This window comes from Amphiura filiformis, chromosome 11, assembly GCF_039555335.1.
Source record: "Amphiura filiformis chromosome 11, Afil_fr2py, whole genome shotgun sequence".
In the NCBI taxonomy this organism is placed as follows: domain Eukaryota; kingdom Metazoa; phylum Echinodermata; class Ophiuroidea; order Amphilepidida; family Amphiuridae; genus Amphiura; species Amphiura filiformis.
In genome coordinates this window covers 24,919,537-24,991,625 of record NC_092638.1, presented here as the reverse complement: position 1 = coordinate 24,991,625, position 72,089 = coordinate 24,919,537, and the positions used below count along the sequence as shown (strand labels likewise).

Genomic DNA, 72,089 nt, shown 5'->3' with positions numbered 1-72,089 from the left:
CTCGATGTTTTCATTTCTGACAGCTGCTCTTCTAGTTCTTCAATTGTTTGCAAGGACTGTTTGTGTAATTCTGCCAGTTGCTGATTTTCCGAGTTCCACTTTATCTTCCACCGCAGCTGCTAATTTTGCTTTTGTTTCCTTGTACATACCAGTTATTGTTTCCAATTGGGTCTAACAGGCATTGATTACAAGACGTACTACATTAATATTTTCTTGCCCTATCTTGTAGCTTGGCATACACAAATTCCTTTTCAGTGCTGGACCCTGAATTTGAGTTAATGTCTTACACATTTCATCCCGCCCAACTTTACTTTACTTCAGCTATGCATGCCTGCCTCAATTCCACAAATTCATCATCAAGGATTTGCCATGTTACCAGTATGTTTGTCCCCACTGCAAGTTCTTCATGTGACAGTTGCAGATCTGTTAATTTCTTTGGAATAGAGCATGCTGGAACATGGTCAGTCAACGCTACCATTTGTTTTACTACATAACATTCATCATGCATATCACATTTACCATGAACAACTCCTTTGAATATAGTTTCAAAAATCTGCAGTTATTTGTCATAATTTTCAAGCATACAAATCGGAAATGCAGACAATATCAGCAGGCCATTCTTGGAGAGTCAAGTCTTTTTGTTCCAATTTTCCTGTGTCCTTTTGATGATTAAAAAAATCAAATGCTCTGTCAAAAAATATCCATATTTGCTTGTTTGGGTCCTTGCCATAATTGCCCTGGGCAGCTTACATTTCATACACATTTTCTCCACCTATTCTGAAAAGTGACTAACAGAAAGAGTTAGGTACAGTAATTTCTTTAGTGTTGCCTTAGAGTAACCTTCCCGTTCACCCATAGTGCATTGGTGAGCTCCAGAATTTTCCCATGTATTACCGACACACTTCACTACATGTATGCCAGGCACCTCTAACATCTCGATGGCCTTCCAACACATACTGAAAAGTTCAAATGACCGCGTAACCATAGTCGGGAAATTGGCCAATGGATATGTGATGGGTACAAAAATCCCTCTGACCATCAACACCAGGATATATTTGGCAATGCTGTTTTCAGGTTGAGTTTCCCCTGACAAACACTCCACATAGTTTTGTAGCTCATTGAGATAACTACCCAGATTTGTGAATCCCACAAACTTTCATGTATGTTTGTTATAAACAAGATCGGACTTGATCTTCATTTCATCCAGGACAAGGCATGCATGTTTTTTGGAAAGCCTTACAGTTGCCATGTCCCACTGCCGACACAGCTGCAGTAGGCTGTCATGGGTGAAGCCACAAGTGGGAGCTATCCAATGGACATACTGCTTGAGAGTGGTATCATTTGGAAATGTTATGGCCCCAGAATTCTTAAGGTTTGCATATGCCTTTCCCGAGATTAATCCCAAATTTAGTGCTCATTTAATGAGCATTGGGTGCCACTGCTTCTGCATCTTTGACACCCAACTTCTTAAATTGCTCCCCCCAAAACAGCAATCCAAATGAATCGCTGGGAATTGATGAAATATGATGCTTTTGTTTTGGTTCACTGTCATTTCAAGTCCTTCTGATTTAGCACTCTTTCTTCTTTCACAAAGTTCTTCTCAATACTTTTTGTCAGTTTCTTAGCTCTGTCGGTAAGAATTTTTTTGTGTGTACTTTGACAAAGAATGCAGATTTTGAGTCTGTTTAACTTTTGCTATTAATTTTGAATTGTGACACAATCTGACCATCACAGGCAATGAATTCTTGGCAACAAAATTTCAATTTTCAATTTGAGCTAAATCTCATAAAAAGAAGCCCTACAAGTATTAAAACCTTTAATTTTTATGTATTTTGCAGTTTCCACTGTGTTACATGTACGGTACCATGCATGTTTTAGCAATGGCGAAAACATAAATAGGCCTGTACAACCTATAATCAGCGTTTTGAATACCCACTGAAAAAAGATTGGGATAATGATTTGCTTATTGATATGAAGATGAACAGTGAACACACATATAGTGAGATTGTATGATGTCAAGTGATTTTTCATATTGTTTTGTGGTGGCCATGCCAAATTAATAAGTCGACTAGTCTGTCCACATTTGATAGGGAAATTGTGACAATTATCTGGTACCCCAAAACATGTGAAAATGATGTCAACATGGATCCATAAGTTAAAGTGTAAAACTGATAGCCATCCTGCATAAGTTCATGTCAGGTGCAGTACTCTTATGTAGGATCTTTCCCTTGTATGTTACCAATCTGGTTCCTGAAGAAAAAAGACAGACATGTTTTACTCTCTTTCCCACAATATTGTCAGCTGGAAAAAGGCATTTTCTTTTGGTTCCCCTTTTTGAATTTGCCAAGGAGCCTCATCAATCTATCTGTATGCTGTTGTGGATATCTTGTAATTAATTCGGATAGGGATGGCGTCGCCATTACTTGTTTGAGTATTTGTTTTATGCTGATGACAAAAAACTCCGTCCCACTGGAATCCTCAAAATGCCTGATAACTAGTATAACTATTGTAACTGGTAACTATTATAGGTTTATAATACTTACATAAATATTAAATTAAATATTGAAATATTGAATTAAATACACTTGCTAAAGAGAATCCTTGATGATATACATGAGGAGTTCAATTGCTATCCTTTATTTATCATCACAGGAGAAAATGAATAAAAAGAAATAAAACTCTGAATTAAGGCTAAGTAAAATAAAAAACATGTTTCACATCCTGATTTTTGAAAAAAAGGAGGAGGAGGGGCTTTTATTTTTTTATTTTTATCATAAAATCGTGTAAATACCCATAATTAGAGCTGTTTTAGCATACACAATAATGCCTGGAAAAAGGAGGAGGCCTCTTTTTATTTGTTGTTCTGAGAGGTAGACCCCTCTAATGATCACAAAACCTTCCAAAAGTGTTTCTTGTATGTTAGCAAGGCTATAGAAAGCATCTCTACTTCCTAGACATATATTTTGAAAAGTTATAACTGAATTTCAAAAAATAAAAATATAATTGAAGAAACCTCAAAAAAGGAAGCGGGAGGGGACGTGAAACATGTTTATTTTTTTATTTGGCCTAATATAAATATGCTAATTATATACATATTTACCAACATAATGAATTTTCATGATACATAAGATCACATCTGATTGGCCATTGGCAACATGCACAAACTCATGCATAAAGTACTGATTACTGGCTACTTCAACCATAGGAGTACACAACTGTGTTGTCTGTAATCGCTGTTGTCCTTGAAAGATTTCTCTGATTGATTGAGATGAAAGGGTAGAAGAAGAAAAGGCTATTGCTATCCTTTATTTATCATCACAGGAGAAAATGTATCAGGAATATAAAACTCTGAATTAACATAAATATGCTAATTATATACAGATGGATGCTCTTCAATAATAATGCCACAAACTTCAACTTGTTAGCTGAAGTATATGTTTAAACTCTTTGAGTCTGTCCTTACAATGCCCTATGCCCTATGCCACATATAAATGTGACCGTACAGCACGAATGAGCCGTAAATGTCCTCAATTGTATTCTGAGTTACAGTGTAAAATGGGCATGAAGGTCGTATTCATATGTACCTCAATTTGGTGCTACGTGTACCTCATTTAATGAGATACACGTAGCACCAAATTGAAATACCTATGAATATGACCTTCATGCCCATTTTACACTGTAACTCAGAATACAATTGAGGACATTTACTCGGCTCATTCGCGGCTGTACGGGTCACAAATGTTGTTTCATATATGTCAGATTGTGATAGTGCTTCATCTAAAATACCAATGTAATTACCATGTAACTATTCACTACATTGCTGACATGTGATCATCCATGCCTCTTCTTTGTATGCCTTACATAGACAATAATTGGCAATACCAGTTTGTATGCCTTTTCTTGTGGTAGAAAGAGTTGTCCAGAACACTGACACGTTTTTTTGTCCAAGGTGTTGTAGTCAAAGTATTTCTTTATAGTAAAATACACTACATCAAACCCAATGTATCCTATGTGTAACTGCTCTTCAAGCAACATTGATATGATTCTGTATCATTATGATTATAATGTTCAGATTAGGACCCCCATCAGTCTAAGCTTAGTAGATGCCCAATATGTAAGAAGCCACTTTGAATAATTGATGTGTATATCTGCCTGTGTGTTACATGCAGCTACTCACTCCTTCTGCCTCAGTCACTCACGTATCTACTGTACCAAGATGGAAATCAAGCCTTGATACAAGGTATGGATGCTTTTCAATAAAGGAAGTTCCATCTCTAGTTCCAAAAACCTTGACTTGTTTTGTCAAGGGATTCTGCAACATCCTGTAGGTAGTCTTTCAGAGTTAATGTTTCTTTGTGCCACTGGTTAGTCTCATAAGGTGACAAATCAACATTGTCTGCAAATGATAAATCCATTGCAGTCAGCTCCTTACTCAGGCATAGTATTTCATATGCTTCACATGGTGGGTTCTCATGTGCCGATAGTGCTCTTATCGACGATAAGCATCCCAGTGTCTCAAGATCGTCACATAGCCTGCAATATTGTAACAGAAGAAGAGAGAACTAATTAAACTATGAATAATTATTACTTTGGCCCGTATTTGCAACCACATTACAAAAATGTTATAATGTACCTTCAACATCCTGCACAAAGTCTTAAAAGAAGATCAGAGTTTGTTTCTTGGTCTCACAAGGTGCCATCATCAATGTATTACCTACTCATCTTCCACCTAAGTCACCCACCTACCTACTGTACCAAGATGGAAATCAAACCTTTGGGGCACATAATAAAATATAAAAATAAACATACACAATATATTGGAACCAATGTCGTATCAGATGGAAATATGTGTGTAAACCCAGGTATGTATGCGTTTTATATGGCCATTTTGTTCATTATGTTTCTGTTTATACGAAGGTGCACCTTGATTTTCACTAGATCTAGTGGACACAAATTTGTCACTCAAGTTTCATATTTCATAATTTCCCCTCAGTATGCTTACTAGGAGATAGGCCTATCTTTCATGTATTTATTTATAATATGCGTTTTACCAACATAACCTACAACACACAGCGATTGATGACTTTCGTGATCAGTATAATTAATTGCAGCTTAAAAAACGACAACTCTCTCTCAATGACTGCGCAAAATGTTCCATTTAGCGAAGAAAATCTGTGAATCTTGTTAGCAAAAATCTATCCACTCTAGTCTAGATCCATGGCGACGGTCACACCAGCGATTGATGACTTTCGTGACCAATATAAATGCAGCGAAGAACGACAAATCTCTCTAAATGACTGCGCAAAATGTTCAATTTATCGAGGAAAATCTTCCTCCAGAATTTATCCTGCCATCTCGAAAAATCTATCGAAGGTCACACACAGCCGCATGTCAAAACAATTCAGAAGCCCTCACAAAAAATCAAAAATCTCCGTAAATCACCATGCATTCCATTATCGTCGAATCACATTTGCAGTAGCAGTTCTTGTAGTAATCATAGCTGCAGCTCATATTTCAAATCATCCTCCATAATCAGCACAAATTAGTCAAATAATCATCCGAAATTACGTTACTCCCATGATTGTTGTTGATTCCCCGTTGATTGTGCTGGTGCAGCAGAAAATGTCACGTTTTAGCACAATCCTCCGGGAGCAAAGTTCAGCGGCATACCACAACACACGGCCAGCGCTTCACTGGTGCACAAGAATGCTGAGCGAGTCTGATTTCTCAGAAAATCACGCAATTTCACAGCCAAAAATGAGGGCGCTATGACAGTCTGCCGGTTGATGACAATTTCAGACGGTGCATTATCATGATTAGGCGAGGGGTTGATTTAGCACAGGAAAATTCCGTTACACTAGTGTGCCAACTATTTTTGTCCATGATTGAAGATTCATTAGTATCATGCTCACCTGTTGGTGCAGGAGTTACTTTTTGAACATGTTGCTTGAAGTAGTGGTTGATGAATGCTCTTTCATTTTCTGCCTCATATGAGCAATCTATGCACACTATTGTGTGACTTTTTGTTTTCTTACTGCTGGCAGTCATGTTCTTTTGTCCTTTTCTGTCTATACTCTGCTGGGGTATATCCTTTGTAGAAAAAAAATATTGTAACCCATGTTAGTGTTGGTGCAGGAGTTACTTTCTGAACATGTTGTTTGAAGTAGTGGTTGATGAATGCTCTTTCATTTTCTGCCTAATATGAGCAATCTATGCACACTATTGTGTGACTTTTTGTTTTCTTACTGCTGGCAGTCATGTTCTTTTGTCCTTTTCTGTCTATACTCTGCTGGGGTATATCCTTTGTAGAAAAAAAATATTGTAACCCATGTTAGTGTTGGTGCAGGAGTTACTTTTTGAACATGTTGTTTGAAGTAGTGGTTGATGAATGCTCTTTCATTTTCTGCCTCATATGAGCAATCTGTGCACACTATTGTGTGACTTTTTGTTTTCTTACTGCTGGCAGTCACATTCTTTTGTCCTTTTCTGTCTATACTCTGCTGGGGTATATCCTTTGTAGAAAAAAAATATTGTAACCCATGTTAGTGTTGGTGCAGGAGTTACTTTTTGAACATGTTGTTTGAAGTAGTGGTTGATGAATGCTCTTTCATTTTCTGCCTCATATGAGCAATCTGTGCACACTATTGTGTGACTTTTTGTTTTCTTACTGCTGGCAGTCACATTCTTTTGTCCTTTTCTGTCTATACTCTGCTGGCTGGGGTATATCCTTTGTAAAAAAAAAAATATTGTAACCCATGTTAGTGTTGGTGCAGGAGTTACTTTTTGAACATGTTGTTTGAAGTAGTGGCTGATGAATGCTCTTTCGTTTTCTGCCTCATATAAGCAATCTGTGCACACTATTGTGTGACTTTTTGTTTTCTTACTGCTGGCAGTCACATTCTTTTGTCCTTTTCTGTCTATACTCTGCTGGCTGGGGTATATCCTTTGTAGAAAAAAAAATATTGTAACCCATGTTAGTGTTGGTGCAGGAGTTACTTTTTGAACATGTCGATTGAAGTAGTGGTTGATGAATGCTCTTTCATTTTCTGCCTCATATGAGCAATCTGTGCACACTATTGTGTGACTTTTTGTTTTCTTACTGCTGGCAGTCACGTTCTTTTGTCCTTTTCTTCTGTCTATACTCTGCTGGCTGGGGTATATCCTTTGTAGGAAAAAAATATTGTAACCCATGTTAGTGTTGGTGCAGGAGTTACTTTTTGAACATGTTGTTTGAAGTAGTGGTTGATGAATGCTCTTTCATTTTCTGCCTCATATGAGCAATCTGTGCACACTATTGTGTGACTTTTTGTTTTCTTACTGCTGGCAGTCACATTCTTTTGTCCTTTTCTTCTGTCTGTACTCTGCTGGGGTAAATGTATATCCTTTGTAGAAAAAATATTGTAACCCATGTTAGTGTTGGTGCAGGAGTTACTTTTTGAACATGTTGTTTGAAGTAGTGGCTGATGAATGCTCTTTCGTTTTCTGCCTCATATAAGCAATCTGTGCACACTATTGTGTGACTTTTTGTTTTCTTACTGCTGGCAGTCACATTCTTTTGTCCTTTTCTGTCTATACTCTGCTGGCTGGGGTATATCCTTTGTAGAAAAAAAAATATTGTAACCCATGTTAGTGTTGGTGCAGGAGTTACTTTTTGAACATGTTGTTTGAAGTAGTGGTTGATGAATGCTCTTTCATTTTCTGCCTCATATGAGCAATCTGTGCACACTATTGTGTGACTTTTTGTTTTCTTACTGCTGGCAGTCACATTCTTTTGTCCTTTTCTGTCTATACTCTGCTGGCTGGGGTATATCCTTTGTAGAAAAAAAATATTGTAACCCATGTTAGTGTTGGTGCAGGAGTTACTTTTTGAACATGTCGATTGAAGTAGTGGTTGATGAATGCTCTTTCATTTTCTGCCTCATATGAGCAATCTGTGCACACTATTGTGTGACTTTTTGTTTTCTTACTGCTGGCAGTCACGTTCTTTTGTCCTTTTCTTCTGTCTATACTCTGCTGGGGTATATCCTTTGTAGGAAAAAAATATTGTAACCCATGTTAGTGTTGGTGCAGGAGTTACTTTTTGAACATGTTGTTTGAAGTAGTGGTTGATGAATGCTCTTTCATTTTCTGCCTCATATGAGCAATCTGTGCACACTATTGTGTGACTTTTTGTTTTCTTACTGCTGGCAGTCACATTCTTTTGTCCTTTTCTTCTGTCTGTACTCTGCTGGGGTAAATGTATATCCTTTGTAGAAAAAAATATTGTAACCCATGTTAGTGTTGGTGCAGGAGTTACTTTTTGAACATGTTGTTTGAAGTAGTGGTTGATGAATGCTCTTTCATTTTCTGCCTCATATGAGCAATCTGTGCACACTATTGTCTGACTTTTTGTTTTTTCTTACTGCTGGCAGTCACATTCTTTTGTCCTTTTCTTCTGTCTGTACTCTGCTGGGGTAAATGTATATCCTTTGTAGAAAAAAAAATTGTAACCCATGTTAGTGTTGGTGCAGGAGTTACTTTTTGAACATGTTGTTTGAAGTAGTGGTTGATGAATGCTCTTTCATTTTCTGCCTCATATGAGCAATCTGTGCACACTATTGTCTGACTTTTTGTTTTCTTACTGCTGGCAGTCGCGTTCTTTTGTCATTTTCTTCTGTCTATACTCTGCTGGGGTATACACCGATCCGACGAAAAAGCAAACGCATGAGGGCAGTACAGCCGTCCGCCATTGCTGCGGTGTCCCCACTACGATACACCGCACGGCTCAACACGTATTCTCAATACTTATCCGAAATCTTGTCGTCTATTTAGCCGTTTTCTGCGTTATTTACGAAAATATGGAAACCCAAGAGAAAGAAAAGAGGGACATTCTGGCAGAACTTGTGCAGTAAAAGATTGCTCCAATAATAGTAAGAAAATCCAAGAATGGAAGGAAACCGAGTGTACAGAACATCACCCGCTTACTCATGATGAATGCCCATGTCAAAGACCATACTCACTACATCGTTTTCCAGGCAAGCCAGAAGACACGGCAAAGAAACGCCAATGGATCATCAACCTGAACCTAAAATCACTCACTGTCAAGGATCATAGTGTGGTAAGTTATCATTTTCACCAAAAACTTTATTACGATTGTCAAAGTTGGTAAAATTCCAACAAAAATGATGCAAAACATAATGTAAACAAACATTGAATTGTTCAGTAATCAATAGCTCCCGATTAAAAGCGTGCTTGATGAATGGTAGACTCCAGCGCATTTCGTTCCGTGCGGGGAAGAAAATGCGGGCAAGAATGTAAATATTGCGGTTTTGGAAAGAGACTAGTCGAAAGCGCTACCAATTATTTTCGTGGCAGCTTTTCAATGCTCTGTACATGTAAGCTTATCGACTTTCACCATTGATATGCATGTACACAGTACAGTGCTCAGTTGAACTTGAAATACTTGCACTTTCTTTTTTATTATTTTTGTTTGGTGAGATAAATTATCTGGAAGTATAATTCACCTACATAATTTGATGGTGCAATGGCAATTTTGTGATGAAAAGTTTACTGAAGTTCTGTTCAAACTTCACATCGTTATTTTTTGTAATGGTTGTGTTAACTTTAGTTTGAAAATAAAATTATGTTTTACTAGGATTTACATGATCAACCATATGTTTATTTTGATTGTAATCATGATGTTTTACATATGATGTTTTACATAGTTAATGTTCATATTTTTGTGTGAGTGGACAATATTATTGAGGCATAGTCAACAATTACTTTTAATGTACATTTTGTAAAAATAAAAAGTTGAAAGATAAAAATTGATAAAAATGTATTTTGTTTGCTTGTTTGTTGAGTCTTTATATTTTTATTTCATTAATTTCTAGGCTTCTACGGTGTAATAATGGTTTAAGCTTTCCATTTAAAAAATATATATTCTGTGCCTAATTTCCTTCCTTTGAAATTATTAAATTATGTCCTCACTGAAACAGCTGATTTTGCGATCAGCTGTTCATCATAACAAAACACTACAATCACCCGAAACTGATAGAGCGATGACCGCACGTATTAAATTCCCGTCCATGATGTGACATATCAAACTTCGCATTGTACTATGAGGCTAACAATCCCGGATGTTGGGAATCCCCAAAACGTGATGCGTCCTTTTCCACGCTGGTAGATTTGCGAGAGGTACCGAAATCAACTCAAGTTTTGAGCCAAATCTGGACATCAATTTAGCCTTTTAGCACTTGGAATTACTAGCAAACGTTTCATTAAAAGCTTCCATCATTGTTCTTCAAAAATCCTGGATTTATACATGCGATTTTAAGTCGTGGAAAGTAAGCTTTCCAACACCAAAGTATGCTTCGTGCGTGTGCAATCGGAATTTTATGCCGTGGATGTCATGAATACATGCAGTGACAACAAGGCAAGTTTTTCTTTATTTTACGGAAATATTCACATACCCTGATCAGAAATTTTAGGCCATAGTCGAACGTCATCTTCCCATGTGTCCATGACAAAATATCGATGAAATATAATAAGATAAAATACACGAAATTGGAAGTTGAAAATGAGCTAAAATGTCACTTGTACTACATGTGTTGTGTTATGTGTGTCACGGCGATCAGCTGATTGGCATTGTTAAATACCAGCGGGGACACCGTAGCTATGGCGGTGTCGATAGAGGGCCAAATACATGAATGGGCCGTCGGATTCGTGTATATCCTTTGTAGAAAAAAATATTATAACCCATGTTAGTGTTGGTGCAGGAGTTACTTTTTGAACATGTTGTTTGAAGTAGTGGTTGATGAATGCTCTTTCATTTTCTGCCTCATATGAGCAATCTGTGCACACTATTGTGTGACTTTTTGTTTTCTTACTGCTGGCAGTCACATTCTTTTGTCCTTTTCTTCTGTCTATACTCTGCTGGGGTATATCCTTTGTAGAAAAAAAATATTGTAACCCATGTTAGTGTTGGTGCAGGAGTTACTTTTTGAACATGTTGTTTGAAGTAGTGGCTGATGAATGCTCTTTCATTTTCTGCCTCATATAAGCAATCTGTGCACACTATTGTGTGACTTTTTGTTTTCTTACTGCTGGCAGTCACATTCTTTTGTCCTTTTCTTCTGTCTATACTCTGCTGGGGTATATCCTTTGTAGAAAAAAATATTGTAACCCATGTTAGTGTTGGTGCAGGAGTTACTTTTTGAACATGTTGTTTGAAGTAGTGGCTGATGAATGCTCTTTCATTTTCTGCCTCATATTAGCAATCTGTGCACACTATTGTGTGACTTTTTGTTTTCTTACTGCTGGCAGTCACATTCTTTTGTCCTTTTCTGTCTATACTCTGCTGGCTGGGGTATATCCTTTGTAGAAAAAAAATATTGTAACCCATGTTAGTGTTGGTGCAGGAGTTACTTTTTGAACATGTTGTTTGAAGTAGTGGTTGATGAATGTTCTTTCATTTTCTGCCTCATATAAGCAATCTGTGCACACTATTGTGTGACTTTTTGTTTTCTTACTGCTGGCAGTCACATTCTTTTGTCCTTTTCTTCTGTCTATACTCTGCTGGGGTATATCCTTTGTAGAAAAAATATTGTAACCCATGTTAGTGTTGGTGCAGGAGTTACTTTTTGAACATGTTGTTTGAAGTAGTGGCTGATGAATGCTCTTTCATTTTCTGCCTCATATTAGCAATCTGTGCACACTATTGTGTGACTTTTTGTTTTCTTACTGCTGGCAGTCACATTCTTTTGTCCTTTTCTGTCTATACTCTGCTGGCTGGGGTATATCCTTTGTAGAAAAAAAAATATTGTAACCCATGTTAGTGTTGGTGCAGGAGTTACTTTTTGAACATGTTGTTTGAAGTAGTGGCTGATGAATGCTCTTTCATTTTCTGCCTCATATTAGCAATCTGTGCACACTATTGTGTGACTTTTTGTTTTCTTACTGCTGGCAGTCACATTCTTTTGTCCTTTTCTTCTGTCTATACTCTGCTGGGGTATATCCTTTGTAGAAAAAAAATATTTTAACCCATGTTAGTGTTGGTGCAGGAGTTACTTTTTGAACATGTTGTTTGAAGTAGTGGTTGATGAATGCTCTTTCATTTTCTGCCTCATATGAGCAATCTGTACACACTATTGTGTGACTTTTTGTTTTCTTACTGCTGGCAGTCACATTCTTTGTCCTTTTCTTCTGTCTATACTCTGCTGGGGTATATCCTTTGTAGAAAAAATATTGTAACCCATGTTAGTGTTGGTGCAGGAGTTACTTTTTGAACATGTTGTTTGAAGTAGTGGTTGATGAATGCTCTTTCATTTTCTGCCTCATATGAGCAATCTGTGCACACTATTGTGTGACTTTTTGTTTTCTTACTGCTGGCAGTCACATTCTTTGTCCTTTTCTTCTGTCTATACTCTGCTGGGGTATATCCTTTGTAGAAAAAAAATATTGTAACCCATGTTAGTGTTGGTGCAGGAGTTACTTTTTGAACATGTTGTTTGAAGTAGTGGTTGATGAATGCTCTTTCATTTTCTGCCTCAGATGAGCAATCTATGCACACTATTGTGTGACTTTTTGTTTTCTTACTGCTGGCAGTCACATTCTTTTGTCTTTTTCTGTCTATACTCTGCTGGGGTATATCCTTTGTAGAAAAAAAATATTGTAACCCATGTTAGTGTTGGTGCAGGAGTTACTTTTTGAACATGTTGTTTGAAGTAGTGGTTGATGAATGCTCTTTCATTTTCTGCCTCATATGAGCAATCTGTGCACACTATTGTGTGACTTTTTGTTTTCTTACTGCTGGCAGTCACGTTCTTTTGTCCTTTTCTGTCTATACTCTGCTGGGGTATATCCTTTGTAGAAAAAAAATATTGTAACCCATGTTAGTGTTAGTGTTGGTGCAGGAGTTACTTTTTGAACATGTTGTTTGAAGTAGTGGTTGATGAATGCTCTTTCATTTTCTGCCTCATATGAGCAATCTGTGCACACTATTGTGTGACTTTTTGTTTTCTTACTGCTGGCAGTCACATTCTTTGTCCTTTTCTGTCTATACTCTGCTGGCTGGGGTATATCCTTTGTAGAAAAAAAAATATTGTAACCCATGTTAGTGTTGGTGCAGGAGTTACTTTTTGAACATGTTGTTTGAAGTAGTGGTTGATGAATGCTCTTTCATTTTCTGCCTCATATGAGCAATCTGTGCACACTATTGTGTGACTTTTTGTTTTCTTACTGCTGGCAGTCACGTTCTTTTGTCCTTTTCTTCTGTCTATACTCTGGTGGGGTATATCCTTTGTAGAAAAAAAATATTGTAACCCATGTTAGTGTTGGTGCAGGAGTTACTTTTTGAACATGTTGTTTGAAGTAGTGGTTGATAATGCTCTTTCATTTTCTGCCTCATATGAGCAATCTATGCACACTATTACTGCTGGCAGTCACGTTCTTTTGTCCTTTTCTGTCTATACTCTGCTGGGGTATATCCTTTGTAGAAAAAAAAATATTGTAACCCATGTTAGTGTTGGTGCAGGAGTTACTTTTTGAACATGTTGTTTGAAGTAGTGGTTGATGAATGCTCTTTCATTTTCTGCCTCATATGAGCAATCTGTGCACACTATTGTGTGACTTTTTGTTTTCTTACTGCTGGCAGTCACGTTCTTTTGTCCTTTTCTTCTGTCTATACTCTGCTGGGGTATATCCTTTGTAGAAAAAAAAATATTGTAACCCATGTTAGTGTTGGTGCAGGAGTTACTTTTTGAACATGTTGTTTGAAGTAGTGGTTGATGAATGCTCTTTCATTTTCTGCCTCATATGAGCAATCTGTGCACACTATTGTGTGACTTTTTGTTTTCTTACTGCTGGCAGTCACATTCTTTTGTCCTTTTCTGTCTATACTCTGCTGGGGTATATCCTTTGTAGCACTTCCAGATGGTGTATTATTGCTACCTTTGATTACTTTATGCCCTTTTCCTACTAGATTTTCTTCTCTCACATCATTCCTTTCAATATGTCCTATCTCTTCAATATTTTCCTTTAGCTCACTTTTCATTTGTATCGTCTTTACTACAGCATTAACTTGATGACCTCCATCTTGCATTGTATTCTTGTGACTCCCATCTTTTATGTCATAGGCTGCTTCATCTCCTGTCATAGTACTTTCTGTTTCTGGAATGAAGATGGTAAAACAAGAATGTGTGTTTCATGTAGTATTGTGCCTTCCTACACTATCCCTGTCTATTCGGCCTTTGTAGTGTCCCTTAATGTCTGCAACTCTAGCACAAAATGAATTGCCAGTAAATCTGAGTTTCGCATTAGATGCATTGCACATAAGTCCAATCACCATGAGTTTGTTTTCACCTTCATCTATCTGTGAATTCAAAATAATAATATCAAAATCAAACATAAAGTTTTAACATTTATTTGTGTTCAAATAATAAAATTTAAGATTCAATTATTCATGGATTAACAAATGGCAAGGAACTTTTATCATGAAATGTAAGGAATAAGTCATATTATTTGGCTAATTTAAATTAAAAATATATGTAAATAGCACCCTCATTTTGCACACAAATGTACTATTTAGAGAATAAAAATGGCAATATGTGGTTACCTGCTGAAACATATTGTATTTGATTTCTGACAGTGTTGTCTTTCCAGTTCAGGTAACCATCTGCTGATGGCACTGTTCCTGTTCTTTGACACAATAAGACATATGGAGCCAACATTGCTGTGATTCTTATTCCATGTTGGTATGTGATGACCTTATCCTTCGCTAATTCTGCAACCATATGCTTATAATAGGCTTGTTTTATCGTATGTAATTGGGAGGATTATCTTTTCCTAATGTGGCATTTTATCCCCAATTCTACTGAAGATAGTGCTCATCCACCCAATAGCTTCCTTTGTCATAGGTAGCTCCCATTTGTCTTCCCATGTACTAGAGTTCTCTTCCCATCCTGGAATTTATACACCTTAATCTGGCATAATATCTCATATGGTGCCGATGGTGCTCTTATTGATGATAAGCATCCCAGTGTATCAAGACTGTCACGTAGCCTGCAATATTGTAACAGAAGAAAGAGAGAACTAATTAAACTATGAGTAATTATTGCACAGCCTCTTATTTGCAACCACATTACAAAAAATTTATAATGTATGTCCCTTGTCAGAAATGGATTGCACAGAATCCAAAAATGTGCGGACTTCTGGTGGTTAAACGACTGACCGGATGATTCCTACCATGAAAAATAGGAGCATGTTTGATTCTGGCAGAGCTAACCAAATCATCATTGTTGCGGCAGAGCCCAGAATGCAAGTTCATTATAGCTTGGCAATATATGGTTACCTGCTGAAACATATAATTGTATGTTTGATTTCTGACAGTGTTGTCTTTCCAGTTCAGGTAACCATCTGCTGATGGCACTGTTCCTGTTCTTTGACACAATAAGACATATGGAGTAAGTTCAACTTTGCTGTGATTTTTATTCCATAATGAGCAAAAATGTTGGTATGTGATGACCTCATCTTTCTCCAATTCTGCAAACATTCGCTTATAATAGCTTGTTTTATCATATGTAATTGGGAGGATTATCTTTTCTTTATGTAGCATTTTATCTCCAAATTTATTGACGATAGTGCTCATCCACCAAATAGCTTCCTTTGTCTTAGGTAGCTCCCACTTGTCTTCCCATATACTAGAGTCCTCTTCCCATCCTGGAATTTATGCACTTCCTGTATGTGATGGAATAGTTTGTTGTTAAGTAGGCTACATTACATACTTGTACAGGAAAGCAGCGTTATTTGGAACAATTTTTACCAAAAAAAAGTTTTCGCAAACCGATGTTTTTTTAAGAAACAATAACTATGTCAGTTGGGGTGTACTTGTGTGTGTAACAAATGCAGCCCATGAAATTCTTGAACTTGCTGATGGTCACTCAGAAAATCCATTTTGAAGATGTCCATCTCAGTTGTTGCAACTTACTCCACCTATGGGGTATGTTGGAACATGGGATGGAGTTTGTTGAAACCTGGTGTTAATGTGGTCTAGATAATAAAATGAACCACTTTAAAATTAATACAACTTATTACTTGGGTTCACGCCACAAGTCCTACATTATACAAGCAATGTACAGGACATTGCTTGTATTTTTCTTTGTCACTGTAGAAGGATGTGGAAATATATGAAAATATAGCCGGACAAACATCCACCATGGCAAGTGCAAATATGCAAGGGTCTTTCAACAAAGAAAAATCTGTTGCTGCATTGTCTTATGTTATGTGCCGATTACCTGTGGTTTAACCATTGCCAACATTAATTTTGTTTTATTTTTGATTTCATTGAAAATTTAATCATGATCAACACTTGGTAAATTTCACAAATCTTTGCCCCTATTTGTTACAAAGTTTTGTACAACAAATGTGGGTTTGTCCAGTGTGAGGTCAGTATAGGGTTTTCATTTTACCCTTTTGAGTTATGAAAACAAAACAAAACAACCCTTATAATAACTAGTATGCTTTCAACAAACTTTTAACACATCTATGACCACATATCGTGTTTTTATTATGTGTATGTGCTATTTATAACTCAAAATACACATGGGGATTTTTTTATTTTTCATATAATAGGTTTTTTGACATCTTTTTATCAGTGTCAAATTGTATGCAAAGTTGTTGTTGTATTTTATTTTTGGTTGCAGCATATTAATTTCTTCATACCCTCATAATATGTGATGCGATCAAGCAAAATCAGTCGGAACTCGGAAATATTGATTTTGAGATATAGCCAAACAAAGGAAATATTTCCTTTTGTTTCCTTTGTTTTGGGAACTCTCTTTGGATCTGGTTGTTCAATTTCAGTGGGGTTTTCTGCAAAATGCACTTTTGTAAATGCTTTTCACTAATCTATATATGAAACTGAAAACTTAATATTTCCGAGTTCTGACTGATTTTGCTTGATCGCATCACATAGATATTTATGGTATCTTTCATTATATAAAATGTTTTTTGGGCAGTTTTTTTTCTCTAAAGGACATGGCATATTTAATACTATAACCTATCCCTATGTAACATGTGAAATGCCTTATTGCAACCCAGGGAAGATGTCTTACCCTTCCCAGAATCCTTTGCAACATGATGCATCACCTCATTACAGCAAATGACTCCTATTACTTTGTACATGCTCCCTTTGTTTTCATGTTGAGAATAGATTGGCTAAGCATTGGTATATAGTCAAGAAATAAACATTTTACAAGATCTGGATGTACTCTGTTAATTGAGATACTTTTTTATACATATTGACCCATGTTGTACTGGATAGCAAATCAGTACAGAAAATTGAAATGAAAGAAATGCATTGTGGGAAGTGTAAGATATCTTTTCTGATTGCAACCTGAAGCACTGAGCAGGAATTGTAGAAATGGCCTACTACATGGTACCAACCGCTTGGATAGGTCGCCCTCATTCATCCAATAATACATGTAATACAAAGAAGCAGTTTAGAGTAATCAAGTATTCATCACTATAAGCAACCCACATAGATATGTAAAAATGTGACCTGTTGGAGCAAAAAGTTCTGAGACTGTTATTGGTGATTAAAATGTGTAAAATATAAAAAACAATTTTTCATATCTTCACAATGGCAATCACTATGGAAACCATGAAGGTATCATTTTAAAGCTTATTTTATTGTCTGCCACATTAAATCTACAAAAATTACATCTCCAAAATATTGCCCCAAAGGCCACATATAAAAACCTGTTTTACAGGCCCGGCTGATCCAGATTTTGTATTTTGGGAGAATTTTGTTTTACTTTTTGCTAAAATCAGCCGTTTGGGAGCATGGTGTATTCATTTTGATTGATAATTTTTGAAGATAAAAAAAAAATATCATCAAATGTCCATCCGCCAATAATTTTTTTTGTTGTCGCCTAAGGTACCTTTTGCTGTAAATGGTCATAGATTTCACTAACATTTACAACACATGGTAGACCCACCCACCTTAACCCATCACAAATCTAATCCCATCATAACTCTTCCATAGGATATCATGTTTAAGTTGTGAAGGGTTTGGACTTATGATCGGTTTGGACTCACGGTGGGTTTAAGGATTTCAAGGTCAGTGGCATAGGGGTATGTGCCCTCCCCCAATCGATTGAAAAAATTTAGAAAATCCCATTGGAAAATTGCCAAAAATCAGCTTGTGTGCCCAATCATGGTTGGTGCCCACCCCAATATGATGACCCACGCCACGCCACTGATTAAGGTTACTGAGCATCATATATTATTAGTGAAATCCACCCATTGTTTGAAAAACTTGAAAGTTTCTTCTGCATTATGCATATTTTGTATTTTAGATTTTGTATTTTTGTAAAAGATATATTGTTATATTAAAAACAAATACAATCCTGAATTGAAGAATGGATTGTTTAATTTCCAGATCAATAAATGGAACCATATTTTTGCAATGCAATGCAAAAGTTATAATTATGAAACAAAATCAACTCGGTTAACCAACCATATTTCTCATTACTGGAGGGCAGATTTTTGTTCATATTTTCTTGACAGTATGATACAGGTAACATAAACTGAGCTCAAAAAGAAACTTATAATTTTTCACAAGGTCATATCTTGAAATCCTGTCCATCAAATTGAACCAAAATTACACACAGATTTACTTCAATACTCTACTCTTAACACATGTCAGTAACCAAGCAGTTATCCAACTGACACAACAGCAAAATACACTGACATGGGACAGCTTCCTGGACCACATTCACAGCCCAGCCCTGTTTCATGAAAAAGGTGTTTTATCATCTGTGCAAGGATCTTGTGTGCATTCTCACAGATTTTTTGTCCTGGGTGCCAAATATTGGGCTGTGAAAGTGAAGGAAGTCCAGGAAGCTGTCCCATGACAGTGCATTTTGCTGTTGTGTCAGTTGGACAACTGCTTGGTTTCTGACATGTGTTTTGAGTAGAGTATTAAGGTAATCCTGTGTGTAATTTTGGTTCATTTTGATTGACAGTATTTTAAGATATGACCTTGTGATTCTAAGTTGTAAAATTTATAAGTTTCTTTTTGAGCTCAGTTTATATAATTTTACTAAGAGCATATTATTATTATCATGTTTATATCATCTCAGATATGTAAAAATCTCTTTTGTATTTTCTGAACATTTTGTGTAGGAAAAGAGAACCTATTTTAACCTTCCATATTTATTATTTTTATAAGTAATGCAACAATAAAAGATATAAGAATTGAAAGCAGATGTTTGTTGATTCCATTTTGTGTGTGTAGTCTTGTGAAGTTCTGATTATTTTTTAAATAGCTTTTTTTGTTTGCTGAGTCAGCACTTGAAACCCCAGGGATACATTAAAGCCATATTATAACATACAAAAGAAATAGAATTGAATTTTTGATATGTCCTCTTTTAATTTGGGCCCAAACAGATGAGGCAAAATAAAGAAAATCGCTATTTAATACCATATGTTGCTAATGCGAGCCACTGATTCGAACATGAGCTGTGTCAGCTCTTTTGATATGTCACAACCCGCACGCCATGTACATACTATGTTATGCACATCGTGTATGTGTTCGACTAATATTTCCATCGTAATAATAAAACAACACTTCCTGCGGTTTTTTCAAAATCTCGAATTTCGACAAAAATACAGCACCTTAAATCTTGATTTTTGCAGGGTATGTTAGTTTACTAAAGTTTATAACAATCGTGTAAAAACAGAATTTTGAAAAATATTGGGTGTGTCCTCATCAGCAAATGTTATAATATGGCTTAAAAGTGTACAGCATGCATGGGATATGTCATCCAAATGGGTTTGTTTTTTGCAAATCCAAAGACTCCCTGTTTAGTGTTCTAAATCAGTTCCTTGGCTCTTTAACATTCCAAATCAGTTCCAGAGACCTCCACTGTTCCAAATCAGTTCCTAAGACTCCCTGTTTTAGTGTTCCAAATCAGTTCCTAAGACTCCCTGTTTAAGTGTTCCAAATCAGTTCCTAAGACTCCCTGTTTAATGTTCCAAATCAGTTCCTCAGACTCCCTGTTTAGTATTCCAAATCAGTTCCCAAGACTCCCTCCTGTTTAATATTCTAAATCAGTTCCTAAAACTCCCTGTTTTAGTGTTCCAAATCAGTTCCAAACACTCCCTGTTTAATGTTCCAAATCAGTTCCTCAGACTCCCTGTTTAGTATTCCAAATCAGTTCCCAAGACTCCCTCCTGTTTAACATTCTAAATCAGTTCCTAAGACTCCCTGTTTAGTGTTACAAATTGGTTCCTAAGACTCCCTGTTAAGTGTTCAAAATCAGTTCCTAAGACTCCCGTTATGTGTTCAAAATCAATTCCTTATGCTGGTTTCATACTTTCTGCCGCTTGCCGCTGAGCGGCGTGATGCTTCCTCATACCGCTTGCACTTGTCTGCAAGCGGAGCGGCACACCGCTGATCGTCAGCGGCATGACTCTTTAAAGGCACTCTTGCCGCACAGCACCGCCACAAAATCGAATTTTGTTCTCATACGTCAGAGCGGCACCGCTCTGAGTTGACTTGAATTCAACTCCCAGCGGTGCTGCCGCCACGGCAAAGCGGTGGAGTGATCGATATATCGTCTTGCCGCCGGTCACCGCTAAGCGTTTCTGGGCGACGATCATGAGTTAAGTAAAATCATCTTCAAAGCGGCAAGCGGCAGGAAAGTATGAAACCAGCATTAGACTCACCGTTTAGTGTTCCAAATCTATTCCTAAGACTCCCTTTCCCAGCAGGAAAAACAAGATCCAGGTGCGGGAAACACAGCATTAGTCTTTGATGAGACATCCTGGTGCAGGAAAAACAACATTTGTCTCTAAAGAGACATTCAGGTGCAGGAAATTCTAGGATCTTCATAGTTAATTTGAAAAAAAAAAATAATATCTGATATCCGGGTGTAGGCAAGGCAACAGTTTCTGATTTGACATCCTGGTGCAGGAAAAACAACTAATCTGTGATGTTACATTCACAGGTATAGGGAAAACAACATTAGTCCTGATTTGATATCCAGGTTTAGGAAAATTAACATTAAAGGGGACCTCCGGCAATCATAACATTATTCCTTATATGTTAGAACAATAATTATTAAGCACGAATCACATTGTTTTATTTAAAACAAACTCATATTGACCATCAAAAACAGTCGGCTCTCAACACGCGATATTCAAAATTCCCGCGCCGAAATTGTCTAAGTGCAATGACGTAATGGTTATTTGTGTTCAATTGTCGTCAGCCTTCATTGTATTACTGGGACGTCATTGCACTCGGCGCCCGGGAATTTTGAATATCGCGTGTTGAGAAACGGATATTTTTATTCGTTTTTATGGTCACTATGAGTTTGTTTTAAATAAAACCATGTGATTCGTGCTTGATAATTATTTTTGTAACATATAAGGAATAATGTTGTGATTGCCGGAGACTTCCTTTAATCTCTAAATCTGATGTTGCATTCAGGTGTATTGAGTGTGACATTAGTCGCAGATGTGATATCCAGATACATAAAAAGCAACATTAATCTTTGATGTTACATTCAGGTGTAGGAAAAGCAAAGTAACATCTCTCTGATGTTATATCCTGGTGCAGGATAAACATTATAGTTTCTGATGATATATCCGGATGTAGAGAAAACAACATTAGTTTCTGACATCCTGGTGCAGGAAAATAACATTCTATGATGATATATTCACCAGTATATAGGCGCAGGAAAAACAATGTTAATATATAGGAAAAACAACATTTGTCACTGATGTTATGTCCAGGTGTAGGGCAAACAACATTACCCCATTCCAGAAAAATACAGCACTAATTTTTTGGATAAGAAAATATCCTGTTTTGCCAAATGAAACATAGCTAAATCCTAATCCTTTAGTTAGTGCTAACTAGCAATAAAAGTAATTTTAATATTTGGTCAATTTTTGGCCAAAACATGCATTTTTAGGGCGTTTTTCAATCTTCTTCATATTCTGTGACAATCAAGCCCAAAGACCTTAACAAAGACTAATTTCAAGTTATGCATTCTAATTTTTGGAAAACACATTTTCCAATATTTTTCATAACCAATTTAATAGCAAAAATAACAAAAAATATTAAAATTATGAGCTAACTCTTACCTTATACTCAAGATTTTGTTACATTCACAAGTATAGGAAAAACTTTAATCCTGATTTGACATCCAGGTGCAGAAAAAACAACATTAATATCTGATGTACATTCAGGTATTGGAAAAACAACATTTGTCACTGATGTTATATGTCATCCTGGTGCAGAAAAAACAACATTAATCTGCGATGTTTCATTCACAAGTATAGGGAAAACATTAGTCCTAATTTGACTTCCAGGTACAGGAAAAACAAAATTAATATTTGATATTACATTCAGGTATTGGAAAAAAATACATTTGTCACTGATGTTATGTGTCATCCTGGTGTAGGAAAAACAACATTGATCTGCGATGTTACATTCGCAAGTATAGGGAAAACATTAGTCCTAATTTGACATCCAGGTGCAGAAAAAACAACATTAATATCTGATGTACATTCAGGTATTGGAAAAACAACATTTGTCACTGATGTTATGTGTCATCCTGGTGTAGGAAAAACAACTAATCTGCGATGTTACATTCACAAGTATAGGGAAAACATTAGTCCTAATTTGACACCCAGGTGCAGGAATAACAACATTATTATCTGATGTTACATTCAGGTATTGGAAAAACAACATTTGTCACTGATGTGATAGCGAGATGTAGTGATATCCAGCCGTAGGGAAAGCAACATTAATCTCTGATGTGACATCCTGGTGCAGGAAAATAACAATGGTATCTGATTTTAAATTCAGGTGTAGGGAAAACAACATTAGTCTTTCATGTGATATAATATTCAGGTGTATGAAACAACATTTAAAAATAGAAGGAAAACAACATTAGTCCTAATTTGATGTCCAGGTACAGGAAAAAACAACAACATTAATATTTGATGTTACATTCAGGTGTAGAAAAAAAACCATTAGAAAACAAATGATAGGAAAATAACATTTGTCACTGATGTGACATCCAGGTGTAGAAATAACAACAATGGTCTCGGGTTTGACACAGTGGCGGCGCCACGGGGGGCATGGGGGGGGCAAATGCACCCCAGTCAGAACTCTTGCCCCCCTGTTGCCCCCCCCAGAAAAACCCAAAATTACGAAATTTCCACTTTTTACGGTAATTTTGCGCAAACTTTGTTGATTTTGCCCCCCTGAAATTCACTTTGCCCCCTAATGCCCCCCGAAAAAATTTCCTGGCGCCGCCACTGGTTTGACATACTGGTGCAGGCAAACGCACATTATTCATGACATGACATCTAGGTGGAGGCTGAGCACACAGCATAAGTCTCTGATTTGATAACAAGATGATTTTCTCAAAAGCAATCTCATTTTTTGAAGGAATCTGTTATGCTAGTTGGATTCCGTGTGCCATTTCCTTTCTGAAATTGTTACTTTTATATACTTTCAGAGATTTAAAAAAAGAAAAAAACAATGTCTAAATTTTACGCCTCGAGGAAGGCTTAAGGGATCTAAAATGAGCGTTTATTGCGTTTCGACAGTATTTTTTGTGGGACATGAGAGCACCTCAGACCTATCGAATTGCATTCTGAATACGAAGCATGTCTTTCTGATATCAAATAAAAAAGACCTAATTTTTTTTGGTGTTTTGGGGAAAAAATCCATATCTTCAATACGAAAGGTCAAAATTTTCAATTGATCGTCGGCTTTTCATCCCACCTACATACACTTTAAGTATAAATCATCAGATTTATAAAGTTTACTTCAAGTACTGTTAAATATCAAAATATCAATTTTTAATGATTTGCCATAAAATGTGTATTAAATTGCGAATTTCAAAAAATCAAAATTATTTGATATCAGAATGACATTCTTCGTATTCAGAATGCAATTCGATATGTCTGATGTGCTCTAATGTCCCACAATAAATACTGTCCAAACGTTCATACCCCAGCCCTTAAGGACTAAAGAAAGGAAATATATTATGTTTTCAGTGATAACTAAATGACTCGTTTTAATTATACAGAAATATCTTCTCGTCCAGCAGATCCCCTGAGTCTGTTCCCGTCCAGGAGATCCACTGATAAACGGCCACTCTCATCAGCTCTATCGTTTGGTGACTTTAATGATCATCCAACAATTGGTATATTAGCTGCATATAATCATGGTTATTGCATAAAGAAAATTGCATCGGAGCAATAGATTCCAATTCTAAGGGTTCAGAAAGAATTTCGGGTGTTTTTGTCTCATTTTATTTATGCGTGTTAATATTGGTTTAAAAAATCAATATTTTTAATAAAACCCTTTGAGGCATAATCTAATAGAATCTATTTTTCATATTTCGCTTAATTACCATGGACTGAGTCATCAGGAGGATTGATATCTCTCGGATGGATTATATAATATAAATCGTATTATTTTTCCATAATCGACAGAATCGGGTCATATATCAAATGTATGCACGAGCTTGCAGGTACTGGAATCAAAACTGAAATCGTCGTATAGCTCCAGCAGTCTGTTTCGTCCAACGAATCTACTTATGAAAATATATAAGCCAAAGTTATGTATAGGATAATGGCCAAGGATTAGAACGTGAGTGGGTAAGGGTCGGTTCATAGTGAATATTCGAAGGCGAATATTCGTTGTCGAATACTTTTTGTGACGTCAAAATATATACGGCAACGAATAAAATATGATGACACGCCGAGTTGAGTCGGATTAAATATCGCGCAACTGATAGCGAGATACTATTGATTTATATGAAAGGCTCGAGGTCACCTGAATATAGTTCGACGAACGATGATTTCAAAAATCCCCAATGAAAATTAACCTGCACAGTTGTGCAAAATACGCCTGGATAGTTCCATGGCTGATAACGAACTGAAAGAACGTTATTAGTGCGGTACAAGCGTACCCATTTTATATGACATAAAAGTTAGGGACTATATAAAGACGTCCAGAAAAAGGAAAATGCCTGGCAGGCAATAGCATTCCAATGCTGTAGTGATGGTAAGTTATGTTTTATGCAAATAATATGATATTTAGGCTTACAAACATAACCTAGTTAATGTACAAGTGAACGGTTCATTGTTTGCTAAATCCAAGCGAGATCACCCGGAAATCTATGCAAGAGAAATTTCTGCTGCTGCTGATGAAAAATCCTAGAGTGCGTTTGGAGTTTTTTCTGCACTTTACCAGTAGGCCTAATAAATTCATAAAAAATAAAAATCAAGTAAACATTTAGAGCGAATGTTTTTACTCACTGCTCATCTGATCCACTTTCCCAGGAAATATCGATACCCCTTTTTTTTTTTGACTTTCCAGACATATGAGTAAACATCAAAATTAATGTTTACAAAACAATCAAATATATATATACATTCGTTTGCATTTTGTACATTAATATTAATATTAATAATGTACAAACATTGAAAAAGGGGGCCTAAGAGTATGTCTATTTTTAATCATATATTAATTCCGCCATGCCCAAACATATTTTATATATGAAATCGTGTAAAAACTGACCCCTTGTAAATCTATGGAACCCCAAATTCCAATCAAAAATAAAAACAACTTTGTTATCAAATACGCTGGGACTATACATTGTATTACAGGAATTTAATAGATGGTGCATTTTAATAAATAAATAGATTAACACCGGTAATGGACGAGAAATATTTGGCAATACCGGATTGACCACATAGGCAGTGAATAAAGAAATTAATAAAAATAAAAATAAATTAAATGAGAAAATGAAAGCAAGGACATTTGGTGAAGTATTGTTTTAGAGTGCGAAGGAGTCCTACATGTTATCCTGGCCCAGGACACTGATTAATGTAAATTCAACCCATAGTTATTGGTGTGATCCGTGAGGAAATCACATCTTTGTGATCCGACCAGGTGCATCTTGTTCGCACTGAACAGGCGTAACTAGGTTGTTTTATATTCTATAATTTTCCTGGTGTGTTAACTGTGATTACATCTAGACACCAGTTTATTTTTGAATTTAAACGGGACCCTAATTTAATGCGAAAAACGCCAAAAAGAGATGCACATCAGTCATGACACGAGTGGCTTTTTTACGCATCATTATTTGTTTTCAAAACACAGCTTCACAAATCGAAATTGGAAGGGTTTAGGCTATTTTGGACGCCTGTTTGAGAGAGCTTATTTATCGTTCAGGCAATCATTCCTTGTGATGGCTTAGTCTCTGGCCAGACTGTGTGTGGCTATCCAGAACAAACATGTTTGTAATAGGAACGGCGGCTTTGTAAGAGACTAGTGCTGGCTCTAAAAGTAAACACAATTAGCACTTGATAAAGTTTATAATGTTTGCGTTGGGTTATAGGTACTACACCCTGTGGTAAATTATGACTATTTTTGCATTTTCTCAAAAATGATAACACACTGGTAATAAAATGATGTATATTATTGGGGCAAGGAATCAATTACTACACTGAAATTTCAGTGACTCAAGACAAGCGGTTCAGTATATATGATAGGAAACGTGGTACGTGCTAGCGGTACCTTATTTCTTATCATAAATTACAAACCACTTGTCTTTGGTCACTGAAATTCCAGTGTAGTAAGTGTAGTCCTTGCCCTATAATATACATAACTTTTGTTACCACTGTGTTATTAGTTTTGAGAAAATGCAAAAATAGACACAAATTTATCGAGGGGTGTAAGTACCCTTAAGGGTGCATGAATGTTAATGGTTTGTGTATACCGATGCTATTAAAATAGCATCGGTAAATATGATAAGGCCGAGTAACAAATAAAACATGTTTCTCATCCCTCCCGCTTCCTTTTTAGAGACCGCTTCAAATTTATTTCTTTTTTTTTTAAATACCTACCAGAAGAATACAAAACTGCTTCTTCTTTGAGGCCGCTGCAAATTAATTTAATTTTTTTAAATACCTAAACAATAAAAAAGTCCTTTTGCACCTATTTTTTCGATAAAACATTAAAATCCTTTTTTTTTTTAAATCCAATATGACCAAACTTTGATATGACTCACACCGTTTGTTATTGTAATAGCATTAGTTGATATGATAAGGCCGAATAAAAAAATAAAACTGTTACTGGTCCCCGTCCGCTTCCTTTTTTGAGGCCGCTTCAAATTAATTTTTATTTATAAAATTCAGTTATAACATTATTTCTATTTATTAAAATTTTGAAAAAAGATGTCGAGGAAGCTGAGATATTTTTTATTAATTAATTATTTTGTATTATTTTTAAATTGAGTCATAACTTTATTAATTTCTATTTTTTTTAAAATTTTGAAAACATTTCTTGAAGGTTCTGTGATCATTAGAGGGTATACCAAGAGTTATATCTACCAGAAGAATAGAATTTAAGAAGAAGCTTTTTGGCTTTTTTCAGGTATTTTTATACGCTAAATGCAAGGTCTAATAGGAACTATGGGTATTTGCACCTATATTTTGCGATACAAAAATTTAAAAAACCTTATCCTGTTTTCTTTTTCTGTTTTTTTTAAACCTGGACGAGAAACATGTTTTTATATTAATAATTGGTCCAAGAGTTGTGTTCTTTTAAAATAGGCCTAAGTTATAAAGGACTGCCGACTCTACGGGGATAAACCTGACTTCAGTTGGTCACTGAACTGACATTGTAATGTCCATTTGCTCTAAAGTAAAACATTTCTATTAACATGATTAACATTCGGCAAATGTTCGGTTTCATATTCTTCTTAATTTTGTCACAAAAACTTATTGCATGCTAACTTGCTCCATAAGATATTTACTGTTTGTAAATTAGTCTTTATTAATTGAATAATGACAAACAAGAAATGTCTTTAAAAAGACAATGCCACTGATGAAGACCATGTTTCATAATTTACATTGGTAGTCCATGATATGCTGGTAATTTGTTTTATGTGTAAATTAATTTCCGGATGGGACATATGGGTATTTATTGGTAAATACCACAAAGAATATAGGAAATACAAATTTACTCTTAAAATGTGTGCTAAGCATATCTAATTCAGAATTGTCTAACAAAAATCCCCATGCATATCAATCCAAGCAAGTTTCCTGATAATCCGACAATCAATATTCAATTGACCTCAGATAACTTGGAAAATGTTCCCCACTGAAAGATGATAACACCCACCAAGTTTCATTACCGTCCAACAATCCAACAGCAGACCTCAGATGACCTTGACATGGCCTTGAATATGTTTGGCGCTTCATGGTGATCACATCCACCATATTTCATGAAATGCTCAATTAACCACATATGACCTTGACATGACTTTAGCAGCAAAAAAAATCATGAAAATGTTAAATGTGTATGATGATATACATGTACACTTAAAGTCTGCACAAAAAGAAACGCAGTTGTTATAAAAACGACTGTAGCTTCAGAACTAATAATTGTTTTCACAATATTTCAACATAAAAGGAAGGATGATTTATTTACGCGCATTTTGATACCCGATTTGTCTAATTTTGTTCAATATCAACTATACAGCGGTGTTTTAAAAGAGAAATACCCAAATTGTAAATACGTGACTGCTCTCCTTAAACCCGAATCAAAGAATGCTCCTTTTCTTTCACTCAAAACAATTAGAATTTATTCCAGTCGCGTCTCGCTTGTTATACTCACGTAAGCTTAGACACGCTGGACGCTGAGCTACGCTGACAGACCACGCAACAAATGGCGCGATTAAAAACGCTAGATATGTGGAGCTATTGATCAATTGGATTGATCATGACACACAGGCAGACAAAAAAGGCCTATAGATTTAAAACACATCAAATACCACAAAGAAAACAATACACATTCGGATCACACAAGGTTCTGAACAGAAACGACACATACGGGCCAAAACAGCACAAAGACATAAACCAATCAATAAAACACACCATCCAGGATCACACAAGGTTCCCCTACCCTATACCACAAACCCACCGAGAACCGCGAATGCTGAGAACCGCGAAAGCCGAGAACCGCTCTAGTTTTATCTACTTTTGCCAGCATTCAACCTGTTCAAGGTGATTTATGCCTATTTTAAATAAAATTCCGAAATCTGAAGTATCAACGTTGTATCGTGCACAAATTATGATCCGAGACTATTTCATTTGACACGGTTGTATGGATTTCAAAAGATCGGTCCTATAATAGATATCGATTAGAGAATTACAGCAAGAGACTTTGAGGATGCCGTAATCCTCTTGACCATCAACCAATCAGATAGACATATTTCAGAAATATATTCGTAGAGTTGAAACTTGTTCAACTCTTGAAATATATATTTCAAGTAATCTCGTTTCACAGCATTTTGGCTTACAATAAAGTCACGAAGGGGCGGTAATGCTAATATACGATTTCAGTCAAATATTGGTGCAAATATACGATTTCGGTCAACTATTTGGCTAGTCTTTGCCCAAAATTATGAAATGTATATCAGTAACAACTCTTAGGAGGGTTTTCGAGTAATTTTAACGAAATAATGAGGTAAAATAAAAGAAAACCCACTTACAATTTTGGACTTGACGCTTAACTGTGGTGTTCTAGGGGAATTAAAATATCACAATTAATATGTTTAATTCAAAATCGTTGTCCTACAAGCACATGTTAAATGGCTCGATTCACATTAGGTATAAGTTGGGACATTGTCAGATTGTGTGAACATTACAAATGCAAACAATAAGGTTGAAAAAGAAAAAGCCATTTAAAAATGAATTTAAAAGATCGTCTATTTGTAGCTTTATGACACTGAATAGACCAAATATCTGCCTCTGACGAAACAAATGTTTTCCATGCTGATTTGTTTTTGTAACGAGTATGTCATTTCAAAAAGAAAGAAAAAAAGGCGGATATTACTTTTTAAAAACTCAACGCATTACTATTTATAAGCTTTTATAGGCCTATAATTATAATGTTATACTTGATTAGATAACAATTAGCCATGTGTTTGATAATTACAGAAAATAAAATATGCAAAATTGCTTCTCAAAGCAAATTAAATTACCTGGAATATGATTGTATGGTGTTAAAGTATGCAGTTTAAAGTGAATTGTAAACAAAATGTGAAAAAAGAAATGGCCCTCTTGCATTATATGACCACTGGGGTCACTTATATTCAATTTGCTCCTCCTGATCATCCTCCACCCCGCAAATTATGCTAATTATATACCAATTATTCACTGATGTTAATAATTTTTACAACATTTATTATGCTTACTGTATTGGTCTCATCACAAGCTTTAGTTTGACACCAAATTTAACTACATAGGCTGTAGGCCTCCCCGGGGTAGGCCTATATTATGAATCCCAAAATGTTACATCTCCACTTAAAACGCATGGTCACTTATTGACTTGTTTATTGACTTATTTATTTCTTTATTAACTTATTAATTCATTAATTCATTTTTATTTTACAGACATTAAATCATGACAGTAGTTCAATATTGAGTTTACTTATTATTGTATTGACTACGTTAAAGAAATTCTCTAATTTTTGCTTACCTAGGTCAACGGGCAATACTTGTTAACAGTCGGGCAACGTTGTGAATTGTAGAAATATATCTTTCTCCGGTTCATAGTTTTATATTCGAAGCCGCATATATTTTGACGACCAAGAAGTATTCGAAGCCGAATATTCGCCTTCGAATATACACTTTGAACCAGCCTTAAGAATGGCTGAGCCGCGGAGCGGCGAAGCCATTCTTTCCAGTCCGACTCAGCTTTATGTAAAATTTCTATAGAAATACCCATCATATCACGATCCAGGTGTTTAGTTCAAATCATCCGTAACCACCTTCTTGAATTATAAAGATTTAAAATGTTTGTTACACAAATTGAATAAACGTAGATTCATAAAATCATTAAAGTGATTAGACCATCAATAGTTCTTTATGCCCACTTCTAATGTATTAACTGTTGAAGTAGTTGCGTCATGTTGCGTTTAGGTCTCTATTTTGCATAATAAGGAAAATTGGCAAAAGGTCATATAGCATGTATAGGCTCATATGAAATGGTCATTACAGTTGTCAACCTCAAGAAAACTACACCTATCGCTATACCTGAGCAATGATACTCTTCTCTGTGAATCGAGTTTACGATTTTGGAACAACCATGCAATTATGGACACTATTGTTTATCTTGGATAATTTTTGATGGAATCATTCCGAGGATATATATCGTTGATTCGCAGCAGAAGGACCAAAATCAGGTACGAAAAGGTACGAAAATTTTAAATGTACTACAACACATTTTACCTAGGCCTATTATTGTCCTTGAACTTTGTCGGCAAAAAACAAAACAAACTTCGCCGCCTTCGACGCGAAATAAAAGCCACCTCAACTTCCAGACCCCCTTCCGAAATCAAATGGAGCGTCCCTAACATTGTAATATTTAATTACCGTAAAATGGGGGTAACTTCGGTAAGCGGGGTAACTTTGGTCGTTCAAATATATTTTTTAAATGGTCATATTTCCGTACAGCAATATTGTTTTTAGTCATATTTGGTCTCAATTTGTTAAGAAATATATTTGGAAGAAGACGCTCATGTCCAATTTCTTTGAAAGTTACGAAAATATTGGCATTTTTGACCAAAAATGAGCATTTTTTTACATTTTTTTCAGACAAAATAAAAATCGATATTTGTGAGCAAGGATGCGTGCTTGCTTAATTTTGCATGGGGATAAATGTCACAAAAAACAAAACCTTGCCCATATACAGCGAAGATCAATTTTTTCATTTTCTTTTCTTCATGGAATGTAATACTCTGACCAAAGTTGCCCCAAATGCGGGGTAACTTTGGACAGGCTATTTTCAACCCCTTTCAAAATTATTCAAAAATCTTTTTCAACTTCAAGGTGTAGAAGGGAACCCTAACGTCATAAAAAAGAGATAATTAGAAATATATTTGGTTTTGTTTGGAAGCAGTGCTTTAAAAACTCTGAAAAGTGCCCAAAGTTACCCGTTTTACGGTATCGGATAGGCCTACTGATCGATGTAAGTAAATATTCAAGCATGCCAAAATACCATCAGATGAAACATCAAATATACTAATGACAAATGAAAATTATACAGAAAATAGACCTACTGTGGCTTTTATCATTATTAAACATGCCCGAAGAGAACGATTTGAAAATAAACAGATTCATAGGCCTAAATACATTGATACAGAATGTGTATTATGTATATGTAGCAATGTTGCCCAAAATATGACAAATTATATGTAGGGCCTAAGCCACTGAAAACGTATAAAAATATAAAGAAGGAAAAAAAATGTTATAAAAGACAGTAAGCGTAGAAAGAAAGGTCCAAATAAATAAAAGTAAAGGCCTACGAAGTAAAGCCTAAGTGAGGGTAAAACACATCTTGCATAATAAGTACAACGTACTTAGCCAACAATTTAACCTGCCCGTTTTGATCTTGACTTGCTTTTCACAGATTGCATTGTAAGGGCTCGGATAGCGACGTTTTTACGTATTTTGTTTGTGGCACCTAAGAGCAAATCAGACACATCCTTCTGATATCAAATAATTTAGATTTTTATTAAATTCGCGATACAATACACATTTTAAGGCAAATTATTAAAATTGATATTTTTGAAATTTAACAGTCCTCAAAGTAAATTGTATAAATCTAACGATATGCAGTAAATAGTAGGAAGTTGGGTTGAACAGCCGTCAATCATATGAAAATTGTGACCTTCATTATTAAAGATATAGATTTTTCCTCAAAACACTAAAAAATGTAGGTCTTTTTGGAAACAAATGTTTAAGTTCTATATGAAAGGTCAAATTTTCAATTGAGTCGGCTTTTCATCCCAGCTACATAGGCCTATAGTTTAATTACATATCATTAGATTTATAAAGTTTACTTCGAGGACTGTTACATTTGGAAAAATATAAAAATATGAAATTTTAATAATTTGTATTATATCGCGAATTTCACAAAATCAAAATTATTATTATTATTAGATATAGGGACAATCCTCGTATTCAGCATGCAATTCAATATGTCTGATGTGCTCTCAGGTCCCATGACAATACTGTGCAAATGTTGCTATCCGCTTCCTCAATTTATTGTATTAATGAAAATCATTTTCTTCTTGTTTTTCGTATCATTGTTTTGCATGAATGAAGTGATGATAATAATACCGCACTTTTCGCAAATACTTGCTTTTCAAAAGTGCAATTGATATTAACACTACATTCGTAAATGCCAGTACTTTTTCCCTGAAAAGTATTTGCTTTTCAGAGAAAAGAGAAAGGCATTTACGAATGGCGTGTTATTATGATCATCGCTCCATTCGTGGAAAATAATGGAGCGGTAAAACAATAGCGCGACGTCATAGGTGTGTATTAACTCAGCATAAGGAAAATATGCGAATGCTTCGGTAACTGCATGTGAAGGGTGAAGAAGACATTGATAATAGCGAAAGCTCTCAAAGGGGGAAGATTTAATTCAGGGCATATAAGGTAACACAACCAAGCAAGAGGAAAGTGGTATGTATTGTCGCATGTAATCGTGGTTATTGAATCCGATATATGGTAGAGAAAATCTTGATCGTATTGGAACAGTGAATTTCAGGTTATTCATTTATTACTAATATTATTTTCGGTTAAAGAATCGCATAGCAACGTTTGCACAGTATTTTTTGTGGGACCCGAGAGCACACCAGACACGCCAAATTGCATTCTGAATACGAGGTATGTCCTTCTGATACTAAATAAATTTGAATTTTATGTGAACTTTGCGATATTCTTACAAATTTTATGACAAATTACTAAAAATTCATTATTTTTATATGTAGCTGGAGGAAAAGGCGTCCATCAATGGAAAATTTGGTCTATCTATATTGAAGATATACAGTTTGTCCCTTAAAAGACCTTAAAAAATGATGGACGGCGTTTCCACCCAGCTATACACTTTAAGGATAATATCATTGGATTTGTTTAAGTTTACTTCGAGGACTGTTAAATGTCTAAAATGTACATTCTTAATAATTTGCCATAGAATTTGTATATCGCGAATTTCAAAATATCAAAATTATTTGATATCAGAATGCAATTTGATGTGTCTTGTGTGCTCTCATGTCCAACAAAAAATACTGTTCAATCCGATCCCTTAAAGGAAGATCCTGGCATCCTCTGTTTATGACATTTTTCAGTAGATATCCACGAAAAAAGCTTACTCCCAAAATTTCAGTTGATTCATAGGCCACTGTTGTAATATCGTTCTGGTATACCAGAACGAAATTCAAATTGACGATATTTTTGCTAAACGAATTAATCTGCAAAAACATATTTGGTACATAAACATTATGTAGCCAGGGGTATCAAGTGGTGTAAAAATCTCAGCTTTTTGTTGTTGTTGAGAAAAGTGGGGGGATGAGGCTGTGTATCACGAAATGCCCTTTTTAAGGTTACATGTACCAAATAAATTACTCGTATACATTATTGGTAGTAAACATGTATGGGAGGGTGTTTGTTAAGGGTATAATTTTAACATTTAAAAGTAGCTAAGGAGGGTTCTATGGAACCAATGCTTGTTATTTCTGCGATTCGCAGATTTGTTGTCAGATTTATTTTGTAATTGAAACCCAGCTTTACTCTGTGTGCTGGTTAAACCATTTCAAGAAAAAGAAGTATTAACGTTTTTCAAGAGACCCCAAGTTTTACCTCGCAAATCCCATTTGGATTTGGGTTCCCGAATAAATCGGCCATCCGCTGATGTTGAACATGGTCATGATAGTGAAGAGTTTCGTTGTGAATGTCTGTTTAAAAACTGGTATAGAATATAAAGAATAGAACGTTTTCTTTCAAAATAATGACATTATTGAATAAGATAACATCGGTTGTAAATATTCCAATTTCAGAAACAGCTCACCAACCAATCACTACCAATCCAATCGACAACATGGAGGAACCAGTGAAAGTAATTCTATGGTCTACACCAAGATCGTTATCAACCGTTTTGACAAAATGCCTTAGTTTTGTGCCTCATTCGCTGATATGGTACGAGCCGTTCGTCGGTGCCATGCGTTACGGGTGTGATGCCCGCTACACACGTTCTGAAGAGGACATCGATGTCAAGTATGATGTTCCTGCAGGCGTTGGCTATGAGGCTAAATATACCGACTATCTGTGGTATAAACACCAATTAGAAGCTGATTTTCGTGAAAAAGAAGTGGTCTTTGTGAAGGCAAATAGCTACGCTATTACAACCAGATATGATGCCATTCCAGACGGATACAAGCATTCCTTCTTGATACGACATCCTCTTAAAGTATTGGCATCTTGGAAGAAAGGCATCTATCAGAACGATAAAGATGGTCCATATGATGCGTTCAGTCTGAGTTCTTTGCCAGAATCTAGAGTACCTTCAGGTTATTTCTTCAAAGAAATGTATGATTTGTATCAGCATATCAAAGACAACTATGATTCAGATCCTGTTGTATTAGATGGAGATGATTTAGCGATGAATCCTGGCACAGTCTTGAAGGCTTATTGTAATGCAATGGGTATCCCGTACACCGACGATCTGTTACAGTGGAATCCTGGATATGAGATTATCCAAAAGTGGCAAGTTTCAAGGGAACTTTTACACTTTGATTTCTTGAAGCAGATGAAAACCGCGTTATCCAGCTCCAAGTTTTGTAAACCGTCTAGATCAAAGGAAGCTACCACAGCTGATCTTTGTAAGGCAGATCTTCATTGCCTCGACTATTGCATGCCTTACTACGCGAAACTACGCATGGGGCGTTTAAGAAAGTCAAGAAAGTGTAAAGAAATGGGCTGAAACAATTACATAAGGTTGTCTGTCAAATGGAATACCTGAGACATTAATTCGTACATTAATGCCACGTGGATATTTGTGAATGTCATAAATAGGAAAGTGTAATTTACACCATTCTCTTTTGCTATTAGAATTGGTTGCAGGAAGGACCATATTGGTCAAATTGTGCTTTGTGTGTATTTTAATATTTAACAATGCGTTTTAATTATATACTTGTAAATTGTATTTCGATTCAGCCTTTTGCTGTGATTGTGTTTAAATGAGTCCATTAATTATTATTATTATAAGTAGATTAATGATTATTATGATATACCATAAAATGCTGCTTGATACCTAACATATGGCATTTTATGTTGGCATAGCTTGGTACCGCATGGCATAATCATGATAAGGGCATATTTATATTCTGTGTTCTATAAATGACGTCAAAATCAAATAAAATGCAAGATATAGAATTAGAATGCATAGTTGTAGCATGCTTTTCAAGGATTTTTCAATACGAAATAAATTAATTTGACAAAACAACATATATAAATGCAATTACATATGTCTAGGCCTACTACTTCATCTAACGTGGTATCCATGTGTAGGGCAAACAACAATATTCCCTAGTCTCTTATGTGACATCCAGGTGTAGGAATTATGTGCTGTAAATTTGATTCACTATAAACTGCACATAGTTACGGTATATATGTAAGAACTCGTAAATGATGTGCTCAAAACTCATTACATTTTCTATAAACACGCTTTATATATTATGTCATAATTTTATCTACAGTGTATAAGATATAGCCTATACTTTTATATACTTATCATCATTACTTTTAGAGATATAATTTAAAAAAGTCTGGATTACTGCCTCGAGGAAGGCATACAGACTATAGGAAGGAAATATTGGAATTATACACTGTTTCCAGTAATAACTAAAAACTCATTTTGATTATATAGACCATAATATATTATGATTCCAAGTTGAAAATGTCTACCAGGAATCCGTTCTCGTCCTGCAGATCCACTGAGTCTGTCCTTGTCCAGGATATCTACTTGTGAAAGACCACTCTCATCAGGTCTTACATTAGGTGAATTAAGTGAACATCCGAAAACTGGTAGCATAATGTTAGCTGCATGTAGTCATGGTCGGAGCAATAAATTCCGCTTCCCAGGTTCAGAAAGAATTTCAGGGTTTTTTTTGTATCATTTATGTGTGATAATATAAGTTTTGAAAAATCAATATGTTTTTCTAATCAAACCTTCGATGCGTAAGTAGTATATCGACATACAATAATCTGTTTTTCATATTTCGCTTAATTAGCATGGACCGAGTCATAAGGAGGATGGATCTTAGGTGGATCATATATATCGTATTATTTTTCAATAATCGACAGAATCATATATCAAATGTATACACGAGCTTACATGTACTGGTATCCCGGACTGGAATTTAAGCTGAATTCCGAATAGCTCCAGTAATCTGTTTTTGTCTAATCTCAGCATAAGGAAAAATGTGATAATGCTTTGGTAACTGCATGTGAAGGAGAAGAAGAAGACATTGATCATATCGAAAGCTCTCAAAGAGTAGGAAATATTTGATTCAGGATATACGATTTTTGGATAGAAGGTAAAGCATCCAATCAACCATCAGGAAGTGGTTATGTATAGCTGCATGTTATTGTGGTCAGTATTGTATGTGGCATATGGTAGAGAAAATCTTGATCGTATTGGACCAGTGAATTCCACATCCCAGGTTCAGAATAAATTTATATTTGTTCATTTAGGCCTATCACGGATATTATTTTCAAATTTAATTATTTACCAAATTACTCATGGATTATTAATATCAAATGTGCAAGGGAGGATGTGTTAGTTAGAGGTGTGATTAAGCTTTAAAGAAAAGTATAGCTAAGGAGGGTTCTATGGAACAAATGCTTGTTTTTTCTGCGATTCACAGATGTGTTGCCGGATTTATTTTGTAATTGATTACATTTACGCCGTGAGTCGATTATTTCAAGAGAAAAAGTATTAAAATCTTGAGACCCCAAATTTTCCCTCACGACCCCATTTGGATTTGGAATCTCGAATAAATCAGTCATCCGCTGATATTGAATATGGTCATGATGGTGAAGGGTTTCGTTGTAACAGTCTGTTCAAAAACTGATATAAAGAATAATATGTTTTCTATTAAAATAATGATATTATTAAATACGATAACATCGGTTGTAAATATTCCAATTTCAGAAACAGCTCACCAAGCAATAGATCATATACCAATCCAACCGACAACATGAAGAAACCGGTGAAAGTAATTCTATGGTCTACGCCAAGATCTTTATCAACCGTTTTGACAAAATGCCTTAGTTTTGTGCCTCATTCGCAGATATGGTACGAGCCGTTCGTCGGTGCCATGCGTTACGGGTCTGATGCCCGCTACACACGTTCTGAAGAGGACATCGATGTCAAGTATGATGTTCCTGCGGGCGTTGGCTATGAGGCTAAATATACGGACTATCTGTGGTATAAACACCAATTAGAAGCCGATTTTCTTGAAAAGGAAGTGGTAATTGTGAAGGCAAACAGCTACGCGATTACAACCAGATATGATGCCATTCCAGACGGATACAAGCATTCCTTCTTGATACGACATCCTCTTAAAGTATTGACATCTTGGAAGAAATGCATCTATCAGAACGGTAAAGATGGTCCATATGATGCGTTCAGTCTGAGTTCTTTGCCAGATTCTAGAGTACCTTCAGGTTATTTCTTCAAAGAAATGTATGATTTATATCAGCATATCAAAGACAACTATGATTCAGATCCTGTTGTGTTAGATGGAGATGATTTAGCGATGAATCCTGACACACTCTTGAAGGCTTATTGTAATGCTATGGGTCTCCCGTACACCGACGATCTGTTACAGTGGAATTCTGGATATGAGATTATCCAAACGTGGCAAGTTTCAAGGGAACTGTTACACTTTGATTTCTTGAAGCAGATGAAAACCGCGTTAACCAGCTCCGAGTTTCGTCAACCGTCTAGATCAAAGGAAGCTACAACAGCTGATCTTTGTAAGGCAGATCTTCATTGCCTCGACTATTGCATGCCCTACTACGAGAAACTACGCATGGGGTATCTGAAATAATTACACAAGGTTGTCTGTCAAATGGAATCAATAAACCTGAGATATTAATTGGTACATTAAGGTTAGCAACTATTCTAGACTGTTGCGATTTGGTAGTTCACATCATCTTGCGAATAGTAGTGAGCATTGGTAAAAATTGCATTGATCATTTCATATACTTTTCTAGGTCATGTGGTTCTTGAGTTATGTTGTAAAAAGGGCTGAAACAACAACACTTTTGTAAAACGTAAACTCATTAACAACAATCAAGCAAATGTTCAAAGTATATGATTTGTTGAATGAATTTTACAAAACATCAAAGTGTTATTTTTCAATAATATATTGATTTAGATAATGAAAAAAAGGTTGTTTTTTTTTGGTTGCTTCGAACAACAATACCTAGTCTACCCTTAATCGTTTGAGATGCCACTTGGATATTTGTGAATGTCATAAGTGTAATAAATTCTGTTTTGCTATTAGAATTGGTTGCAGGAAGGACCATATTGGTCAAATTGTGCTCTGTGTGTATTTTAATATTGTACAATGCGTTTTAATTATACGTGTAAATTGTATTTCAATTCAGCCGTTAGCTGTGATTGTGTTTAAATGAGTGCATTAATTATTCCTAAGTAGATTAATGATTATTATGATATACCATAAAATGCTGCCTGATACCTAACATATGGCATTATCTGTTGGCATAGCTTGGTACCGCATGGCATAATCATGATAATGGCATATTTATATTAGGGAGGGCGGGTTAGTGCAGTGGTCTTCTCACTCGCTTCTCACCACTATGGCCCGGGTTCAATTCCCCGCGGTGCCACATGTGAGTTTGGTTGCCGATCCATGCTTGTCCTCGCAGGTTTTTCTCCAGGTGCTCCGGTTTTCCGCCTGCTTCTAAAATCGGACCTCCTTCCACACCCCTGTCCCGTCATATCTTGAGGCATCCCTTGAATTTAGTAGCCTCTGAGCACTATTGGGTTTAGCCTGGCTTCGGCCGAATGTAATAAATAAATAAATAAATAAATAAATAAATAAATAAATAAATAAATAAATAAAGTGTTCTATAAATGACGTCAAAATCAAATAAAATGCAAGATTTATAATTAGAATGCATAGTTGTAGCATGCTTTTCAAGGATTTTGCAATATGAAATAAATTAATTTGACAAAATAACATATATAAATGCAACACATGCCTAGGCCTGCTACTTCATCCATACACATATCAGCATATCTACAGTAGATGTAAGCAACAAAACTTCCTACTTGAATGATTATTTATAAAATTACTATTATGCAATGCAGTGATCGGTCACAATTTAGCATAATTTTAGTCAATATATACTTTGAGTTCAAGCAATTTTATAATTTTTTAAAAGCTTTCTTAGCAGATTTTTTTGGCGATTTTAGCCATTTGAACAAAATTTGAAACAATTTGGTCAGATTTAACACGATTCTTAGTGATTGGGCACAATTTGGCATAATTTTCAGCAATTTACTGGAATTTTCAGCAATTGTCGGTTTTGGTCGATTTATCGCGTTTCCCCATCTGCCTAAATGGATCGCACTATGGATCGTCATTATGAATGACAGTTCTTCACACATCAGCTTCTGACTCTAAAGCACTTGAAGAATGGACCACTGGACTCCTTCGTCTTATTTCCAAAAAGTAAAGACTGATTGTCAGCAAAAGAGCCAACAGGAAAGCTCCTCCCGCAATGTAGAATGCTATTTCATAGCTGCCAGTAATGTCCCGTATCAATCCTGTAAAAATTGAAAAGCGTTGAGAGCACGGTGCACAGGCGGATCAAGGTGTTGGAAGGGGTAGGGGAAAAATTTCCTGCATACGCGCTTCACAAACTTTGCATTTTCGTCAGGGACACGTTTTAGTCACCGCGTTATTGACTATCTACTCCTTTGATATTGAATCATTGCAAATTATTCAGAGCTGTAAATGGTTAAGGGGCTGTGCAATAATTATGAGGGGGTGGTAAAATTAGGGGGAAAAGATTTTTTGGCAGACCGAGAAGGGGGCTAAGCTATTTTTGGCAGGCCCCACGAATGCATTATATATCTAGACCATTTACTGTTTGCAAAATCCAGACATCTTTCAGTTGCACACAGGAGTAAGGGCCTGATTATAGTGCATCCTACATTCCTGTGTTGCATGTAGAATGTATGTAGGATTTAGTTGTACATTGAACAGTTCATACAATCACCGGAGATCACCTGTGCAAAAAAGCGATGCAAAACATCAGATACACTGGCCCTTTATAGCTCTAAATTCGTGATTTCATGCCGCTGATCATACAAATAGCATCCGATGAGTGGCTTACCTGGCAAATATCCTGCACATACGTCCCCAATTGCAGATAACATCGTCACGAAGCCGATGTTGACGGAGAACCTTGAACTTAAATCGACTTCTTGTATTAGAATATAAATGTTAGTAAACAAGAATCCAGGGACAAAGAACCCTAAGCATGTCGCATAAACCATCAACATAACGTAGCCATCAACTGCACTGGCAATAAACGCTACCACGCAAGTCAAACATGTTATTGTTATTTCGATTTTAATAGGCGATAACCATCTACGATGTACAACTATGCCGTTTATTATCCGCCCGATCACGGCTCCAAGACCTATCAATGACAACGCGATACTTGCTTTGGTGCCGGATGCTCCCGTATCTGTCATTTTGGCTACGATATGAACAGATACCGCTGTAAATGAAAAACTTTGAAGAACGTATACGAACGTTATTATCCACACAGGTAAAGTGGGTATAAAATTTGGACACGATCGTATCATAGAAACTGACTTTGATGGTAGCTGTTCCGGTGATTCAGTGTATTGGGGACTTGTTGCGTTCTCTTCAAACTCTTGCACATCATCGTCACATTCTCCTCCCATGTGACAGGATGAGGCTGTGTCTTCCAATATTTGCAATTGCAAATTATTATATGCGTCACTTCTTGTTTCAGCCTCGTGATTTGCCATGTTCGTTTTCCTTTCAGTGGTAGAAGAACTTTGCGGATGATTTGATCTGAATAAACAAGCAAAAGGTTCAATATGAAAGATCAAAGCAGATTCCAGTAAGAGACCTCCACGCCATCCATAAATATTGATAAAAACTTGGATAAGCGGTGGTAGAACGAATTTACCCACGGGTACGCCGGTACTTATGAAGGAATAGGTGAGAGCAAAATTGTCCTTGAAGTGGCTTTCGACCATGGTAACAAGAGACACCAATGTCATTCCACTTCCTATCCCTGAAAAACAACAGTGTAAAAATTGAGTTTGTCATACTGTCTGAAGGCACTAGAACTTTGGATCTTTGGATCGACCGTTAATGCTGCTTCGATGATTATTATTAATGAACTAACAACTAATTAATCAGAACTAATGTTTAATTTATATTGGGCAACAGCAATACATGCAAAGATCCACATGTTATCACAATTAACAATAGTCAACTAATTGATTTCAAAAATAATAAGGATTGACCAAACATCGATGGTCGATCGAAAGATCGAACTAATTTGTTTTTATTGCCTCAATGAAATAATGTGGTATGGTATACAAATAAATGTCCCTGTTGTCTTGCCTGATATTTCTGTATTATTCTTTATATATGCTATTAAAAACATATTTCTAAAAGCTAATGATGTATTATAACCTGCTACAATGAAATGAGTATAGATGAGTTGACCTCAATGTTGATCAACAAAGGCAAGGGACCGGTATATCTTTATGCTTTAGCGAACCCCATGCAACCACTACACTATTCAATAGTCTTATTGTGATGTGGCGGGAGTTTTAAAAACACGAGCCCTGAACAAAATATGATGCGCGCGCATACTGCTAGGCAAAAAACAATGGAAATTTTGATGATGCGTGCGCATACTGCCAGGCATTGACGTCAGAAGTCAACTCATCTATAAAGTGACAAGTTGATAGTTTTGAGACACTCTGGCTGATTGAGTTGATGTTCTTTGTTTGCCGCGCACCTGTTCAAGCCAGAAGTATGTCTTTATGCCCTATGTGAATGTGAGCACAGTGGGCCATTAACGAAGGAAACAAAGGCCATCAACGCAGTAGCCAGGGCGTTTCTCGCGACTTTACGTTGATCATACTGCAGTTACTGTCCGTTTTCCTATACACAATACACAGTGCTCTCACCATTGACGCGTGACCTCTACAAATGATGTACATGTATGTTGGAAGAATGGACACTTGCCTAGTTAACATCACTGTGTGAAAAATAACCAGCCAATATTTTATTTATTCTCCAAAACTTCTAGCAAATATATTTCTCTAACATGACCTAAAATTACAGCTAGGTTAGATGTTCAGAAATGGTCGCACTTTTGTAAAATATGAGTGAGGGCAAGGCATAGCTAGCCAACTCCCCGTGTTAATTGAATGGAGATTTGACCGAAAATATTGGTATCGGACCGCTCACTTCTGAAGGATGCCACAAAAAACGGTAAAAGCTACATTTAAACTATTCTAAATAGGTTCTAGAAAATATAGTTTTGTAACATGTCCTAGATTTTTAGCTAATTTAGATGTTTGGAGAGGGTCACACTTTTGTGTTTTAGGAAGGATATGTAAACGACAGATAACACCAAAAATATGAAGAAATTATTTCCAACCCGTGTTAAGTCAACAACCATTATGTTGCTCATTTTGAAGAATGCTGGTTAACAAAAAGCAGGTCTTTGTCTCATTTCGTGAACAAAGGTACACATACCTTTGTTTCCTTTCGTTTCCTTTATAATCGGTTACCCAACTGAAGCTATAATACCAGCTTTATTGCGATATCGCACATTGAAAAAACAGACACTTGTGCACAACCAGAGAAGATCTGATTTAATCAGTTGAGCTGCTTCAATGAGTGTTATCTTGGTTTAATAGCTTTTAATGGGGTTTAAGTCCTGCAAAGGTCGAGATGAATTCTACTGTAGACATGACTGCATCATGTTTTGTAGTAGCAGGTCACATATTAGTTAATTTACATAATTATTGTCAGAGGCTAGAAAGCCAATCTTTAAAGGGGTCTCTATGGGGAGGGGTCGTGAGGTACGCAGACGTTGAGGAACATGCTTTAAACAATTGGAAAGACATTTACTCTCTCCTCACATACTAGTAATCATTTTCAGATATTTATCAACAGACTCCCTCTACAAACCTGTCAGTACCGCAAAAGTAGCAAACAGATACTCAATTGAAGTTGCAAAGACGCTCAGCAATGTGCCAGCGAAGAAGATGAGAGCTCCGGCTACTCCTACTTGCCGACAACTCCATCGCTTTAATGCGAAACCTGTCGGCCAACCTGGGGAGAATACGGTATTGCAGGATTTAACATTATGCTGTGATAATGAGTTTACTTTTATGAATGCTTAATAATAAGATTTTGCCATCTTTTTAAGCATTATTAAACAAGTAAATAAAAAAATTCGTTCGTACTGCCGCTGAGTTCGTAGGTGGGGATACATTATTTGAATTAATTAGTTTGCTGCAATACATCCGATACGAAAACCCGTGTTCAAGTTCAATCGGTTTAATGAGGTCAGTGCTACATAATAAAACAGTAGCCGTGACAAATTCGTGGTAACCGTTTCGCTACTGTACGGTGCATACGATACAATATGACCGCCAATTTTTCCAACTTTAATAATTACTCATTATATAAATTGAAATGGCTTTACTTGCATGTGTGGGCCACCGTAATTGTGAACCGCGTAATTCATTTAAGAAGAGATACATATCAAAGCAAGCGAAAATTAAAGTTTGATTACAAAATGTACAACTTTTAACCAATATCATGGAATATTTGAATCTTGTAACCAATCGATACTCTTGAATGACATGACGTCATGTGTTCATGTAGGCCTACTGTGTCCACGCAGGAAAAAATTTTTAAACTAAATCCATCAGTCTTCTAAACTATTCACACGGCCTCGCTTCCCGGTGCCCGATACCCTGTGCGAACAGGATCATAGGAAATGCCGAACAGGATTGTGGGAAAAGTCGAAGGACGTCGCGCGCGATAGGGCTTAACGGAGTCATGTGAATGGCATTTCAGACGATTTTGTTTACGCTTACCCACACCACTCTTCGCCATACATACATTCTCCCAGTCATATTTCCCTAACATAATATGAAATTTAAAAAAGGAAGGAAATTTAGTTCGGCAGAGGTGGCGCTCGAACCCACGCTGCACTGCGCCGCTATATATCATGTATACAGTATCGACATATCACCAGCGCCTAAGACCGCTCGGCCACAAGGACTTGTTGGTGTCATCGTGAAAATTGAAACATATAATCGCAACTTCATTACTTCAACATACCACGTGACATGCAAAGACAGAAAACGTACCATATTTTGGAGTTTTATCTGCTTAAAACATTAATGTGTATTATAATAGAGCTTCCATTATTAATATTGTTGAATTCTCAAGCACATAATAATAATATTATAGACAATTAATACGAGGGTCCTATGATACATACACAATACATAAATCGATTTTGATTTCGGCCACGTGCTCTGCAGGACATCGCGTCGGTTGCGAGGTTTGGAGCCCAGTCAGCCTACCATTAATGATTTTTCTTGTAAGACGGTCTGAATTTTTGCAATTTATAGGAAAAGTCCACGTAGGTCCCAAAAGTTTCTTTCAGGTATTAAAAGATTAGATTCCCATAAAGACAAAACAGTACTCTTTAGTAGGGACCTAAGTTAGTCAGGCTCATATCACACACTATAGGTGGCGATATTCGTCCATAGGGAAGTGGAATGTGCCTGTACAGTCCAAAAATGGCTTTACTGTGGGGCTCAATGGAAAAAATTACTAAAAATTAATTTTGACAACCAAAACCTAAGTGATGCTGACTTATGTTGGTACTGGCATGATACTGGATTCATAAACTATCACGTGCAATCCATGTTCCACCAAGTTGACACTCGATTTAGCTCAAAAGCAATTTGTGTGTAAATCAAGACCATCCAAAACAGCTTTCTTACAGTAAAGAATATGAGGTCATCTGGGGTCACATACAGTAGTGTACATTGTACATGTGCCTGCTGTCACAATTTCACACAAAACATTTTGGTCAATTTGGTGACACTATTTTTGTCTGTAACTTCAAAAGTATATGCACTAGAAACATGATTGACCCCTTATTGTTTAGGTAATTTGATTCTCTTTCAAATGAAAGAACTTTCAGCTAAAAATATTGAACTTCAAAATTTTATGAACATACCTACCTATGTAAAATGTACATAAAATTTTCACCATCAATTGAGCCCGGGGAGGGGGGGTTCTTCGAAAAAAAAATTACGGGGATGTGCCACGCAGACTTTCGGATGCTGACTTTCTCTATACCTACTTTTTGCTATTTTTGCCACCCATCAGTATACCAATTTTTAACAAAAAACATCCAAAAAGCACCCAAATTTGCCCTAATTGGACGCTTGTAGGGGCACTTTTGCCCAAATGCGCCCAATTGGGCGCATTGGTCTCCACTGAAAACCCACCCATTGATATACCAAAATTGCAGAAAAGGTACCCCAAAACCGTGGCACATCCCCGTATACCTTCAAACAGGGAGAACCCCCTCCGGGCAATTGAGTGTTAATTTTGACTAAATTCAGAAAATATTTTGGCGTATATAAAATTGAAATAAAATTCTCTGCCTCCTAAACCACATATATTTTAGCACGATTGGGTATCACGAATCGTAATATATGATGTGCAGTTAATATTCGTATATTCTTTTATACATGGAATGCTTAAGTTTTAACACAAAAACAATTTCATTCAAAAAAACCTCCCACTCGACTCGGCGAATTTAAAAAGGTAACCACGCTTCCCTAGAATGTGCAATAAATTAGCATTAAAATTTTCTTACTTATTTTAGCAGCATTCTAGAAACTCTGGCGTATGGCGAGAACTGCTGTAACGCTTACCTATAACACCAAGTATTGCTATTGTTGAACTTCCCAGCCATCCCGTTATTGCTGCACCAACGTTGAATTCCTGTTGAAATATCGGCAAAAACAGACTGCCATTGAAGAAGGACGCGGATAACAAAAAAAAGCTTCCAAATGTGGTCAATGGCAACACATATCGGCACATTTGCGCTTTGTGCATTTTTCAATAGTCACCTCACAGTCATCGGCATCGCTGCGTAGATATATGATAATATTAATATTGATTATATAATTGGTATTTTATCATATTCTTTGCAAAGAATCAGTGTCACGCACTTTTGAACTTTGGACTTTCAAATATTAAGTTAGCCATACCCTTTGAAGTAAATATTGTTGATGCCCATTAGAGAAAACTTGACAAATATGAGAATATGCTAATCTTGGGCTCAAAGTTGATATCCATGGTTTTGAAATTGTAAGGTCTTTGGTGGAATTATTTGCCATAAAATTTGTATTATATTACAAATTTCACAAAATTATTTGATATCAGAAGGACATCCCTGGTATTTAGAATACAATTCGATATGTTTGTGTTCTCATGCCCTAGAAATAATACTGTGCAAAAGTTTCTATCTCGTCCTCAAATATAAAAGACTAGTCACTAAGGGCGAATTTCTCGACGGGTGGCTTAGCAGTTGGCTAGTCTAGCCGCAAGGCTTAAGAGGTGACGTCGTAAGGCCAGGCTTAACTGAAAACACGTTCCCCGAAGCACGGCTACCATAGCATCGAGGCTTTGTTAGCCTGTGGGCCAGGCTTGTAGGATTAGCCCCAGGCTTCGGTAAAATTTGTATTTCTCGAAATCAGTCTTCTGTAGCCGTAGTCTACGCAAGCCTGTTAGGCCAGACTTAAAGCGGCTTTTCTTGGCCCTGCCTCAGAGCGGGTCTTAGTCGGCCATTACTGGGTCCCGTCTGCACCAAACTGGTGTTTTACTGCCCAATTGGGTGGATTAAATCCGCTTAAAAATCGATGTTGAATTGTATTGTGTTGTAAACTTTCATCATTCTTTTGTCGATATATAACACGGGTGATGGAATGCAGTTTAATATCCCCGCCAAGGCCACATCATTTCACGTTTTAGATGGGATAGACCTAAGGGGGACCCAGCTACAGCTGCCATTGAGGTGTAGGAATGCGTGAAATTGGATTCGTCTATACGAGTAGTATTTAGGTCTATGAAAAATAATTAATATTTAGTTACTCGCCAGAGGCGTTCCGACCGGAGGTAGGGGGTAAGGGGCCCCTCTGGCTCGAAGTTGACCAATGTGAATCTTCATTTGCCCCTGCGGTTTCAGGCCATGTTTCAGGCCCATTTGAGCGAAATTTTCGCGCGCTTTATTTATTTTTGATCCTATAGCAAGGCCTATTCGTTTTGATGAGATATACTGTTCATTTTGATGTCGTAGATTTCTTTTTGACATTGGGGGGGTTGGTGGAGTTGAAAAATATTTCTTAAAATATGGTGAATCTGGCACCTTTTGGCCACTAAATAAGTTAATGGTACAAATGCGCGCGAAGCGCCCGAAAGATTGTGCCATTTTGAAGCTAAACTGATGAAATATTGTGCAAAAGTGGAATAAATTTGCGGGTAGCGTGAAAAAAGGGCTTTGGGGGCTAAAATGGCCAAATTTGAAGTTAATTTGACCAGAAACTCAAATATAGGCATCTACATTGGGGGGATGATTGTTTACCCCCCCCCCCATCCCCCCGGATCTAGGCCTATGATTAGGTACATTAAAACTTTGAACCGACAATCTTATCAAAATGAATAGTTTCCGTTTATTTTAACAACTATTCAAATATCTCCCATTCATTATTTGACAAGATTACACATTTTCTTTTGACACGTTTCTGTTTTGTCCACATGTTAGAAGATAATTTACTCAAAAGATAAATTTGGACAACTGAATCTATTCATTCTATAATCCGTGTACCAAAACAAGACGGACTACACAATAGTAATTGTAATCTCATTCTTCCATGATTCAAATGAGTTTGGTGAATGACCTCTGTGAATAAACTTCGACATGTCATTTTGATAAGTCATTTTAAAGAGAAATCTGTTTTCTCAATCTGAAGAGTCTCACTTGTCAAATTTGACAAGTTTCTATTCATAAATGAGTAGATCGTTTCAGAGTGTAATGTTTTGTTCATGTTCTTCTTATTCTTGTTGTCCTTCATAACCGTCATTTTCCTTGTCTTCTTCGCCTTCCACTTCTTCTTCTTCTACATCTAAACGGAGGCCCCATGTCGCATGGGAAAACGCGGTAGGCCTACATCGCACAATATCTTTGATTTGCAGAATCTCTGCTAAGTTATCTCCAATTTGTAAAATTTAAGCTTAGCAGATTTTTTGGTGATTTTTGGCGATTTTTGCCGTTTGAACAAAATTTGAAACAATTTTGTAAGATTTACCTCAATTTGCGGTGATTTATCAAATTTTACAGACGATTCTTAGTGACCGGTCACAATTTAGCATAATTTACTGTAATATCCAGCAATTGTCGGCTGGGGTGATTTATCGCGTTTTCCCATGTGACATGGGGCCTAAATGGATCGCACTATTTTGAATGATAGTTCTTCACACGTCAGCTTCTGAGTCTGAAGCACTTGAAGAATCGACCACTGGACTCCTTCGTCTTATTTCCAAAAAGTAAAGGCTGATTGTCAACAAAAGAGCCAACAGTAAAGCACCTCCCGCCATGTAGAATGCTATTTCATAGCTGCCAGTAATGTCACGTATCAATCCTGTAAAATATGGAAAAGGGGTGAGAGCACGGTGCATGGGTAGATCCTGGTTAACTACTCGTTTGAATTGATATTGCATCATTGCAAATTATGCAGAGTTGTAAATGGAACACATGGAAACATTCAAACATCACATAACTAGAGCACGAGATCAAATTACTGATGCTTAATCATTATTTAATATATCAATATACAGGGGAAAGAAGAATTACGCATCGCACACTAGCATATTTAAACATGTCGGGCGGGCGCTCTACCACTGAGCTACACAGTCCCTTATAAAGTCTGGTACTTATGGATATGAACAGTCAATGGTAAACAGTACAAACAACACATTACATACCAGTGTACGAGATCAATTAATGATGCTTACCCGCCAGCCTAATATAATTATACGAACAGAGAAAGAGGCTTACGCATCATACACGGGAACGTGGAAACATTCAAACATCACAAACTAGCGCACAAATTAATGATGCTTAATCGTTATTCTTATTATATCAATACAGGGAAAGAAGAATTTACAAATGGAAACACAACATGCACAGGCAGACATACCAGAATAAAAACTCCGGACATACCTGCCTGTGCAGGGACTTGAACCCCAGGCCTCTCGCTTGTCGGGCGAGCGTTCTACCACTGAGCTGATGTATACGTATAGGAGTTTCAAGGGCCTGATATAGTGCATCCTACATCCCTGTGTTGCATGTAGAATGTAGGTAGGATGGAGTTGTACATTAAACAGTCCATACAATCACCGGAGCCCCCATGGAAAAACGCGATGCAAAACATCAGATACACTGGCCATTAGTCATGTTAGTTGCTCTTTAATGCCGCGCTGATCATTTAAATAGTTGCTTACCTGACAAATATCCTGCACATACGTCCCCAATTGCAGATAACATCATCACAAAGCCGATGTTGACGGAGAACCTTGAACTTGAATCGACTTCTTGTATTAGAATAAAAATGTTTGTAAACAAGAATCCAGTGACAAAGAACCCTAAGCATGTCGCATAAATCATCAACATAGCGTAGCCATCAACTGCACTGGCAATAAACGCCACCACGCAAGTCAAACATGTTATTGTTATTTCGATTTTAATAGGTGATAACCATCTACGATGTATAACTATGCCGTTTATTATCCGCCCTGGCACACCGCCAAGACCTATTAATGACAACGCGACACTTGCTTTGGTGTCGGATGCTCCCGTATCTTTCATTTTGGCTACGAAATGAATAGATACCGCTGTAAATGAAAAACTTTGAAGAACGTATACAAACGTTATTATCCATACAGGTAAAGTGGGTATAACATTTGGGCACGATCGTATCATAGAAACTGACTTTAATGTTAGATTTGCCGGTGATTCAGTGTATTGGGCACTTGCTGCGTTCTCTTCAAACGTTTGCGCACTATCGTCGCATTCTCCTGCCGCTTGACAGGCTGAGGCTTTGTCTTCTAATGTTTTCAATTGCAAATTATTATATGCATTTCTTGTTTCACCCGCGTGATCCGCCTTGTTCGTCTTCCTTTCGGTGGTAGAAGTAGTTCGCGAATGATTTGATCTAAATAAACAAGCAAAGGCTACCATATGAAAGATCAAAGCAGATTCCAGCAAGAGACCTCCACGCCATCCATCAATATCGATAAAAACTTGAACAAGCAGTGGTAGAACGAATTTTCCCATAGCTAGACCAGTACATATGAAGGAATACGTGAGTGCAAAATTGTCCTTAAAGTGACTTTCGACCACAGTCACAAGTGACACCCATGCCATTCCACTTCCTATCCCTGAAGAATAAGAGAGTAAATATTTAGTTTGTCATACTGAGTGAAATAAATGGTGACAATTTAAAAACAGATAATGTCCCTGTCTTGCCCGATATTTCTAATTGCCCAATAATTGCTAATATGTGACCTGCTACAACGAAATGAGTATAAAGTTTTGAGACATTCTGGCTGATTGAGTTGAAGTATGTCTGTATGTCCTTTGTGAAGGAGGGGCACACTAGTCTATTCATGAAGGGAACAAAGGCCACCAACGTAGTAGCCAGGACGTTGTTTATGTTGTTGTTGTTTTGTAACTTTACGCTCATTTCGTGGTAGCAGGTCACATATTAGTCGTGAGGTGCACAGACGTTGAGCTGAGGAACGTGATTTAAACAATAAGACATTTACTCTCTTCTCACATACTAGTAATCATTTTCAGATATTTATCGTCAGAATCCCCCTACAAACCTATCAGTACCGCAAAAGTAGCAAACAGATGTTCAATTGATGTTGCAAAGACGCTCAGCAATGTGCCAGCGAAGAAGATGAGAGCTCCGGCTATTCCGACTTGCCGACAACTCCATCGCTTTAATGCGAAACCTGTCGGCCAACCTGAGGAGAAAACGGTATCGCAGGATTTAACATTATACTGTGAAAATGACTGGGGAAAATGAGTCTATTCTTTATATGAATAAACTTAATCAAATCATTATTGCTTAAAATAAGATCTTGCCATCTTTTTAAGCATTGTTAAACAAGTGAATGAAAAATCCGTTCGTATTGTCGTACTGCCGCTGAGTTCTTAGGTGGGTACATTATTTACATTGATTAGTAATGCTGCAATGCATCCAGAAAAACCAACACCGTAACCCCCGGACGTTGCCGTGTTGAAGTATTCAAGTTCAATAGGCTTTGAAACGAGACCGGTGCTGCATGATAATCCAGTAGCTGTGACAAAGTAGTAGTTCGTCATGATTTAGCCGTGGCAAATTCGTGGTAATCGTTTCGCCACTGCACGGTGCACATTGGGGGGAAGATTGTTTACCCCCCCCCCCATCCCCCCGGATCTAGGCCTATGATTAGGTACATTAAAACTTTGAACCGACAATCTTATCAAAATGAATAGTTTCCGTTTATTTTAACAACTATTCAAATATCTCCCATTCATTATTTGACAAGATTACACATTTTCTTTTGACACGTTTCTGTTTTGTCCACATGTTAGAAGATAATTTACTCAAAAGATAATTTGGACAACTGAATCTATTCATTCTATAATCCGTGTACCAAAACAAGACGGACTACACAATAGTAATTGTAATCTCGTTCTTCCATGATTCAAATGAGTTTGGTGAATGACCTTAGCTCTGTGAATAAACTTCACAATGTCATTTTGATAAGTCATTTTAAAGAGAAATCTGTTTTCTCAATCTGAAGAGTCTCACTTGTCAAATTTGACAAGTTTCTATTCATAAATGAGTAGATCGTTTAAGAGTGTAATGTTTTGTTCGTGTTCTTCTTATTCTTGTTGTCCTTCATAACCGTCATTTTCCTTGTCTTCTTCGCCTTCCACTTCTTCTTCTACATCTAAACGGAGGCCCCATATCACATGGGAAAACGCGGTACATCGCACAATATCTTTGATTTGCAGAATCTCTGCTAAGTTATCTCCAATTTGTAAAATTTAAGCTTAGCAGATTTTTTGGTGATTTTTGGCGATTTTTGCCGTTTGAACAAAATTTGAAACAATTTTGTAAGATTTACCTCAATTTGCTGTGATTTATCAAATTTTACAGACGATTCTTAGTGACCGGTCACAATTAAACATAATTTACTGTAGTTTCCAGCAATTGTCGGTTGTCGCGTTTTCCCATGTGACATGGGACCTAAATGGATCGCACTATTTTGAATGATAGTTCTTCACACGTCAGCTTCTGAGTCTAAATCACTTGAAGAATCGACCGCTGGACTCCTTCGTCTTATTTCCAAAAGGTAAAGGCTGATTGTCAACAAAAGAGCCAACAGTAAAGCTCCTCCCGCCATGTAGAATGCTATTTCATAGCTGCCAGTTATGTCCCGTACCAATCCTGTAAAATATGGAAAAGCATTGAGAGCACGGTGCATGGGTACATCCAGGTTAATGACTAATCTACTCGTTTGAATTGATATTGCATCATTGCAAATTATGCAGAGTTGTAAATGGAACACATGGAAGCATTCAAACAAACTAGAGCACGAGATCAAATTACTGATGCTTAATCGTTATTCTTAATATATCAATATACGGGGAAAGAAGAATTACGCATCGCACACTAGCATATTTAAACATGAATTTACAAATGGAAACACAACATGCACAGGGAGACATACCAGAGTAAAAACTCCGGACATACCTTCCTGTGCGGGGACTTGAACCTCAGACCTCTCGCTTGTCGGGCGAGCGCTCTACCACTGAGTTAATGTATATGAGTTGCAAGGGCCTGATATAGTGCATCTTACATCCCTGTGTTGCACGTAGAATGTATGTAGGAGTTGTACATAAACAGTCCATCACCGGAGCCCCCTATGGAAAAACGCGATGCAAAACATCAGATACACTGGCCCTTAGTTGCTCTTAATTTGCGATTTCATGCCGCGCTGATCATTCAAATAGTGGCTTACCTGCCAGATATCCTGCACATACGTCCCCAATTGCAGATAACATCATCACAAAGCCGATGTTGACGGAGAACCTTGAACTTGAATCAACTTCTTGTATTAGAATAAAAATGTTTGTAAACAAGAATCCAGTGACAAAGAACCCTAAGCATGTCGCATAAATCATCCACATAGCGTAGCCATCAACTGCACTGGCAATAAACGCCACCACGCAAGTCAAACATGTTATTGTTATTTCGATTTTAATAGGTGATAACCATCTACGATGTATAACTATGCCGTTTATTATCCGCCCTGGCACACCGCCAAGACCTATCAATGACAACGCGATACTTGCTTTGCTGCCGGATGCTCCCGTATCTTTCATTTTGGCTACGATATGAACAGATACCGCTGTAAATGAAAAACTTTGAAGAACGTATACAAACGTTATTATCCATACAGGTAAAGTGGGTATAAAATTTTGGCCCGATCGTATCACAGAAACTGACTTTAATGGTCGATTTTCTGGTGATTCAGTGTATTGGACACTTGCTGCGTTCTCTTCAAATTTGTGCACACCATCATAGCATTCTCCTCCCGCGTGACAGGCTGAGGCTTTGTCTTCCAGTATTTTTAATTGCAAATTATTATATGCGTTTCTTGTTTCACCCGCGTGATCCGCCTTGTTCGTCTTCCTTTCGGTGGTAGAAGTAGTTCGCGAATGATTTGATCTAAATAAACAAGCAAAGGCTACCATATGAAAGATCAAAGCAGATTCCAGCAAGAGACCTCCACGCCATCCATAAATATCGATAAAAACTTGGACAAGCAGTGGTAGAACGAATTTTCCCATAGCTAGACCAGTACATATGAAGGAATACGTGAGTGCAAAATTGTCCTTAAAGTGACTTTCGACCACAGTCACAAGTGACACCCATGCCATTCCACTTCCTATCCCTGAAGAATAAGAGGGTAAATATTTAGTTTGTCATACTGAGTGAAATAAATGGTGACAATTTAAAAACAGATAATGTCCCTGTCTTGCCCGATATTTCTAATTGCCCAATAATTGCTAATATGTGACCTGCTACAACGAAATGAGTATAAAGTTTTGAGACATTCTGGCTGATTGAGTTGAAGTATGTCTGTATGTCCTTTGTGAAGGGAGGGGCACACTAGTCTATTCGCGAAGGGAACAAAGGCCACCAACGTAGTAGCCAGGACGTTGTTTATGTTGTTGTTGTTGTTTTGTAACTTTACGCTCATTTCGTGGTAGCAGGTCACATATTAGTCGTGAGGTGCACAGACGTTAGGCTGAGGAACGTGCTTTAAACAATAAGACATTTACTCTCTTCTCACATACTAGTAATCATTTTCAGATATTTATCGTCAGAATCCCCTACAAACCTATCAGTACCGCAAAAGTAGCAAACAGATGTTCAATTGATGTTGCAAAGACGCTCAGCAATGTGCCAGCGAAGAAGATGAGAGCTCCGGCTATTCCGACTTGCCGACAACTCCATCGCTTTAATGCGAAACCTGTCGGCCAACCTGAGGAGAAAACGGTATCGCAGGATTTAACATTATACTGTGAAAATGACCGGGGAAAATGAGTCTATTCTTTATATGAATAAACTTAATCAAATCATGATTGCTTAAAATAAGATCTTGCCATCTTTTTAAGCATTGTTAAACAAGTGAATGAAAAATCCGTTCGTATTGTCGTACTGCCGCTGAGTTCTTAGGTGGGTACATTATTTACATTGATTAGTAATGCTGCAATGCATCCAGAAAAACCAACACCGTAACCCCGGACGTTGCCGTATTGAAGTATTCAAGTTCAATAGGCTTTGAAACGAGACCGGTGGTGCATGATAATCCAGTAGCTGTGACAAAGTAGTAGTTCGTCATGATTTAGCCGTGGCAAATTCGTGGTAATCGTTTCGCCACTGCACGGTGCACTATGCCCGCCAATTTCTCCAACTTTAATAATTTACATATTTATGAATTTGAATGACTTAACTTGCATATTCTTGTAATTATGGAAATATTTGAATTATCAAATTTTGAATCCTGCATCCAATCGGTACTCTTGAATGACATGACGTCATGCGTTCATGTATTGCGTCCACTCAAAAAAAAAAATCAGTCTTCTAACCTATCCGCACGGCCTCGCTTCCCGGTGCCGCATCACCTGTGCTTGTTTCGCGAACAGGAAATGCCGAACAGGATTGTGGGAAAAGTCGGAGGACGTCGCGCGGGCTTATCGGAGTTAGTGATTTGTTCACGCTTACCTATGACACCAAGTATTGCTATTGTTAAACTTCCCAGCCATCCCGTTACTGCTGCTCCAACGTTAAATTCCTGTTGAAATATCGGCAAAACAGACTGCCATTGAAGAATGACGCGGATAACAAAAACCAGGTTCCAAATGCGGTTACAAGTAGCACATATCGGTACATTTGCGCTTTGTGCATTTTTCAATAGTGATCCCGGGTAGTGATCTCAGAGTCATCGGCATCGCTGCATAAGATGACAATAAACGATTATCTCTGATTAAACATGGTAAAACCAGTTGACTCCAAAACACAAGATGTTTCTTTTAGGCTTAAAAATAACACCACCATCATATTTGAATTGAATTACACTCTCGGAATTTGAGTTAGGATTAATAAACAGTGGACTTCGCACACCGACATCGCCTGGTTAGTAATTACATTGTACAGCAGATACATTAAAATCAATACCGGGATCGATACACGTGAATGTGCTATGCACGATTTGATATTCAGACGAAAAATCTTTGGATTTTTTTTATTCTAAAGAAGCCATATTTTTTTGCTTGCACTTGAATATATGTGTTGAAAGGATATGATAGTCATTAGCTTGCGTATTGAGAAAGAACCGTGCGTATTGAGCTCAAAAACTGACAAAAATTCTGATTTTACATGTGCCGAACTATAGCGCAGCGTAGGCCACTCGTGGAGGCAGTCTAAAAGCAGATGACCTCATGGCGTATACCATGCTCACTCACACACACACAGAGGTCAGTTACCAGGCTATTGTCAATAGCCTTAGTCGGATGTCCCTCGGCCCATTATGCGTCTCAAAACTATTAAACAGGTCGGAACAAAATGACCATGCGTGGCTGTGGATTCAACCTATCATGGCTATTTCTGCCATGAAGATATCGGGGCGATGACATGTTAAATATTAAATTGGGTACGTCGTGGTGCGGTGTTTTAATAAGTCTAATAGGGCTATCCAATGGCCTCCTCACCCGGGATACTATACCTAGCCTCCCAGCGTGTATAAGATTCTATAAATGAAATACACCGATTGGTCAATGTACCAATTTAGTTAATTTTAAAATTGACCCAATAAAAATATTATTGCTTTAATTGTTGGACCATAAGAAGATATATTTTACAAGTTAGGGTGATTTTTGGTTTCAAAAAATTTCATTTAACAAATCGTGGTGAAGCTGTATTCAATCTCTGTTCGACTTTCTGTCCATTATCAGGCCTATCAAAATATATCTTTCACATGTTGAATGCTTGGTGTGGCTGTCTGGATCTTGATCGGTTGAGAACAAAAGCTATATAATAAGGTACAATATTGTCAACGTTGTGGTTTACCCGCTAAATCTCGCTAGTTTCATCCGTTGGCTAAACCAGAGCTAACATTTATTAAGCACAACCACATTTGGTGCGAACTGGAAGGTGTTTTTTTTGGTTCGCCACGCCTTTGTGCTTTCAGTGCTTAAAGGGCATCGGCAACACAGACTGACATAAAGATGGGTTCATAATGAGGATTTACTGCAAGGTCAAACAGATGTGTGAAGTTCGTCTCTTTACGGTTATGTTTCATGTCGTTTCTTTTATCAACAGTCGGAAACAATAATTTGCCATGTTTACATATTCATCAAAAAGGCGCCCTACACCAAATACTGTTTTTATCTTATTTTTACGCCAAAAATGGCTAAAACACTATTTCCCAGCATTCACGTGATCAGAAACACGTGATGGCGAACTTGCCCCCATGGGTGGAAACACCCCGCTTTCTATAATGATAAATGTATCTCTGCCAAATGTGGCAGATTTAACACGACGTACACGGTGGTTACGGGAATCTATTGCACTATGATATGAAAATTGTTTGCCGATGCCTAATCGATCGTCATCGCCAAAAAAGCAAAGTTACACCTAAACCCATTGAAAATGTTGCTTTTCTTGCTAGAATGTCTGCTTGTCACTGGTCACCGCGGGTCATGGCATTGGTCAGTCTGAGTCATATAGCTAGAGTGTGATGGTACACTGACTACTGACTACGCCATCGCCAATGGACAACAAATTGAAACGAAATACCCCGCCCCCTCAAAGCAAAAGTCACTCAGAATATCACTTACTCGTTGATTTTGACCACAAAATCTCTTGCTGCCAAATAAGACTATGTACTACATGTACCAGTACATGTACGTAGTATCACATAGTGCCGTTATCGACCTCCAGAAAAATCAATCGATAAAGTAGCCCCGCCCGCGCCCATCCTCCACATTGAATGGTGGACTGCACTTATGCCCAAATATGGAACTTGCCAATCAATAATCACCCACTTGAAATCCCCTGGCTCGCTCCACTGACCAAAGTTATGGACAGATATGGGAGTGGTTTTTGCTGTTATTTGTCACTTACATATCAGGGAGGTACGAACATTTGCAGATGCCCCACCTGTACCTACTCAGTTTTTAGCCTACATGTATTATATACATTATACTTAATTGACGGCAAGTACAAAAAAATATCCGGCAAGTGGTTTAGCTTTAATGCCCTTCGGAAGAGAGAGAGAGGTCCACAGGTGAGTGATAGTCACTAAAAGTTGCATTCGATTTACACAGGGAATTTTGCAGGCCATGCGTGCCCTTCCTTACTAAAACACCAAAGTGCGAATATTTTCAAACATCTAAATTAGCTAAAAATTTAGGACATGTTTACAAAACTATATTTTCTAGAATTTCAGAGAGTACAAACAATATTGGCCGGTTATTTTTCACAAAGCTTATTTCTGTAATCGCATGCGTGCATAGCTAGACAGGTAGACTTGTACAAACACTCTCCGAATTCTTCAGCGAGATAATAAAGGACGTTGATGTTGTCAGAAATTCAGCATGCATTTCTATTTTTTATTTTTTTATTATAATCATCGTCTTTGAATCAGACTGAAAAACAACCCGGGACAACAACAACAGCAAACACGCCGAGTACAAAACAAATGTGACCGTACAGCACGAATGAGCCGTAAATGTCCTCAATTGTATTCTGAGTTACAGTGTAAAATGGGCATGAAGGTCATATTCATAGGTATTTCAATTTGGTGCTACGTGTATCTCATTAAATGAGGTACACGTAGCACCCAATTGAGGTACCTATGAATACGACCTTCATGCCCATTTTACACTGTAACTCAGAATACAATTGAGGACATTTACGGCTCATTCGTGCTGTACGGTCACAAATATGATTTTCAGTTCGTGCCAGTGACATAAAGCAAATACAAAACAAACAGTGGACGAGGATGTTTATAGCAGCGCAACGTGTCTAATACCACGAATCTGATTCGATTGGTCAATAAGCTACTCCTAACGAGAAAGAAACTGCGCGTTGTAGCTGCGTTATGACTTGGGTGGCTTGCCATAGATTGGAGTAGCTTTAGTGATTCTGCATCCTTTTGTATTGAAGGAGTCACCATGGCTACAAAGTTTGAACTATTCAGACAACTTCAACAAAATGTGCAGGACTAAAGTGGGTTTTGCTATTACAGTTATGAAATTTGATGCATTATTTTGAGTTACTGTTTCGTAAATTTGCATTACTCTGATCATTTTGTTGTGTCATGCATTTTCCAATGTGCAAAACCTCCACCTTTGGTAGTCACCACTACTTCTCGTGAGTATGGTAAAGTGGATCAAAATAAATTAACCACTTTGCTTGAAGAGCGCTTAGCAGAATTCCCTGAGAGTGAAGATCCTAATGTTCTTGTCGCTTCGTATGAGTCTATTACATCTTCTGTCCTTGATGAGGTTTGTCCTCTTGTGACAAAAACGCGTACCATTAAACCTAGACTTCCATGGTATAATGATATCATCCATCAAGCGAGGAATATCCGTCGGCGTCTAGAACGTAGATGGAAGAAAAGTCGCTCTGAAGCAGATGAGACCGCTTTCAAAGATCAGAAAGACCATGTCTGTAGACTTATAACAAATGCTAAAATCGATTACTTTACTAATAAATGTACAAATTGGTCTGTAAAGGAAATGTGTAATACAATCAATGTACTGTTAAAGACACACAAAGATCTCCCTGACTTTCAAGAAGATCTTGCGGATGAGTTCCTAAAGTTTTTCATAGAAAAGGTTGAGAAAATACGAAATAATGTGTGCTCAGGTAGTTCTTGTGTAAGATCTGATGAAGATACTGCTACGGACAATGTAGATTTAAGTATGTGTAGTTTTAAGCCACTCGCTCTTGAAGATGTTCACAATATCATTATGAAATTTCCTAGTAAGTCATGCCTGTTGGATACTAATATGCCCTCATGGTTAGTAAAAGAAAACCTTCATACCATGCTTCCTGTAATAACAAAAATTGTCAATGCTTCTCTTGCATCAGGTGTATTTCCATCAAGGTTGAAACATTCCATCATAAAACCTGTTATCAAGAAGAACACCATGGATCCAAACTCATTAAAGAGCTATCGCCCTGTTGCGAATATTACCTTTCTGTCTAAAGTAGTGGAAAAGGCAGTAACATGTCAGGTTACCGACTATGTTGACAGCAATTGCCTTGGTGAACAACACCAGTCGGCCTATAGGCGAAACCATAGTACGGAGACTGCATTGTTAAAAGTTAAGAACGATATCCTGCAGTCTCTTGACAAATGTAATGCTGTCTTCATGGTTCTACTGGACATGTCCGCTGCCTTTGATACTGTAGATCATAGTATCTTACTTCATAGGCTTCAGACTAGATTTGGCATGGGCGGTGTCGTTAAATCTTGGTTTAGTACTTATCTTCATAACCGCACCGTAAAGGTCAATGTCAAGAACACATTTTCCAAAGAGCATATGATCACGTACTCACTTCCTCAGGGCTCTATAATAGGCCCACAAGGGTTTACGTTATATACCGCCCCACTTGGTGACATCATTCGTGCACACAGATGTTTCTTTTCATGTTATACGCGGATGACATTCAACTTTTTGCTGAATTCAATCCTAAGATCATAGGGGACGGTGAATGTGTTCTTGCTAAATTAACATCTTGTGTTGCTAGAATAAATGAATATGCTCCAACTTAATCAAGAGAAAACAGAATTCATTGTTTTTGCAAATAACCGTGTTTTGCCTACGCTTCAGAATTTTCAACTCAAACTTGATAATCTGTGTATTCATCCAAAATCATCTGTGAAAAATCTTGGTGTTATGCTTGATTCTTCTCTAGACATGTCTGTTCACATCAATTCAATATGTAGTTATGTTAATTTTCATATACGTGGCGTATTCGCCGTTTTATATCACAGGAAGCTTGTCACAATGCTGTCAGAGGGTTGGTACTGTCTCGTCGCGATTACGCCAATTCGCTTTTACTAGGTGCACGTGCGAAAGATCTTATGCGTTTGCAGCGCCTCCAAAATAAAGCTGCGCGCCTGGTTTTTAGTTGTGGACGGGACCAGCCCTCTACCAGCTTACTTGACGAGCTTCACTGGCTTCCAGTTAAACAAAGGGTTCATTTCAAATTACTTCTGTACATTTTCAAATGCATTAATGCTCAAGCTCCAGGTTACCTGATTGATCTAATTCATCTCTTGAATAGTAGTGTTGCGCTTGGTCTCAGATCTCGGCTTCGTTTCTCATCTGATCTCACCCGCCTTTGAATTCCTCGCTCTTTTTAAGGCTGGGGATGCTTCCTTTGCCATAGGTGCTCCCAAAATATGGAATGAGCTCCCTACTGAGATCAGAGAGGCGGAGTCGGTGTTCAATCGCATGCTCAAAACCCATCTTTATCCAGATTAGTTTTGCTGCTTGTTTTTTGTATGTTATTGCTTTAATTGTTGGAATTGCAAGGAATTCAATTACTTCACTGAAATTTCAGTGATTCAAGACAAGTGGTTCATTATATATGTTAAGAAATGAGGTACATTCTAGCGGAACCTCTTTGGTTATCATAAATAACGTACCGCTTGTCTTGAGTCACTGAAATTCCAGTTTCCCCTATAATATACATAACTTTTTTTTTACCAGTGTGTAGTTATTTTTTGAGAAAAATGAAAAAATTAGTCACAAAATTAATCAGGTGGTGTAGTACCACCTAAATCATACAAATCACACATCTTACTACAACAGAATGAACAGATACATTACACTATTACCAGCTTCTTGTTCTTGATAACATTTCTGCTGCACTCAATGTTCAGGATGATGACTGAGTGTGATATCCTGTTTCAAACTTAGGTATTACCTTCATGTCCCGAGCGAAGTCCACTGTTGACTTGATTATATACATTCTTTGCAAAGAATCAATGTGACGCACTTCTGAACTTTGGACCTTCAGTGGCACCAAAATTTGAATATAAGTATTGTTGTTCATGTTGTTGCCCATCTGAGCTCACTCTGACAAAATTAATATCAGAATACGCTAACCTTGTTAATGATCTCAATACCGAAAAAGCAGTGGCGTAGCTAGGGGTTGTGGCGCCCAGGGCTAAGGATACATAATGGCGCCCCTCAATTCTTGAAACAATTGCGGGCAAAAACTTGCACAAATATGGCCTACCATTATTTTTGGCTATAATGAAGTTGAATATCAGTCTTAAATTGATCTTTCAAATAATTTGTGCTGAAAATTTTGACTTCATCACTTGGGGCGCAGAATCGATGCTGAATTGGTCATTTCGGCACCGCCTACATGCGCGTATTTTGAGGGTGGCTTTGGGGCGCGAGCCCCCCGGGGTATAAGTAGGGACGGCAAAAAAGAAGGGGCGGCGGAAGATAAAGGGGTGGCAAGAATAATAATTCATGAACGGCGGGACTGATGAGGCGACAAGAAGAGTTATCAAGGAAACAGGGCGAACAAATATGGAAAACTAATGAAACAGCTCGAAGCGGTGTGTGTAATGGGGGGGTGTAACACCTGTAAAATTACCCCCCCCCCCCTCTTTTTTTAAGATTTTCGATGGCCATCCTGGCTGGAAAAAAATTGGATCAAGCTTTTCGGGCTGTTGCTGCAAGGGGCGGCAAAATTTACATTTTCTTTAACCCCCCGGGGTAGGCGCGGCCACGGTACGCCACTGGCTTAAGGGTGGCGCCCAGGGTACGTCCTCCTTGCCCCACCCTTCCCGACGCTACGCCATACCATTATCATATAACAAAGGTTTCCTTAAGACAATGCCGTTTTACTTGGAATACATATTATATGTGACCGTTCACGGCGAATGAGCCGTAAATTCCTCCCCGGTCAATTTTGTTTTATTTCGTGTTTAAAAATAAACTTAAAAATGGTATATCATTTGACTTCAAACGATATCCAGAAGCGGGGTTATGGTTTGTTAAACTTTGCTCCTTCAACAAAATTATACCTTTTTTACTACGTGTGTCTCTTTTTCCACATTGCTGGCAATAAATATCAAACAGTCATAATTGGCGGTCATTTCAAATCATCCCCAAGTCAACGAGGTTTAAGAAAGTTCTCTCATTGTTAATTGTTGGTTATGCATACCTATACAAAATACAATGCCTGGTAACCCACCACTTGAACAGGATTTAGCAAAAGCAAACAAAGACCAGAGCTATTAAAAGTTCTATAGCCATCTAAGGTAGAAGCTTATTATCCACTTCAACAATAGGATAATTGATTAGTGTTTCACTATCAAAATGAGATCGATGTCGGGCCAGCTTAAGTTACCGATGAATACGACCTTCGTACACATTTTACACCGTAACTCAGAATACAATTTAGGGAATTTACGGCTCATTTGTGCTGCCGGGTCACATATTAAGGGAAGAAGTGCACCAAAAATCATGAAACTAAACATGCTAGGATCTTCATACTTGGTGTAAATGACACTTGACACCAACAAATCAGAAAAATGCAACAAAATAAATAAATAAATAAAATCTTATTTGCATATTTAATTGGTGACCATCTTGGATTTTAGGTGTCGGGTTTCAAAATAGAACCAGGACGCAACGGTAGATGCCAGAGATGTATTTTTTTAATGAAAGTTAAAAAGCAGCAAAAAAAAAAAAAGTATGGAAGTAGATTTTTTATAAAATGCTTCAAAACCCGATAACGGCAAAAAATGTGATTTTTTTAAAACCTAAAAATGTGACGGTACTTCAAAACAAAAATAAAATTCAAAAATGTACTTTCATACTTTTTTTTACAATAACAAAATACACATTCTGCGAAAATGTCATTCAAATCTGTCGTAAAATAGCCTCCCGGTTCTATTTTGAAGGCGCAAAAATGCAAAATTGAGAAACATCCTAGAAACAACTAGAAACACATTTTTAATTTTTTTTAAATGCAAATTAGATGGCAATTTATTACATACAACATGTAAAACAAGCAGACACTTGATTTATTAAAATTTGTTGTGAAGATAGCACGATAAAAGCTTATTTGCTTTTTGAGATACATATTTTTGACTGTAAATATGTAATATATATCGCCACCTGAAAAACAATAAAATACATAATAAATATCACTTCTTGAAAAACAATAAAATACGTGAATAATACATTTGATCGAGCAAAATGCTTCACTTCAAATTGCAGTTTCTAGGGAACCTTAAGTGCGAAAGAAAAAAGTTTGTTCTTTTACCTGGAATGACAATGAAATATTAATGGATGCTTTTGCTGCACTTCTTCCCTTTTAAGGAAAAATTTAAAAATATGATTGATCACTACTAGTATTCAGGATATCTTATTATATAGTACCGTTTGCCTTGATCAAAATTAAGTTTGTATTGCCAGAGTGGAATATTTCTAGGAAAATCAATAGGTTTCCTTCATACAATGCTGTTTTACTTGGAATATGATATACCGTACTAAGTGAGATTAATTGCTACTAGTATTCAGAATATCTTAATAAAGTACCTTACAATGCACGTCGGACAATACACGTTTTAACATGTTTTATATAAAATTTTAACTTAAAGGAGTACTCGGGGAGCTAGGGCCACTTTCTGTGCACCCCCCACAGGACCAAACCAAAGCAACTTTTTTAGGTTCCTGAGATGACCCCAAAACATAATCAGGATGTTCCCAAAAATATAAACTGGCCCCAAAGGGGGTAAAAAGGTCATCGAACTTTGCATAGGGTCAAAATTTCAAACTTGCTCAAATTGTGTTAAAAGCCATTCCAATGTATTCCCCTAGTCACAAGGATTCAGAAAATGTATAGTTTGACCTATCTAGGACGTATCGTTCTTGAATTATAACCAAAAAGGTCAAAGGTCACATTTTTGCCTCTATAGGGGTCGAAAACAACAAAGTGCTCCGATTTTGCCAAAAGAGGTGTCAAATTGTTGGTTTTGGTTAAACAAATCAAATAAGGATAGGATTGTAATATCTTGGATGCTTCGTTACCTAGGTAACACAGCAAAATAGGTTAAGTAGGCCCTACCATATTGAGGCCTATTGACCTTGACCTATTTTGCTGTGTTACCTAGGTAACGAAACATCCAAGATGGTGCAATCCTATCCTTATTTGATTTGTTTCATCAAAACGAAAATTTTGACACCTCTTTTGACAAAATCGGAGCACTTTGATGTTTTCGACCCCATAGAGGCAAAAAACGTGACCTTTGACCTTTTTGGTTATAACTCAAGAACGGTACATCTAGATAGGTCAAACTATACATTTTCTGAATTCTGTGACTAGGGAATACATTGAATGGTTTTCAACAAAATTTGAGCAAGTTTGAAATTTTGACCCTATGCAAAGTTCGATGACCTTTTACCCCCTTGGGGCCAGTTTATATTTTGGAAACATCCTGATTATGTTTTGGGGTCATCTCAGGAACCTAAAAAAGTTGGTTTGGTTTGGTCCTGTGGGGGTGCACAGAAAGTGGCCCTAGCTCCCCGAGTAGAGTATTTTGTGATCCTAGCATCCTCTTTTTATGTCATTTTTCAGTAGATATCCACGAAAAAAGCTTATTCTCAAAATTTCAGTTGATTCCGATTTTGCGTTTGCGAGTAATGTGTATTACACTGCTCCATAGACAATGTGTTGTAATTTCGTTCTGGTTTACCAGAACGAAATTCAAATTTCACGATATGTTTGCTAAACGAATTAAGCTGCAGGAAATTTTTTGTACATAAACATTATGTAGCCAGAGGTTTCCAGTGATATAAAAATCTCAACTTTTTTTGAGAAAAGTGGAGGGATGATGCCGTGGATCACGAAATGCCCTTTAACTGACAGCACTTTAGCCCTTTTGAAAGATACATTTTATTCAGATCAAATCAATGTTAAACTTGATACAAGTGTTGGTACACTTTGAGGGATATTTCTAGAAGAATTAAGAAAGTGAGTTTGGAGAAAATAATATTGCTATCCCTCATCTGTCAATTTAATTTGAATATTTGCGCAACTAATTTTAATTAAAATTAGCAAAAACTATTTAACTGTGCTGAGACCCGGGCTGAGGCTGCAGAGCCGTGGTAGGCGATCTTCTGGCTGGTGACTGCTTTTGGATTCGTACTACTCTGAGGAGGTGCATTTAGTGTCGCATTTTTCTCACGTCTTGCTGCTCTAGTGCTCTGATGACACGATATGTACTGATGTTGATTATAAGAAGCAGGATAAATGGTACCCAAAAAATCACAGAAATTGCAATGAGCCAAATGTAGCTTGCGTATTATTGACTCAAGGCCAAAATCACCTTTTACCCGAACTCACACGAATGCACAACACAAATACACTGTTTGATTTTAAGCTAACAAATCTAAGTCTTTAATTGAAAACAAAGTATGCTTGGTACATAATACAACAATTACAATAAAATCACACAATCAGTTTTATTCTATCGGTACTTAACCAGCGGTCTTCTTGTTGGTGATTCTAGAGTTCTTGCAATGTTCCGGACGACTGATGTAATATATCCTTATTCACTTGTCCTGCGAAAATCAGCGAAGTCCATAGTACACTTGCATTTATAAATCCTTGCGTATAAAATCCGCATACGGAAATGATGATGCTTCCTCCAATCTCCTTTGCGCTGCTATCTCCACAAATATATATCCTTGCGCTGCTTTCTCCACAAATATATCTCCTTGCGCTGCTTTCTCCACAAATATATCTCCTTGCGCTGCGTTCTCCAAAAATGGTGTTTCTTTCACCAATCCCTCTTTTTCCAGGGAACAGGTTTCTTTAACACAGCTCCGCTGTTTTTTGACAGATGCGTTGCCTTCACAAACCCAGCAAACTCCAGCAATTTGACAGAATAACTTTTAATCCTTTGATGAGGAAGAACACTTTTGTGTGCTCGCTGTCTTCTTCGTTGCTGTATTAAAATTAGCTCAATTATTGGCTATATAAACTGGTTAAAATGTACTTCTTTTTTTGAAGCACGAAGACCATCACACACATGTGGAGTTTTCAATCTCCCATGACATTCTGTAAAGTCCCACAAAAGCCTCCAGCTTTTTATATCAGTACTCATGCAAAAAAACCATCATCTATTAATAAACCATTACTTCAATCACATTTTCACAACATTGCTGTAATCTTGGGATTTCCCAATATTAATTATACATATTCACCTTTCACATTACATCACTTCCTGGGGGGGTTTCCTGACTATGGTGCAATATACTGAACTGGGGATTTCAAGTTCCAAACATAGATCTGACTTTGTTTACAATAATTTGGGGAATTCCAAAATGACTTTCCACACCATTATCTTGCACGTACAAGGGGGTTTCCCATCTCATGAAATACTTTCAGCTTGTAAACAAAGTTAAATAATTAAATTAAATCAAATTACTCAGGGCACATCACAGTATTGTCCAGCACAGACACCAGGAGGTAGATGTTCTAAGTAGTGGAGGAGAAGATGAAAAGGCATCACATAACACAATGCATAACACAATGCTTTATCACCATCGTCCAGCCGTACTGTGCAATTATATATTAGAGAAATCCTACATACTTTTATAGGAAATACACTAAATTTGGCACAGATGTAGAGCTTACAACGCTAAATAATTCTTGATATGGAATAAAGTGAAACATTTTAATATGATTTCAGATATATACGTTAAAAACATACTTTTTATGTGATTTTAACCACAATTATTACCCAAAAATGTCATTATTACAGAGACTATAACTTCCTCAAGGATCCTCCGCAGTCAATTTTAATCTTCTCCGTGACATAGCTGTGGGTTCGCCAATATACTGTGGACATAAATAAATGCTACGACACTAAGGACAAACATTTTCTATACAAATCCATCTCTGCCGGCATTTAAAATGATGAAACTCACACACCGCAATAATTATCTTCAAAACTACCGCCAACGAAAGAATACTATGAGGTCACTCAAGTGTAACAATTTTTTCCACACATGGATTGCTTTGTAACATCATAAATAATTAATAGATATCGATTATAATTGTTTAATTTAAGTAAGAACAAGACACAACCAATGTACCTGCATAACATTTTCCAAATAACTTTGTGCTGAACAGTTAGTAATTTTACAGGTTTTCAAAATAGGTTGTTTTGCAGCTTTTTGCCAAAACTTGGAATTCACCATTTTTACGCAATATAAAGTAACTTCTATTAGAAACGTCCGATGTCTAAAATCTATAATTCTTACGAAAGCTAAATATAGGTAAATTTTAGAATTTAAAACAATACTACCAATAGTAATGCTCTTCATACCTTAAGAAAATCAATTTCTCGGTATAGATAATTCTGGGATACACTCTACGTTAAATCACTTCCATGGGGTTTTTCTACACGCGTAATATATTTTGTTTTAACAGAATTATGGCCTCTGGTTTTCAAAAACAAATTAAATTCCGAGCGCATGTTTTTTGATCAAACAACTTAACTCGACGATTCAAGACTCTATAAGAACAAATAAAGAATTTGGAATTTGGAATAATTGCAACTATGAAACTCGAAGTTACTAGAGGTGTCATCGTTTTCCTCACTATGGTATTTAAAAGATTACTGGTGGGATTATTTCTCGCCAAAATTTCCGCCGAAAAGATCGCATCGCCATTATAATTATGATCAAAAACACCTTTATAATTCGTTGATGTTTCACATTATTAGATATTTTGATGTATTTTGAATTTTGAACCACCCTGTACTATTAAGGAAAGATCTCAAGAAAAGCAAGAAAAAAAAGCGCGGTGATTTATAGTGCGCTACGCACAGGGACAACGCCTAGACGTTGATCCACAAGCCTCGGCACACTTTACATCTAAACGAGCATTGTGATATGATTTTGGTTATGGTAAAGCCAATCTACCAAAACACGTTTCAAAACGTAAAAAGGGGCCAAGTTTAAAAAATCTTTCCTGTGTGGCTTTTCACCCTTTTTTAAACTTGGTCCCATTCAGTAAAGTGGTACCGTAATAACATGAAGAATGAGTCCTAATTTCTACATGCAACAATTAGGTTTAAGACTGTTCGAAAGCGGTGCAATATGACGTAGGCTATGTATTATCAAAAACATTTGAAGGTTTATGTTTCATTATATTGCGTGTTCATAAAGAGTAGTAGAGTATTATATATACTTAGCAAATTGACTGTCTGTCAACCTGTTACATATTATAGGCCCTACATCTGTACATAAGGCGCAGGATCGCACAAGACGATGAAGAATTTAACAAAGTGAGTATTTGCTACTTTTGCTTAAATCAAAATACATTATAACGTCTTTACGAACATTAATTAATTTACTCTACAAAATGAACACTGACAACTAAGAAAACAAACAAGTAGCCTAAAGATGACTTCGTATGGGTCTTTAGAAACTTTCATAAATGGGACCAAGTTTAAAAAAGGGTGAAAAGCCACACAGGAAAGATTTTTTAAACTTGGCCCCTTTTTACGTTTTGAAACGTGTTTTGGTAGATATTAATTCTTTTTTTGAGGTAAAAAGATATTGCGCGGTAAGTGGTTCTTTGTAGCCATGCGAGGCGAAGTAGTTGATATCCATATTTCGCGGTTAATGGTTTTTTGTAGCCCTGCGGGGCAAACTAGTTGGATATCCATATTTCGCGATGAGTGGTTTTTTGAAGCTTCGAGGGCAAACTAGTTGGATATCCATATTTCGCGGTTAGCAGTTCTTTTGTAGCCCTGCAGGGGCAAACTTGTTGGATATCCATATTTCGCGGTTTGTGGTTCTTTGTAGCCCTGCGGGGCAAACTAGTTGGATATCCATATTTCGCGGTGAGTGGTTTTTTACAGCTTCGAGGGGCAAACTAGTTGGATATCCATATTTCGCGGTTAGCAGTTTTTTGTAGCCCTGCGGGGGCCTATGTTCGATATCCTCATTGCGCGGTTAGTGGTTTTTAAACGACCTGTAACCACCCCAATCAGCTGCATGGGGTAAAAGAATTATTTAAAAAATAATAGCTGAACCCTATAGTTCAGCCAGGGACTGGAAACGACATATTGATGACTATATATAGAGTGTATTCAATAAACCCAAGCGGAACGAGAGCTGCTAAGTAACCGCTATCCTAACCATAAACACATGCATTATTAGACAACGAGTGTTCCATTTCTTCATAGCTTCTCACGTTGTACACACGTCAGTCGAATTTGGCGGTGTTGGTTTGTTAGCCCTCCAAGTTATAACATCGTTCACTTTGTGATGATATCATTTCAAGAGGTCACTTCCCGATTAACATGATTAAGCTAAACAGCCCATGGAAGAATTTTATGCATGAGCATTGAGCAACCACATCAATGATGTAGTAATGAATACCCTCTATTGTTATCGGATTAATTTTTACGACCTTCGATTACATGGGAGTAGCAACGAGGACACGGTGTTTGATTTCACTCACATAATAGATCAATATTGACCTTCATCCAGCAAGGATCAGCCAAGCACTACAGTGGCCAAGCACGAAAGGTTTCTTGTTATCTCTTCAAGTATTTTTACCTTAGGTCTATAATCATAATGCAGGCCTAAATCCCGGGCCTAAATTAAGTGTACTGTTCGAGTAGGAGGATTTGTTTGATATTATTCTTGATTTTGAATAATATTATAGTACCTGTTTGTTTCCATATCGGTTATTAAAATTACAATTCACCACATACACATTCCAGTTTGCGAGAGGTTTATAATGAATAAATGAATAGGTGTTATTATTTCGAATTATAATTATTTAGGGAGAGTGTTTTAGGATTTTGTTAGAAAAGGGATGATTGTTGATCATGTTTATTTTATTGTTGTATGTATTTTCCTGTCATTTCCTGCAAACCTAATAAAGATATTTTGATAATTGAAAATAGTCTGTATCATAAATCGTAGAGGTTGAAAGAGTCAACAAGCGTCAGAAATTATAATTTGCCATGGAACTTCGGTCATATTTTCATTTGAAATAACTGGATGTTAGGGTCTGCATGCATGGTATGCATAGTATGATGATATACAGACACTGACCTTTCCCTAAAACTATTAAGCAGCAACTAGTGTATCACACCCACCATGGGTTCGAACCCCTTTATTGTATTTTATTGTTAAACCTGAATAGCGTGATTACTTTTGAATGAGCGGCAGCACACATATTTTTTCCTCACATCTTCTCTGTAGTACAAAGCTGTCTTTTTATCTAGTGTTTAGACAATGTTTACTCAACCATTGCTATCAATGGATGTTGCCATTTTTGACGATTTCTAACTTTTGAAATGCCCAAAATG

The 72,089-nt window shown here is 36.9% G+C and overlaps 3 protein-coding genes across 3 annotated transcripts; 2 read left to right on the top strand and 1 right to left on the bottom strand.

Annotated features, from left to right (window-relative positions):
* Window positions 1-34,966: 34,966 nt before the first annotated feature.
* Window positions 34,967-35,848, top strand: LOC140163582 (uncharacterized). Its single transcript, XM_072186896.1, has one exon. The coding sequence runs from the start codon at window positions 34,967-34,969 to the stop codon at window positions 35,846-35,848; it is 882 nt and encodes a 293-aa protein (XP_072042997.1).
* A 1,408-nt stretch (window positions 35,849-37,256) lies between these two features.
* LOC140163964 (uncharacterized) lies at window positions 37,257-39,448 on the top strand. The gene is made up of 2 exons (XM_072187257.1): window positions 37,257-37,463; window positions 38,081-39,448. The coding sequence occupies exon 2, from the start codon at window positions 38,127-38,129 to the stop codon at window positions 38,979-38,981; it is 855 nt and encodes a 284-aa protein (XP_072043358.1). The 5' UTR covers window positions 37,257-37,463; window positions 38,081-38,126; the 3' UTR covers window positions 38,982-39,448.
* Window positions 39,449-40,562: 1,114 nt separating this feature from the next.
* On the bottom strand, window positions 40,563-62,187 carry LOC140163581 (uncharacterized). Its single transcript, XM_072186895.1, has 10 exons — window positions 62,058-62,187; window positions 60,753-60,838; window positions 56,426-56,495; window positions 55,539-55,682; window positions 54,153-55,088; window positions 51,960-52,103; window positions 50,577-51,512; window positions 44,163-44,306; window positions 41,302-42,240; window positions 40,563-40,729 (listed from the first exon to the last, which is right to left on the bottom strand). The coding sequence occupies exons 1-10, from the start codon at window positions 62,185-62,187 to the stop codon at window positions 40,563-40,565; spliced, it is 3,696 nt and encodes a 1,231-aa protein (XP_072042996.1).
* Between the last annotated feature and the right edge of the window lie 9,902 nt (window positions 62,188-72,089).

Coding starts and splice junctions, on each gene's coding strand:
- LOC140163582 (XM_072186896.1), top strand. CDS start 34,967: ATGGAGGAACCAGTGAAAGTAATTCTATGGTCTACACCAAGATCGTTA.
- LOC140163964 (XM_072187257.1), top strand. CDS start 38,127: ATGAAGAAACCGGTGAAAGTAATTCTATGGTCTACGCCAAGATCTTTA.
- LOC140163581 (XM_072186895.1), bottom strand. CDS start 62,187: ATGGGTTTTGAGCATGCGATTGAACACCGACTCCGCCTCTCTGATCTC. Junction 56,496..60,752: donor TTGTTATTACAGGAAGCATG/GTATGAAGGTTT, acceptor ATATTTCAACAG/GAATTTAACGTTGGAGCAGC. Junction 52,104..54,152: donor ATGTGCAGGATATCTGGCAG/GTAAGCCACTAT, acceptor TTTTCTCCTCAG/GTTGGCCGACAGGTTTCGCA.